Source organism: Schistocerca piceifrons, chromosome X (genome assembly GCF_021461385.2).
Source record: "Schistocerca piceifrons isolate TAMUIC-IGC-003096 chromosome X, iqSchPice1.1, whole genome shotgun sequence".
Lineage (NCBI taxonomy): Eukaryota > Metazoa > Arthropoda > Insecta > Orthoptera > Acrididae > Schistocerca > Schistocerca piceifrons.
The window spans coordinates 982,100,512-982,172,600 of record NC_060149.1 but is presented as its reverse complement, the minus strand read 5'-3'; positions in this window follow the sequence as shown (position 1 = coordinate 982,172,600).

Here is a 72,089-nt window from a genome sequence, read left to right as displayed (position 1 = left end):
GAAGACTGACTCTTCCTACTGTCAATGTTTTGAACCATTCCTGTGACACTAGTTATAGATTGCGATGTTTCACTTCAGGTTTACTGTACCCCTCTGATCTTCTTATTGACGATGAAAAACAGAAATTGCATCGGAATTAAATAGAAAAGGCACAATGCCGAGTTAAGTACAAGATGACTGACTCTTCTTACTGTCTATGTTTTGAACCATTCCTGTGACACTAGTTATAGATTCCAATGCTTCACTTCAGGTTTACTGTATCCCTTGGACCTTCTTATTGACGATGCAACACAGAAATTGCATCGGAATTAAACACAAAAGTCACAATGCTGACTTAAGTATAAAAAGACTGACTCTTCTTACTGACTATGTTTTGAATAATTCCTGTGAGACTAGTTATAGATTCCGATGCTCACTTCAGGTTTACAGTATCCCTCTGACCTTCTTATTGACGATGAAACACAGAAATTGCATCGGAATTAAATACAAAAGGCACAATGCCGACTTAAGTACAAGAAGACTGACTCTTCTTACTGACTATGTTTTGAACCAATCCTGTGACACTAGTTATAGATTCGGATGCTTCATTTTAGGTTTACTGTATCCCTCTGTCCATCTTATTGACGATGAAACACAGAAATTGCATGGGAATTAAATAGAAAATGCACAATGGGGACTTAAGTACAAGACGACTGACTTTTCTTACTGTCTATGTATTGAACCATTCCTGTGACACTAGTAATAGATTCCGATGCTTCACTTCAGGTTTACTGTATCCCTTGGACCTTCCTATTGAAGATGAAACACAGAAATTGCTTCGGAATTAAATACAAAAGGCACAATGCCGACTTAAGTACAAGAAGACTGACTCTTTTTACTGACTATGATTTGAACCATTCCTGTGACACTAGTTATAGATTCCGATGCTACACTCCAGGTTTACTGTATCCCTTGGACCTTGTTATTGACGATGAAACACAGAAATTGCATCGGAATTAAATACAAAAGGCACAATGCCGACATAAGGACAAGAAGACTGACTCTTCTGACTGACTTTGTTTTGAACCATTACTGTGACACTAGTAGTAGATTCCGATGCTTAACTTCAGGTTTACTGTATCCCTTGGACCTTCTTATTGACGATGAAACACAGAAATTGCATCGGAATTAAATACAAAAGGCACAATGCCGACTTAAGTACACGAAGACTGACTCTTCCTACTGTCTATGTTTTGAACCATTCCTGTGGCACTAGTTATAGATTCCGATGCTTCACTTCAGGTTTACTGTATCCCTTTGACCTTGTTATTGACGATGAATCACAGAAATTGCATCGGCATTAAATAGAAAAGGCACAATGCTGACATAAGTACAAGAAGACTGACTCTTCTTACTGACTATGTTCTGAACCATTCCTGTGACACTAGTTATAGATTCCGATGATTCACTTCAGGTTTACTGTATCTATTGGTCCTTCTTATTGACGATGAAACACAGAAATTGCATCGGAATTAAATACAAAAGGCACAATGCCGACTTAAGTACACGAAGACTGACTCTTCTTACTGTTTATGCTTTGAACCATTTCTGTGACACTAGTTATAGATTTCGATGGTACACTCCGGGTTTACTGTATACCTTGGACCTTCGTATTGACGATGAAACACAAAAATTGCATCGGAATTAAATACAAAGGGCACAATGCCGACATAAGGACAAGAAGACTGACTCTTCTTACTGACTTTGATTTGAAAAATTAGCGTGACCCTAGTTATAGATTCCGATGCTTCACTTCAGGTTTACTGTATCATTTGGACCTTCTTATTGACGATGAAACACAGAAATTGCATCGGAATTAAATACAAAAGGCACAATGCAGACTTAAGTACAAGAAGACTGACTCTTCTTACTGACTATGCTTTGAACCATTCCTGTGACACTAGTTATAGATTCCGATGCTTCACCGCAGGTTTACTGTATCCCTTGGACCTTCTTGTTGACGATGAAACACAGAAATTGGATCGGAGTTAAATACAAAAGGCAAAATGCCGACTTAAGTACACGAAGACTGACTCTTCTTCCTGTCTATGTTTTGAACCATTCCTGTGACACTAGTTATAGATTCCGATGCTTCACTTCAGGTTTACTGTATACCGTGGACTTTCTTATAGACGATGAAACACAGAAATTGCATCGGAATTAAATACAAAAGGCACAATGCCGACTTATGTACAAGTAGACTGATTCTTCCTACTGTCTATGTTTTGAATAATTCCTGTGACACTAGTTTAGGATTCCGATGCTTTACTTCAGGTTTACTGTATCCCTCTGACCATCTTATTGACGATGAAACACAGAAATTGCATCGGAATTAAATACAAAAGGCACAATGCCGACTTAAGTACAAGAAGACTGACTCTTCCTACTGTCTACGTTTTTGAACCATTCCTGTGACACTAGTTATAGATTACGATGCTTCATTTCAGGTTTACTGTATCCCTTGGACCTTCTTATTGACGATGAAACACAGAAATTGCTTCGGAATTAAATACAAAAGGCACAATGCTGACTGAAGTACAAGAAGACTGACTCTTTTTACTGACTATGTTTTGAACCATTCCTGTGACACTAGTTATAGATTCGGATGCTTCACTTCAGGTTTACTGTATCCCTTGGACCTTCTTATCGACGACGAAACACAGAAATTGCATCGGAATTAAACTCAAAGGGCACAATGCCGACTTAAGTACAAGAAGACTGACTCTTCTTACTGACTAAGTTTTGAACCATTCCTGTGACACTAGTTATAGCTTCCGATGCATAACTTCAGGTTTACTGTTAACCTTGGACCTTCTTATTGACGATGAAACACAGAAATTGCATCGAAAATAAATACAAAAGGGCACAATGCCGACTTAAGTACAAGAAGACTGACTCTTCCTACTGTCTACGTTTTGAACCATTCCTGTGACACTAGTTATAGATTCCGATGCTTCACTTCAGGTTTACTGTATCCCTCTGAACTTCTTATTGACGATGAAACACATAAATTGCATCGGAATGAAATAGAAAATGCACAATGCCGACTTAAGTACAAGGCGACTGACATATCTTACTGTCTATGCTTTGAACCAATCCTGTGACATTAGTTATAGAATCCGATGCTTCACTTCAGGTTTACTGTATCCCTTGGACCTTCTTATTGACGATGAAACACAGAAATTGCATCGGAATTAAATACAAAAGGCACAATGGCGACTTAAGTACAAGAAGACTGACTCTTCTTACTGTCTATCTTTTGAACCATTCCTGTGACACTAATTATAGATTCCGATGCTTCACTTCAGGTTTACTGTATCCCTTGGACCTTCTTATTGACGACGAAACACAGAAATTGAATCGGAATTTAACACAAAGGGCACAATGCCGACTTAAATACAAGAAGACTGACTCTTCTTACTGACTAAGTTTTGAACCATTCCTGTGACACTATTTACAGATTCCGATGCTCACATCAAGTTTACTGTATCCCTCTGACCTTCTTATTGACGATGAAACACAGAAATTGCATCGGAATTAAGTACAAAAGGCACAATGCTGACATAAGTACAAGAAGACTGACTCTTTTTACTGACTATGTTTTGAACCATTCCTGTGACACTAGTTATAGATTCGGATGCTTCACTTCAGGTTTACTGTATCCCTTGGACCTTCTTTTTGACGATGAAACACAGAAATTGCATCGGAATTAAATACAAAAAGCACAATGCCGACTTAAGTACAAGAAGACTGACTCTTCTTACTGTCTATGATATGAACCATTCCTGTGACATTAGTTATAGATTCCGATGCTTCACTTCAGGTTTACTGTATCCCTTGGACCTTCTTATTGACGATGAAACACAGAAATTGCATCGGAATTAAATACAAAAGGCACAATGCCGACTTAGGTACAAGAAGACTAACTATTCCTACTGTCTATGTTTGAACCATTCCTGTGACACTAGTTATAGATTCCGATGCTTCACTTGAGGTTTACTGTAACCCTTGGACCTTCTTATTGACGATGAAACACAGAAATTGCAACGGAATTAAATATAAAAGGCCGAATGCCGACTTAAGTGCATGTAGACCGTCTCTTCCTACTGACAATGTTTTGAACCATTCGTGTGACACTAGTTATAGATTATTGCGATGCTTCACTTCAGGTTTACTGTATCCCTTGGACCTTCTTATTGACGGAGAAATACAGAAATTGCATCGGAATTAAATACAAAAGGCACAATGCCGACTTCAGTACAAGATGACTAACTCTTCCTACTGTCTATGCTTTGAACCATTCCTGTGACACTAGTTATAGATTCCGATGCTTCACTTCAGGTTTACTGTGTCCCTTGCACCTTGTTATTGACGATGAAACATAGAAATTGCATCGGAATTAAATACAAAAGGCACAATGCCGACCTAAGTACAAGAAGATTGACTCTTCTTACTGTCTATGTTTTGAACCATTCCTGTGACCCTAGTTATAGCATCCGATGCTTCACTTCATGTTTACTGTATCCCTTGGACCTTCTTATTGACGATGAAACACAGAAATTGCATCGGAATTAAATACAAAAGGAACTCTGCCGACTTAAGTACAAGAAGACTGACTCTTCCTACTGTCAATGTTTTGAACCATTCCTGTGACACTAGTTATAGATTCCGATGCTTCACTTCAGGTTTACTGTACCCCTCTGATCTTCTTATTGACGATGAAACACAGAAATTGCATCGGAATTAAATAGAAAAGGCACAATGCCGAGTTAAGTACAAGATGACTGACTCTTCTTACTGTCTACGTTTTGAAAGATTCCTGTGACACTAGTTATAGATTCCAATGCTTCACTTCAGGTTTACTGTATCCCTTGGACCTTCTTATTGACGATGCAACACAGAAATTGCAACGGAATTAAACACAAAAGTCACAATGCTGACTTAAGTATAAAAAGACTGACTCTTCTTACTGACCATGTTTTGAATAATTCCTGTGAGACTAGTTATAGATTCCGATGCTCACTTCAGGTTTACAGTATCCCTCTGACCTTCTTATTGACGATGAAACACAGAAATTGCATCGGAATTAAATACAAAAGGCACAATGCCGACTTATGTACAAGAAGACTGACTCTTCTTACTGACTATGTTTTCAACCATTCCTGTGACACTAGTTATAGATTCGGATGCTTCACTTCAGGTTTACTGGATCCCTCTGGCCATCTTATTGACGATGAAACACAGAAATTGTATCGGAATTAAATAGAAAATGCACAATGGGGACTTAAGTACAACACGACTGACTTTTCTTACTGTCTATGTATTGAACCATTCCTGTGACACTAGTAATAGATTCCGATGCTTCACTTCAGGTATACTGTATCCCTTGGACCTTCTTATTGAAGATGAAACACAGAAATTGCTTCGGAATTAAATACAAAAGGCACAATGCCGACTTAAGTACAAGAAGACTGACTCTTTTTACTGACTACGCTTTGAACCATTCCTGTGACACTAGTTATAGATTCCAATGCTACACTCTAGGTTTACTGTATCCCTTGGACCTTGTTATTGACGATGAAACACAGAAATAGCATCGGAATTAAATACAAAAGGCACAATGCCGACTTAAGTACAAGAACACTGACTCTTCTTACTGTCTATGATTTGAACCATTCCATTGACTCTAGTTATTGATTCCGATGGTTCACTCCAGGTTTACGGTATCCCTTTGACCTTGTTATTGACGATGAATCACAGTAATTGCATCGGAATTAAATAGAAAAGGCACAATGCTGACATAAGTACAAGAAGACTGACTCTTCTTACTGACTATGTTCTGAACCATTCCTGTGACACTAGTTATAGATTCCGATGATTCACTTCAGGTTTACTGTATCCCTTGGTCCTTCTTATTGACGATGAAACACAGAAATTGCATCGGAATTAAATACAAAAGGCAAAATGCCGACTTAAGTACACGAAGACTGACTCTTCTTACTGTCTATGCTTTGAACCATTTCTGTGACACTAGTTATAGATTTTGATGGTACACTCCGGGTTTACTGTATACCTTGAACCTTCTTATTGACGATGAAACACAGCAATTGCATCGGAATTAAATACAAAGGGCACAATGCCGACATAAGGACAAGAAGACTGACTCTTCTTACTGACTTTGTTTTGAAAAATTTGCGTGACCCTCGTTATAGTTTCCGATGCTTCACTTCAGGTTTACTGTATCCCTTGGACCTTCTTATTGACGATGAAACACAGAAATTGCATCGGAATTAAATACAAAAGGCACAATGCCGACTTAAGTACAAGAAGACTGCCTCTTCCTACTGTCTATGTTTGAACCATTCCTGTGACACTAGTTATAGATTCCGATGCTTTACTTCATGTTTACTGTATCCCTTATACCTTCTTATTGACGATGAAACATAGAAATTGCATCGGAATTAAATACAAAAGGCACAATGCCGACTTAAGTACATGAAGACCGACTCTTCCTACTGACTATGATTTGAACCATTCCTGTGACACTAGTTATAGATTCCGATGCTTCACTTGAGGTTTACTGTATCCCTTGGACATTCGTATTGACGATGAAACACAGAAATTGCATCATAATTAAATACAAGAGGCACAATGCAGACTTAAGTACAAGAAGACTGACTCTTCTTACTGACTATGCTTTGAACCATTCCTGTGACGCTAGTTATAGATTCCGATGCTTCACCTCAGGTTTACTGCATCCCTTGGACCTTCTTATTGACGATGTAACACAGAAATTGCATCGGAATTAAATACAAAAGGCACAATGCCGACTTATGTACAAGTAGACTGATTCTTCCTACTGTCTATGTTTTGAACCATTCCTGTGACACTAGTTTAGGATTCCGATGCTTCACTTCAGGTTTAGTGTATCCCTCTGACCTTCTTATTGACGATGAAACACAGAAATTGCATCGGAATTAAATACAAAAGGCACAACGCCGACTTAAGTACAAAAAGACTGACTCTTCCTTCTGTCAATGTTTGAACCATTCCTGTGACACTAGTTATAGTTTCTGATGCTTCACTCCAGGTTTTCTGTATCCCTTTGTTCCTTCTTGTTGACGATGAAACACAGAAATTGCATCGGAATTAAATACAAAAGGCACAATGCCGACTTAGTACAAGAAAGCTGACTCTTCTTACTGACTATGTTTTGAACCATTCCTGTGACACTAGTTATAGATTCCGATGCTTCACTTCAGGTTTACTGTATCCCTTGGACCTTCTTATTGACGATGAAACACAGAAATTGCATCGGAATTAAATAGAAAAGGCACAATGCCGACTTAAGTACAAGAAGACTGACTCTTCTTACTGTCTATGTCTTGAACCATTCCTGTGACACTAGTTCTAGACTCCGATGCTTCACTTCAGTTTTACTGTCTCCCTTGGACCTTCTTATTGACGATGAAACACAGAAATTGCAACGGAATTAAATACAAAAGGCACAATGCCGACTTAGTACAAGAAAGCTGACTCTTCTTACTGACTATGTTTTGAACCATTCCTGTGACACTAGTTATAGATTCCGATGCTTCACTTCAGGTTTACTGTATCCCTTGGACCTTCTTATTGACGATGAAACACAGAAATTGCATCGGAATTAAATAGAAAAGGCACAATGCCGACTTAAGTACAAGTAGACTGACTCTTCTTACTGTCTATGTTTGAACCATTCCTGTGACACTAGTTATAGATTCCGATGCTTCACTTCAGGTTTACTGTATCCCTTGGACCTTCTTATTGACGATGAAACACAGAAAAGGCATCGGAATTAAATACAAAGCGCACAATACCGACTTAAGTACAAGAAGACTGACCCATCTTACTGTCTATGTTTTGAACCATTCCTATGACACTAGTTGTAGATTCCAATGCATCACTCCAGGTTTACTGTATCCCTTGGACCTTGTTATTGACGATGAAACACAGAAATTGCATCGGAACTAAATAGAAAAGGTACAATGCCGACTTAAGTACAAGAAGACTGACTCTTCCTACTGTCTATGTTTTGAACCATTCCTGTGACACTAGTTATAGATTCCGATGCTTCACTTGAGGTTTACTGTAACCCTTGGACCTTCTTATTGACGATGAAACACAGAAATTGCATCGGAATTAAATACATTAGGCACAATGCCGACTTAAGTACATGAAGACCGACTCTTCCTACTGACTATGTTTTGAACCATTCCTATGACACTAGTTATAGATTCCGATGCTTCACTTGAGGTTTACTGTATCCCTCTGACCTTCTTACTGACGAGAAACACAGATATTGAATCGGAATTAAATTGAAACGCCACAATGCCGACTTAGTACAAGAAGGCTGACTCTTCTTACTGTCTATGTTTGAACCATTCCTGTGACACTAGTTATAGATTCCGATGCTTCACTTCATGTTTACTGTATCCCTTGGACCTTCTTATTGACGATATAACACAGAAATTGCATCGGAATTAAATAGAAAAGGCACAATGCCGACTTAAGTACAAGAAGACTGACTCCTCTTACTGTCTATGTTTTGAACCATTCCTGTGACACTAGTTATAGATTCCGATGCTTGACTCCAGGTTTACTGTATTACTTAGACCTTCTTATTGACGATGAAACACAGAAATTGCATCGGAATTAAATAAAAAAGGCACAATGCCTACTTAAGGACAAGAAGATTGACTCTTCTTACTGACTATGTTTTGAACCATTCCTGTGACACTAGCTATAGATTCCGATGCTTCACTTCAGGTTTACTATATCCCTCTGACCTTCTTATTGACGATAAAACACAGAAAATGCATCGGAATTAAATACAAAAGGCACTATGCAGACTTAAGTACAAGAAGGCTGACTCTTCATACTGTCTATGTTTTGAACCATTCCATTGACACTAGTTATAGATTCCGATGCTTCACTCCAGGTTTACTGTATCCCTTGGACCTTTCTATTGACGATGAAACACAAAAATTGCATCGGAATTAAATAGAAAAGACACAATGCCGACTTAAGTACAAGAAGACTGACTCCTCTTATTGTCTATGTTTTGAACCATTCCTGTGACACTAGTTATAGATTCCGATGCTTCACTTCAGGTTTACTGTATCCCTTGGACCTTCTTATTGACGATCAAACACAGAAATTGCATCAGAATTAAATACATAAGCCACAATGCCGACTTAAGGACAAGAAGACTGATTCTTCTTACTGACTATGTTTTGAACCATTCCTGTTACACTAGCTATAGATTCCGATGCTTCACTTCTGGTTTACTGTATCCCTCTGACCTTCTTATTGACGATGATACACTGAAATTGCATCGGAATGAAATACAAGAGGCACAATGCCGTCTTTAGTACAAGAAGACTGACTCTTCATACTGTCTATGTTTTGAACCATTCCTGTGACACTAGTTATAGATTCCGATGCATCACTCCAGGTTTACTGTATCCCTTGGACCTTGTTATTGACGATGAAACACAGAAATTGCATCGGAACTAAATAGAAAAGGCACAATGCCGACTTAAGTACATGAAGACTGACTCTTCCTACTGTCTATGTTTTGAACCATTCCTGTGACACTAGTTATAGATTCCGGTGCTTCACTTCAGGTTTACTGTACCCTTTAGACCTTCTTATTGACGATGAAACACAGAAATTGCATCGAAATTAAATACATAAGGCACAATGCCGACTTAAGTACATGAAGACCGACTCTTCCTACTGACAATGTTTTGAACCATTCCTGTGACACTAGTTATAGATTCCGATGCTTCACTTCAGGTTTACTGTATCCCTTGGACCTTCTTATTGAGAATGAAACACAGAAACTGCATCAGAATTAAATACAAAAGTCAAAATGCCGACTTAAGTACACGAAGACTGACTCTTCTTACTGTCTATGATTTGAACCATTCCTGTGACACAAGTTATAGATTCCGATGCTACAGTCCAGGTTAACTGTATCCCTTGGACCTTCTTATTGGCGATGAAACACAGAAATTGCATCGGAATTAAATACAAAAGGCACAATGCCGACTTAAGTACAAGAAGACTAACTCTTCCTACTGTCTATGTTTCGAACCATTCCTTTGCCACTAGTTATAGATTCCGATGCTTCACTTCAGGTTTACTGTATCCCTTGGACCTTCTTTTTGACGATGAAACACAGAAATGGCATCGGAATTAAATACAAAAGGCACAATGCCGACTTAAGTACAAGGAGACTGACTCTTCTTACTGACTAAGTTTTGAACCATTCCTGTGACACTATTTATAGATTCCGATGCTCACATCAAGTTTACTGTATCCCTCTGACCTTCTTATTGACGATGAAACACAGAAATTGCATCGGAATTAAGTACAAAAGGCACAATGCTGACATAAGTACAAGAAGACTGACTCTTTTTACTGACTATGTTTTGAACCATTCCTGTGACACTAGTTATAGATTCGGATGCTTCACTTCAGGTTTACTGTATCCCTTGGACCTTCTTTTTGACGATGAAACACAGAAATTGCATCGGAATTAAATACAAAAGGCACAATGCCGACTTAAGTACAAGAAGACTGACTCTTCTTACTGTCTATGATTTGAACCATTCCTGTGACATTAGTTATAGATTCCGATGCTTCACTTCAGGTTTACTGTATCCCTTGGACCTTCTTATTGACGGAGAAATACAGAAATTGCATCGGAATTAAATACAAAAGGCACAATGCCGACTTAAGTACAAGATGACTAACTCTTCCTACTGTCTATGCTTTGAACCATTCCTGTGACACTAGTTATAGATTCCGATGCTTCACTTCAGGTTTGCTGTATCCCTTGCACCTTGTTATTGACGATGAAACACAGAAATTGCATCGGAATTAAATACAAAAGGCACAATGCCGACTTAAGTACAAGAAGATTGACTCTTCTTACTGTCTATGCTTTGAACCATTCCTTTGACCCTAGTTATAGCTTCCGATGCTTCACTTCATGTTTACTGTATCCCTTGAACCTTCTTATTGACGATGAAACACAGAAATTGCATCGGAATTAAATACAAAAGGCACTCTGCCGACTTAAGTACAAGAAGACTGACTCTTCCTACTGTCTATGTTTTGAACCATTCCTGTGGCACTAGTTATAGATTCCGATGCTTCACTTCAGGATTACTGTATCCCTTGGACCTTCGTTTTGACGATGAAACACAGAAATTGCGTCGAAATTAAATACAAAAGGCACAATGCCGTTTTAAGTACAAGAAGACTGACTCTTCTTACTGTCTATGATTTGAACCATTCCATTGACTCTAGTTATAGATTCCGATGGTTCACTCCAGGTTTACTGTATCCCTTTGACCTTGTTATTGACGATGAATCACAGAAATTGCATCGGAATTAAATAGAAAAGGCACAATGCTGACATAAGTACAAGAAGACTGACTCATCTTACTGACTATGTTTGAACCATTCCTGTGACACTAGTTATAGATTCCGATGATTCACTTCAGGTTTACTGTATCTATTGGTCCTTCTTATTGACGATGAAACACAGAAATTGCATCGGAATTAAATACAAAAGGCACAATGCCGAGTTAAGTACACGAAGACTGACTCTTCTTACTGTTTATGCTTTGAACCATTTCTGTGACACTAGTTATAGATTTCGATGGTACACTCCGGGTTTACTGTATACCTTGGACCTTCTTATTGACGATGAAACACAAAAATTGCATCGGAATTAAATACAAAGGGCACAATGCTGACATAAGGACAAGAAGACTGACTCTTCTTACTGACTTTGATTTGAAAAATTAGCGTGACCCTAGTTACAGATTCCGATGCTTCACTTCAGGTTTACTGTATCCCTTGGACCTTCTTATTGACGATGAAACACAGAAATTGCATCGGAATTAAATACAAAAGGCACAATGCAGACTTAAGTACAAGAAGACTGACTCTTCTTACTGACTATGCTTTGAACCATTCCTGTGACACTAGTTATAGATTCCGATGCTTCACCTCAGGTTTACTGTATCTCTTGGACCTTCTTATTGACGATGAAACACAGAAATTGCATCGGAAGTAAATACAAAAGGCACAATGCCGACTTAAGTACAAGAAGACTGACTCTTCCTACAGTCTATGGTTTGAACAATTCTTGTGACACTAGTTTTGGATTCCGATGCTTCACATCAGGTTTACTGTTTCCCTTGGACCTTTTTATTGACGATGAAACACAGAAATTGCATCGGAATTAATTACAAAAGGCACAGTGCCGACTTAAGTACAAGAAGACTGACTCTTCTTACTATGCTTTGAACCATTCCTGTGACACTAGTTATAGATTCCGATGCTTCACTTCCGGTTTACTGTATCCCTTGGACCTTCTTATTGACGATGAAACACAGAAATTGAATCGGAGTTAAATACAAAAGGCAAAATGCCGACTTAAGTACACGAAGACTGACTCTTCTTCCTGTCTATGTTTTGAACCATTCCTGTGACACTAGTTATAGATTCCGATGCTTCACTTCAGGTTTACTGTATACCGTGGACTTTCTTATTGACGATGAAACACAGAAATTGCATCGGAATTAAATACAAAAGGCACAATGCCGACTTATGTACAAGTAGACTGATTCTTCCTACTGTCTATGTTTTGAATAATTCCTGTGACACTAGTTTAGGATTCCGATGCTTTACTTCAGGTTTACTGTATCCCTCTGACCTTCTTATTGACGATGAAACACAGATATTGCATCGGAATTAAATACAAAAGGCACAATGCCGACTTAAGTACAAGAAGACTGACTCTTCCCACTGTCTACGTTTTTGAACCATTCCTGTGACACTAGTTATAGATTACGATGCTTCATTTCAGGTTTACTGTATCCCTTGGACCTTCTTATTGACGATGAAACACAGAAATTGCTTCGGAATTAAATACAAAAGGCACAATGCTGACTGAAGTACAAGAAGACTGACTCTTTTTACTGACTATGTTTTGAACCATTCCTGTGACACTAGTTATAGATTCGGATGCTTCATTTCAGGTTTACTGTATCCCTTGGACCTTCTTATTGACGACGAAACACAGAAATTGCATCGGAATTAAACTCAAAGGGCACAATGCCGACTTAAGTACAAGAAGACTGACTCTTCCTACTGTCTACGTTTTGAACCATTCCTGTGACACTAGTTATAGATTCCGATGCTTCACTTCAGGTTTACTGTATCCCTCTGAACGTCTTATTGACATGAAACACATAAATTGCATCGGAATGAAATAGAAAATGCACAATGCCGACTTAAGTACAAGGCGACTGACATATCTTACTGTCTATGCTTTGAACCATTCCTGTGACATTAGTTATAGATTCCGATGCTTCACTTCAGGTTTACGGTATCCCTTGGACCTTCTTATTGACGATGAAACACAGAAATTGCATCGGAATTAAATACAAAAGGCACAATGGCGACTTAAGTACAAGAAGACTGACTCTTCTTACTGTCTATCTTTTGAACCATTCCTCTGACACTAATTATAGATTCCGATGCTTCACTTCAGGTTTACTGTATCCCTTGGACCTTCTTATTGACGACGAAACACAGAAATTGAATCGGAATTTAACACAAAGGGCACAATGCCGACTTAAATACAAGAAGACTGACTCTTCTTACTGACTAAGTTTTGAACCATTCCTGTGACACTATTTACAGATTCCGATGCTCACATCAAGTTTACTGTATCCCTCTGACCTTCTTATTGACGATGAAACACAGAAATTGCATCGGAATTAAGTACAAAAGGCACAATGCTGACATAAGTACAAGAAGACTGACTCTTTTTACTGACTATGTTTTGAACCATTCCTGTGACACTAGTTATAGATTCGGATGCTTCACTTCAGGTTTACTGTATCCCTTGGACCTTCTTTTTGACGATGAAACACAGAAATTGCATCGGAATTAAATACAAAAGGCACAATGCCGACTTAAGTACAAGAAGACTGACTCTTCTTACTGTCTATGATTTGAACCATTCCTGTGACATTAGTTATAGATTCCGATGCTTCACTTCAGGTTTACTGTATCCCTTGGACCTTCTTATTGACGATGAAACACAGAAATTGCATCGGAATTAAATACAAAAGGCACAATGCCGACTTAAGTACAAGAAGACTAACTCTTCCTACTGTCTATGTTTTGAACCATTCCTGTGGCACTAGTTATAGATTCCGATGCTTCACTTCAGGTTTACTGTATCCCTTGGACCTTCGTTTTGACGATGAAACACAGAAATTGCGTCGAAATTAAATACAAAAGGCACAATGCCGTTTTAAGTACAAGAAGACTGACTCTTCTTACTGTCTATGATTTGAACCATTCCATTGACTCTAGATATAGATTCCGATGGTTCACTCCAGGTTTACTGTATCCCTTTGACCTTGTTATTGACGATGAATCACAGAAATTGCATCGGAATTAAATAGAAAAGGCACAATGCTGACATAAGTACAAGAAGACTGACTCTTCTTACTGACTATGTTCTGAACCATTCCTGTGACACTAGTTATAGATTCCGATGATTCACTTCAGGTTTACTGTATCTATTGGTCCTTCTTATTGACGATGAAACACAGATATTGCATCGGAATTAAATACAAAAGGCACAATGCCGACTTAAGTACACGAAGACTGACTCTTCTTACTGTTTATGCTTTGAACCATTTCTGTGACACTAGTTATAGATTTCGATGGTACACTCCGGGTTTACTGTATACCTTGGACCTTCTTATTGACGATGAAACACAAAAATTGCATCGGAATTAAATACAAAGGGCACAATGCTGACATAAGGACAAGAAGACTGACTCTTCTTACTGACTTTGATTTGAAAAATTAGCGTGACCCTAGTTACAGATTCCGATGCTTCACTTCAGGTTTACTGTATCCCTTGGACCTTCTTATTGACGATGAAACACAGAAATTGCATCGGAATTAAATACAAAAGGCACAATGCAGACTTAAGTACAAGAAGACTGACTCTTCTTACTGACTATGCTTTGAACCATTCCTGTGACACTAGTTATAGATTCCGATGCTTCACCTCAGGTTTACTGTATCTCTTGGACCTTCTTATTGACGATGAAACACAGAAATTGCATCGGAAGTAAATACAAAAGGCACGATGCCGACTTAAGTACAAGAAGACTGACTCTTCCTACAGTCTATGGTTTGAACAATTCTTGTGACACTAGTTTTGGATTCCGATGCTTCACATCAGGTTTACTGTTTCCCTTGGACCTTTTTATTGACGATGAAACACAGAAATTGCATCGGAATTAATTACAAAAGGCACAGTGCCGACTTAAGTACAAGAAGACTGACTCTTCTTACTATGCTTTGAACCATTCCTGTGACACTAGTTATAGATTCCGATGCTTCACTTCCGGTTTACTGTATCCCTTGGACCTTCTTATTGACGATGAAACACAGAAATTGAATCGGAGTTAAATACAAAAGGCAAAATGCCGACTTAAGTATACGAAGACTGACTCTTCTTCCTGTCTATGTTTTGAACCATTCCTGTGACACTAGTTATAGATTCCGATGCTTCACTTCAGGTTTACTGTATACCGTGGACTTTCTTATTGACGATGAAACACAGAAATTGCATCGGAATTAAATACAAAAGGCACAATGCCGACTTATGTACAAGTAGACTGATTCTTCCTACTGTCTATGTTTTGAATAATTCCTGTGACACTAGTTTAGGATTCCGATGCTTTACTTCAGGTTTACTGTATCCCTCTGACCTTCTTATTGACGATGAAACACAGATATTGCATCGGAATTAAATACAAAAGGCACAATGCCGACTTAAGTACAAGAAGACTGACTCTTCCCACTGTCTACGTTTTTGAACCATTCCTGTGACACTAGTTATAGATTACGATGCTTCATTTCAGGTTTACTGTATCCCTTGGACCTTCTTATTGACGATGAAACACAGAAATTGCTTCGGAATTAAATACAAAAGGCACAATGCTGACTGAAGTACAAGAAGACTGACTCTTTTTACTGACTATGTTTTGAACCATTCCTGTGACACTAGTTATAGATTCGGATGCTTCACTTCAGGTTTACTGTATCCCTTGGACCTTCTTATTGACGACGAAACACAGAAATTGCATCGGAATTAAACTCAAAGGGCACAATGCCGACTTAAGTACAAGAAGACTGACTCTTCCTACTGTCTACGTTTTGAACCATTCCTGTGACACTAGTTATAGATTCCGATGCTTCACTTCAGGTTTACTGTATCCCTCTGAACGTCTTATTGACATGAAACACATAAATTGCATCGGAATGAAATAGAAAATGCACAATGCCGACTTAAGTACAAGGCGACTGACATATCTTACTGTCTATGCTTTGAACCATTCCTGTGACATTAGTTATAGATTCCGATGCTTCACTTCAGGTTTACGGTATCCCTTGGACCTTCTTATTGACGATGAAACACAGAAATTGCATCGGAATTAAATACAAAAGGCACAATGGCGACTTAAGTACAAGAAGACTGACTCTTCTTACTGTCTATCTTTTGAACCATTCCTCTGACACTAATTATAGATTCCGATGCTTCACTTCAGGTTTACTGTATCCCTTGGACCTTCTTATTGACGACGAAACACAGAAATTGAATCGGAATTTAACACAAAGGGCACAATGCCGACTTAAATACAAGAAGACTGACTCTTCTTACTGACTAAGTTTTGAACCATTCCTGTGACACTATTTACAGATTCCGATGCTCACATCAAGTTTACTGTATCCCTCTGACCTTCTTATTGACGATGAAACACAGAAATTGCATCGGAATTAAGTACAAAAGGCACAATGCTGACATAAGTACAAGAAGACTGACTCTTTTTACTGACTATGTTTTGAACCATTCCTGTGACACTAGTTATAGATTCGGATGCTTCACTTCAGGTTTACTGTATCCCTTGGACCTTCTTTTTGACGATGAAACACAGAAATTGCATCGGAAGTAAATACAAAAGGCACGATGCCGACTTAAGTACAAGAAGACTGACTCTTCCTACAGTCTATGGTTTGAACAATTCTTGTGACACTAGTTTTGGATTCCGATGCTTCACATCAGGTTTACTGTTTCCCTTGGACCTTTTTATTGACGATGAAACACAGAAATTGCATCGGAATTAATTACAAAAGGCACAGTGCCGACTTAAGTACAAGAAGACTGACTCTTCTTACTATGCTTTGAACCATTCCTGTGACACTAGTTATAGATTCCGATGCTTCACTTCCGGTTTACTGTATCCCTTGGACCTTCTTATTGACGATGAAACACAGAAATTGAATCGGAGTTAAATACAAAAGGCAAAATGCCGACTTAAGTATACGAAGACTGACTCTTCTTCCTGTCTATGTTTTGAACCATTCCTGTGACACTAGTTATAGATTCCGATGCTTCACTTCAGGTTTACTGTATACCGTGGACTTTCTTATTGACGATGAAACACAGAAATTGCATCGGAATTAAATACAAAAGGCACAATGCCGACTTATGTACAAGTAGACTGATTCTTCCTACTGTCTATGTTTTGAATAATTCCTGTGACACTAGTTTAGGATTCCGATGCTTTACTTCAGGTTTACTGTATCCCTCTGACCTTCTTATTGACGATGAAACACAGATATTGCATCGGAATTAAATACAAAAGGCACAATGCCGACTTAAGTACAAGAAGACTGACTCTTCCCACTGTCTACGTTTTTGAACCATTCCTGTGACACTAGTTATAGATTACGATGCTTCATTTCAGGTTTACTGTATCCCTTGGACCTTCTTATTGACGATGAAACACAGAAATTGCTTCGGAATTAAATACAAAAGGCACAATGCTGACTGAAGTACAAGAAGACTGACTCTTTTTACTGACTATGTTTTGAACCATTCCTGTGACACTAGTTATAGATTCGGATGCTTCACTTCAGGTTTACTGTATCCCTTGGACCTTCTTATTGACGACGAAACACAGAAATTGCATCGGAATTAAACTCAAAGGGCACAATGCCGACTTAAGTACAAGAAGACTGACTCTTCCTACTGTCTACGTTTTGAACCATTCCTGTGACACTAGTTATAGATTCCGATGCTTCACTTCAGGTTTACTGTATCCCTCTGAACGTCTTATTGACATGAAACACATAAATTGCATCGGAATGAAATAGAAAATGCACAATGCCGACTTAAGTACAAGGCGACTGACATATCTTACTGTCTATGCTTTGAACCATTCCTGTGACATTAGTTATAGATTCCGATGCTTCACTTCAGGTTTACGGTATCCCTTGGACCTTCTTATTGACGATGAAACACAGAAATTGCATCGGAATTAAATACAAAAGGCACAATGGCGACTTAAGTACAAGAAGACTGACTCTTCTTACTGTCTATCTTTTGAACCATTCCTCTGACACTAATTATAGATTCCGATGCTTCACTTCAGGTTTACTGTATCCCTTGGACCTTCTTATTGACGACGAAACACAGAAATTGAATCGGAATTTAACACAAAGGGCACAATGCCGACTTAAATACAAGAAGACTGACTCTTCTTACTGACTAAGTTTTGAACCATTCCTGTGACACTATTTACAGATTCCGATGCTCACATCAAGTTTACTGTATCCCTCTGACCTTCTTATTGACGATGAAACACAGAAATTGCATCGGAATTAAGTACAAAAGGCACAATGCTGACATAAGTACAAGAAGACTGACTCTTTTTACTGACTATGTTTTGAACCATTCCTGTGACACTAGTTATAGATTCGGATGCTTCACTTCAGGTTTACTGTATCCCTTGGACCTTCTTTTTGACGATGAAACACAGAAATTGCATCGGAATTAAATACAAAAGGCACAATGCCGACTTAAGTACAAGAAGACTGACTCTTCTTACTGTCTATGATTTGAACCATTCCTGTGACATTAGTTATAGATTCCGATGCTTCACTTCAGGTTTACTGTATCCCTTGGACCTTCTTATTGACGATGAAACACAGAAATTGCATCGGAATTAAATACAAAAGGCACAATGCCGACTTAAGTACAAGAAGACTAACTCTTCCTACTGTCTATGTTTTGAACCATTCCTGTGGCACTAGTTATAGATTCCGATGCTTCACTTCAGGTTTACTGTATCCCTTGGACCTTCGTTTTGACGATGAAACACAGAAATTGCGTCGAAATTAAATACAAAAGGCACAATGCCGTTTTAAGTACAAGAAGACTGACTCTTCTTACTGTCTATGATTTGAACCATTCCATTGACTCTAGATATAGATTCCGATGGTTCACTCCAGGTTTACTGTATCCCTTTGACCTTGTTATTGACGATGAATCACAGAAATTGCATCGGAATTAAATAGAAAAGGCACAATGCTGACATAAGTACAAGAAGACTGACTCTTCTTACTGACTATGTTCTGAACCATTCCTGTGACACTAGTTATAGATTCCGATGATTCACTTCAGGTTTACTGTATCTATTGGTCCTTCTTATTGACGATGAAACACAGATATTGCATCGGAATTAAATACAAAAGGCACAATGCCGACTTAAGTACACGAAGACTGACTCTTCTTACTGTTTATGCTTTGAACCATTTCTGTGACACTAGTTATAGATTTCGATGGTACACTCCGGGTTTACTGTATACCTTGGACCTTCTTATTGACGATGAAACACAAAAATTGCATCGGAATTAAATACAAAGGGCACAATGCTGACATAAGGACAAGAAGACTGACTCTTCTTACTGACTTTGATTTGAAAAATTAGCGTGACCCTAGTTACAGATTCCGATGCTTCACTTCAGGTTTACTGTATCCCTTGGACCTTCTTATTGACGATGAAACACAGAAATTGCATCGGAATTAAATACAAAAGGCACAATGCAGACTTAAGTACAAGAAGACTGACTCTTCTTACTGACTATGCTTTGAACCATTCCTGTGACACTAGTTATAGATTCCGATGCTTCACCTCAGGTTTACTGTATCTCTTGGACCTTCTTATTGACGATGAAACACAGAAATTGCATCGGAAGTAAATACAAAAGGCACAATGCCGACTTAAGTACAAGAAGACTGACTCTTCCTACAGTCTATGGTTTGAACAATTCTTGTGACACTAGTTTTGGATTCCGATGCTTCACATCAGGTTTACTGTTTCCCTTGGACCTTTTTATTGACGATGAAACACAGAAATTGCATCGGAATTAAATACAAAAGGCACAGTGCCGACTTAAGTACAAGAAGACTGACTCTTCTTACTATGCTTTGAACCATTCCTGTGACACTAGTTATAGATTCCGATGCTTCACTTCCGGTTTACTGTATCCCTTGGACCTTCTTATTGACGATGAAACACAGAAATTGAATCGGAGTTAAATACAAAAGGCAAAATGCCGACTTAAGTACACGAAGACTGACTCTTCTTCCTGTCTATGTTTTGAACCATTCCTGTGACACTAGTTATAGATTCCGATGCTTCACTTCAGGTTTACTGTATGCCGTGGACTTTCTTATTGACGATGAAACACAGAAATTGCATCGGAATTAAATACAAAAGGCACAATGCCGACTTATGTACAAGTAGACTGATTCTTCCTACTGTCTATGTTTTGAATAATTCCTGTGACACTAGTTTAGGATTCCGATGCTTTCCTTCAGGTTTACTGTATCCCTCTGACGTTCTTATTGACGATGAAACACTGATATTGCATCGGAATTAAATACAAAAGGCACAATGCCGACTTAATGACAAGAAGACTGACTCTTCCTACTGTCTACGATTTTGAACCATTCCTGTGACACTAGTTATAGATTACGATGCTTCATTTCAGGTTTACTGTATCCCTTGGACCTTCTTATTGACGATGAAACACAGAAATTGCTTCGGAATTAAATACAAAAGGCACAATGCTGACTGAAGTACAAGAAGACTGACTCTTTTTACTGACTATGTTTTGAACCATTCCTGTGACACTAGTTATAGATTCGGATGCTTCACTTCAGGTTTACTGTATCCCTTGGACCTTCTTATTGACGACGAAACACAGAAATTGCATCGGAATTAAACTCAAAGGGCACAATGCCGACTTAAGTACAAGAAGACTGACTCTTCCTACTGTCTACGTTTTGAACCATTCCTGTGACACTAGTTATAGATTCCGATGCTTCACTTCAGGTTTACTGTATCCCTCTGAACGTCTTATTGACGATGAAACACATAAATTGCATCGGAATGAAATAGAAAATGCACAATGCCGACTTAAGTACAAGGCGACTGACATATCTTACTGTCTATGCTTTGAACCATTCCTGTGACATTAGTTATAGATTCCGATGCTTCACTTCAGGTTTACTGTATCCCTTGGACCTTCTTATTGACGACGAAACACAGAAATTGAATCGGAATTTAACACAAAGGGCACAATGCCGACTTAAATACAAGAAGACTGACTCTTCTTACTGACTAAGTTTTGAACCATTCCTGTGACACTATTTACAGATTCCGATGCTCACATCAAGTTTACTGTGTCCCTCTGACCTTCTTATTGACGATGAAACACAGAAATTGCAACGGAATTAAGTACAAAAGGCACAATGCTGACATAAGTACAAGAAGACTGACTCTTTTTACTGACTATGTTTTGAACCATTCCTGTGACACTAGTTATAGATTCGGATGCTTCACTTCAGGTTTACTGTATCCCTTGGACCTTCTTTTTGACGATGAAACACAGAAATTGCATCGGAATTAAATACAAAAGGCACAATGCCGACTTAAGTACAAGAAGACTGACTCTTCTTACTGTCTATGATTTGAACCATTCCTGTGACATTAGTTATAGATTCCGATGCTTCACTTCAGGTTTACTGTATCCCTTGGACCTTCTTATTGACGATGAAACACAGAAATTGCATCGGAATTAAATACAAAAGGCACAATGCCGACTTAAGTACATGAAGACCGACTCTTCCTACTGACTATGATTTGAACCATTCCTGTGACACTAGTTATAGATTCCGATGCTTCACTTGAGGTTTACTGTATCCCTTGGACTTTCTTATTGACGATGAAACACAGAAATTGCATCGGAATTAAATACAAGAGGCACAATGCAGACTTAAGTACAAGAAGACTGACTCTTCTTACTGACTATGCTTTGAACCATTCCTGTGACGCTAGTTATAGATTCCGATGCTTCACCTCAGGTTTACTGCATCCCTTAGACCTTCTTATTGACGATGAAACACAGAAATTGCATCGGAATTAAATGCAAAAGGCACAATGCCGACTTATGTACAAGTAGACTGATTCTTCCTACTGTCTATGTTTTGAACCATTCCTGTGACACTAGTTTAGGATTCCGATGCTTCACTTCAGGTTTAGTGTATCCCTCCGACCTTCTTATTGACGATGAAACACAGAAATTGCATCGGAATTAAATACAAAAGGCACAATGCCGACTTAGTACAAGAAAGCTGACTCTTCTTACTGACTATGTTTTGAACCATTCCTGTGACACTAGTTATAGATTCCGATGCTTCACTTCAGATTTACTGTATCCCTTGGACCTTCTTATTGACGATGAAACACAGAAAATGCATCGGAATTAAATTGAAAAGGCAGAATGCCGACTTAAGTACAAGAAGACTGACTCTTCTTACTGTCTATGTCTTGAACCATTCCTGTGACACTAGTTATAGATTCCGATGCTTCACTTCAGGTTTACTGTATCCCTTGGACCTTCTTATTGACGATGAAACACAGAAATTGCATCGGAATTCAATACAAAAGGCACAATGCTGACTCAAGTACAAGAAGACTGACTCTTCCTACTGTCTATGTTTTGAACCATTTCTGTGACACTAGTTATAGATTCCGAAGCTTCACTTGAGGTTTACTGTATCCCTTGGACCTTCTTACTGACGATGAAACACAGAATTTGCATCGGAATTAAATACAAAAGGCACAATGCCGACTTAGTACAAGAAGGCTGACTCTTCTTACTGTCTATGTTTTGAACCATTCCTGTGAGACTAGTTATAGATTCCGATGCTTCACTTCATGTTTACTGTATCCCTTGGACCTTCTTATTGACGATGAAACACAGAAATTGCATCGGAATTAAATACAAAGCGCACAATACCGACTTAAGTACAAGAAGGCTGACCCATCTTACTGTCTATGTTCTGAACCATTCCTGTGACACTAGTTATAGATTCAGATGATTCACTTCAGGTTTACTGTATCCCTTGGTCCTTCTTATTGACGATGAAACACAGAAATTGCATCGGAATTAAATACAAAAGGCAAAATGCCGACTTAAGTACACGAAGACTGACTCTTCTTACTGTCTATGCTTTGAACCATTTCTGTGACACTAGTTATAGATTTTGATGGTACACTCCGGGTTTACTGTATACCTTGGACCCTCTTATTGACGATGAAACACAGCAATTGCATCGGAATTAAATACAAAGGGCACAATGCCGACATAAGGACAAGAAGACTGACTCTTCTTACTGACTTTGTTTTGAAAAATTAGCGTGACCCTCGTTATAGTTTCCGATGGTTCACTTCAGGTTTACTGTATCCCTTGGACCTTCTTATTGACGATGAAACACAGAAATTGCATCGGAATTAAATACAAAAGGCACAATGCCGACTTAAGTACAAGAAGACTGCCTCTTCCTACTGTCTATGTTTGAACCATTCCTGTGACACTAGTTATAGATTCCGATGCTTTACTTCATGTTTACTGTATCCCTTGGACCTTCTTATTGACGATGAAACATAGAAATTGCATCGGAATTAAATACAAAAGGCACAATGCCGACTTAAGTACATGAAGACCGACTCTTCCTACTGACTATGATTTGAACCATTCCTGTGACACTAGTTATAGATTCCGATGCTTCACTTGAGGTTTACTGTATCCCTTGGACTTTCTTATTGACGATGAAACACAGAAATTGCATCGGAATTAAATACAAGAGGCACAATGCAGACTTAAGTACAAGAAGACTGACTCTTCTTACTGACTATGCTTTGAACCATTCCTGTGACGCTAGTTATAGATTCCGATGCTTCACCTCAGGTTTACTGCATCCCTTAGACCTTCTTATTGACGATGAAACACAGAAATTGCATCGGAATTAAATGCAAAAGGCACAATGCCGACTTATGTACAAGTAGACTGATTCTTCCTACTGTCTATGTTTTGAACCATTCCTGTGACACTAGTTTAGGATTCCGATGCTTCACTTCAGGTTTAGTGTATCCCTCTGACCTTCTTATTGACGATGAAACACAGAAATTGCATCGGAATTAAATACAAAAGGCACAATGCCGACTTAGTACAAGAAAGCTGACTCTTCTTACTGACTATGTTTTGAACCATTCCTGTGACACTAGTTATAGATTCCGATGCTTCACTTCAGATTTACTGTATCCCTTGGACCTTCTTATTGACGATGAAACACAGAAAATGCATCGGAATTAAATTGAAAAGGCAGAATGCCGACTTAAGTACAAGAAGACTGACTCTTCTTACTGTCTATGTCTTGAACCATTCCTGTGACACTAGTTATAGATTCCGATGCTTCAATTCAGGTTTACTGTATCCCTTGGACCTTCTTATTGACGATGAAACACAGAAATTGCATCGGAATTCAATACAAAAGGCACAATGCTGACTCAAGTACAAGAAGACTGACTCTTCCTACTGTCTATGTTTTGAACCATTTCTGTGACACTAGTTATAGATTCCGAAGCTTCACTTGAGGTTTACTGTACCCCTTGGACCTTCTTACTGACGATGAAACACAGAATTTGCATCGGAATTAAATACAAAAGGCACAATACCGACTTAGTACAAGAAGGCTGACTCTTCTTACTGTCTATGTTTTGAACCATTCCTGTGAGACTAGTTATAGATTCCGATGCTTCACTTCATGTTTACTGTATCCCTTGGACCTTCTTATTGACGATGAAACACAGAAATTGCATCGGAATTAAATACAAAGCGCACAATACCGACTTAAGTACAAGAAGGCTGACCCATCTTACTGTCTATGTTTTGAACCATTCCTATGACACTAGTTGTAGATTCCAATGCATCACTCCAGGTTTAATGTATCCCTTGGATCTTGTTATTGACGATGAAACACAGAAATTGCATCGGAACTAAATAGAAAAGGTACAATGCCGACTTAAGTACAAGAAGACTGACTCTTCCTACTGTCTATGTTTTGAACCATTCCTGTGACACTAGTTATAGATTCCGATGCTTCACTTCAGGTTTACTGTATCCCTTGGACCTTCTTATTGACGATGAAACACAGAAATTGCATCGGAATTAAATACATAAGGCACAATGCCGACTTAAGTACATGAAGACCGACTCTTCCTACTGACTATGTTTTGAACCATTCCTGTGACACTAGTTACAGATTCCGATGCTTCAATTGAGGTTTACTGTATCCCTCTGACCTTCTTATTGACGAGAAACACAGATATTGAATCGGAATTAAATTGAAACGCCACAATGCCTACTTAAGTACAAGAAGACTGACTCTTCTTACTGTCTATGTTTTGAACCATTCCTGTGGCACTAGTTATAGATTCCGATGCATGACTTCAGTTTTACTGTATCCCTTGGACCTTCTTATTGACGATGAAACACAGATATTGCATCGGAATTAAATACAAAAGGCACAATGCCGACTTAAGTACAAGAAGACTGACTCCTCCTACTGTCTATGTTTTGAACCATTCCTGTGACACTAGTTATAGATTCCGATGCTTGACTCCAGGTTTACTGTATTACTTAGACCTTCTTATTGACGATGAAACACAGAAATTGCATCGGAATTAAATAAAAAAGGCACAATGCCTACTTAAGGACAAGAAGATTGACTCTTCTTACTGACTATGTTTTGAACCATTCCTGTGACACTAGCTATAGATTCCGATGCTTCACTTCAGGTTTACTATATCCCTCTGACCTTATTATTGACGATAAAACACAGAAAATGCATCGGAATTAAATACAAAAGGCACTATGCCGACTTAAGTACAAGAAGGCTGACTCTTCATACTGTCTATGTTTTGAACCATTCCATTGACACTAGTTATGGATTCCGATGCTTCACTCCAGGTTTACTGTATCCCTTGGACCTTTCTATTGACGATGAAACACAAAAATTGCATCGGAATTAAATAGAAAAGGCACAATGCCGACTTAAGTACAAGAAGACTGACTCCTCTTACTGTCTATGTTTTGAACCATTCCTGTGACACTAGTTATAGATTCCGATGCTTCACTTCAGGTTTACTGTATCCCTTGGACCTTCTTATTGACGATCAAACACAGAAATTGCATCAGAATTAAATACAATAGCCACAATGCCGACTTAAGGACAAGAAGACTGATTCTTCTTACTGACTATGTTTTGAACCATTCCTGTTACACTAGCTATAGATTCCGATGCTTCACTGCTGGTTTACTGTATCCCTCTGACCTTCTTATTGACGATGATACACTGAAATTGCATCGGAATGAAATACAAGAGGCACAATGCCGTCTTTAGTACAAGAAGACTGACTCTTCATACTGTCTATGTTTTGAACAATTCCTGTGACACTAGTTATAGATTCCGATGGATCACTCCAGGTTTACTGTATCCCTTGGACCTTGTTATTGACGATGAAACACAGAGATTGCATCGGAACTAAATAGAAAAGGCACAATGCCGACATAAGTACATGAAGACTGACTCTTCCTACTGTCTATGTTTTGAACCATTCCTGTGACACTAGTTATAGATTCCGATTCTTCACTTCAGGTTTACTGTACCCTTTAGACCTTCTTATTGACGATGAAACACAGAAATTGCATCGAAATTAAATACATAAGGCACAATGCCGACTTAAGTACATGAAGACCGACTCTTCCTACTGACAATGTTTTGAAACATTCCTGTGACACTAGTTATAGATTCCGATGCTTCACTTCAGGTTTACTGTATCCCTTGGACCTTCTTATTGAGAATGAAACACAGAAATTGCATCAGAATTAAATACAAAAGTCAAAATGCCGACTTAAGTACACGAAGACTGACTCTTCTTACTGTCTATGTTTTGAACCATTCCTGTGACACAAGCTATAGATTCCGATGCTACAGTCCAGGTTAACTGTATCCCTTGGACCTTATTATTGGCGATGAAACACAGAAATTGCATCGGAATTAAATACAAAAGGCACAATGCCGACTTAAGTACAAGAAGACTAACTCTTCCTACTGTCTATGTTTTGAACCATTCCTTTGACACTAGTTATAGATTCCGATGCTTCACTTCAGGTTTACTGTATCCCTTGGACCTTCTTATTGACGACGAAACACAGTAATTGAATCGGAATTTAACACAAAGGGCACAATGCCGACTTAAATACAAGAAGACTGACTCTTCTTACTGACTAAGTTTTGAACCATTCCTGTGACACTATTTATAGATTCCGATGCTCACATCAAGTTTACTGTATCCCTCTGACCTTCTTATTGACGATGAAACACAGAAATTGCATCGGAATTAAGTACAAAAGGCACAATGCTGACATAAGTACAAGAAGACAGACTCTTTTTACTGACTATGTTTTGAACCATTCCTGTGACACTAGTTATAGATTCGGATGCTTCACTTCAGGTTTACTGTATCCCTTGGACCTTCTTTTTGACGATGAAACACAGAAATTGCATCGGAATTAAATACAAAAGGCACAATGCCGACTTAAGTACAAGAAGACTGACTCTTCTTACAGTCTATGATTTGAACCATTCCTGTGACATTAGTTATAGATTTCGATGCTTCACTTCAGGTTTACTGTATCCCTTGGACCTTCTTATTGACGATGAAACACAGAAATTGCATCGGAATTAAATACAAAAGGCACAATGCCGACTTAAGTACAAGAAGACTAACTCTTCCTACTGTCTATGTTTTGAACCATTCCTGTGACACTAGTTATAGATTCCGATGCTTCACTTGAGGTTTACTGTAACACTTGGACCTTCTTATTGACGATGAAACACAGAAATTGCAACGGAATTAAATATAAAAGGCCGAATGCCGACTTAAGTGCATGTAGACCGTCTCTTCCTACTGACAATGTTTTGAACCATTTCTGTGACACTAGTTATAGATTCCGAAGCTTCACTTGAGGTTTACTGTATCCCTTGGACCTTCTTACTGACGATGAAACACAGAATTTGCATCGGAATTAAATACAAAAGGCACAATGCCGACTTAGTACAAGAAGGCTGACTCTTCTTACTGTCTATGTTTTGAACCATTCCTGTGACACTAGTTATAGATTCCGATGCTTCACTTCATGTTTACTGTATCCCTTGGACCTTCTTATTGACGATGAAACACAGAAATTGCATCGGAATTAAATACAAAGCGCACAATACCGACTTAAGTACAAGAAGACTGACCCATCTTACTGTCTATGTTTTGAACCATTCCTATGACACTAGTTGTAGATTCCAATGCATCACTCCAGGTTTAATGTATCCCTTGGACCTTGTTATTGACGATGAAACACAGAAATTGCATCGGAACTAAATAGAAAAGGTACAATGCCGACTTAAGTAGAAGAAGACTGACTCTTCCTACTGCCTATGTTTTGAACCATTCCTGTGGCACTAGTTATAGATTCCGATGCTTCACTTCAGGTTTACTGTATCCCTTGGACCTTCTTATTGACGATGAAACACAGAAATTGCATCGGAATTAAATACATAAGGCACAATGCCGACTTAAGTACATGAAGACCGACTCTTCCTACTGACTATGTTTTGAACCATTCCTGTGACACTAGTTACAGATTCCGATGCTTCACATGAGGTTTACTGTATCCCTCTGACCTTCTTATTGACGAGAAACACAGATTTTGAATCGGAATTAAATTGAAACGCCACAATGCCTACTTAAGTACAAGGAGACTGACTCTTCTTACTGTCTATGTTGTGAACCATTCCTGTGGCACTAGTTATAGATTCCGATGCATGACTTCAGTTTTACTGTATCCCTTGGACCTTCTTATTGACGATGAAACACAGATATTGCATCGGAATTAAATACAAAAGGCACAATGCCGACTTAAGTACAAGAAGACTGACTCCTCTTACTGTCTATGTTTTGAACCATTCCTGTGACACTAGTTATAGATTCCGATGCTTGACTCCAGGTTTACTGTATTACTTACACCTTCTTATTGACGATGAAACACAGAAATTGCATCGGAATTAAATACAAAAGGCACAATGCCTACTTAAGGACAAGAAGATTGACTCTTCTTACTGACTATGTTTTGAACCGTTCCTGTGACACTAGCTATAGATTCCGATGCTTCACTTCAGGTTTACTATATCCCTCTGACCTTCTTATTGACGATAAAACACAGAAAATGCATCGGAATTAAATACAAAAGGCACTATGCCGACTTAAGTACAAGAAGGCTGACTCTTCATACTGTCTATGTTTTGAACCATTCCATTGACACTAGTTATAGATTCCGATGCTTCACTCCAGGTTTACTGTATCCCTTGGACCTTTCTATTGACGATGAAACACAAAAATTGCATCGGAATTAAATAGAAAAGGCACAATGCCGACTTAAGTACAAGAAGACTGACTCCTCTTACTGTCTATGTTTTGAACCATTCCTGTGACACTAGTTATAGATTCCGATGCTTCACTTCAGGTTTACTGTATCCCTTGGACCTTCTTATTGACGATCAAACACAGAAATTGCATCAGAATTAAATACAATAGTTACAATGCCGACTTAAGGACAAGAAGACTGATTCTTCTTACTGACTCTGTTTTGAACCATTCCTGTTACACTAGCTATAGATTCCGATGCTTCACTGCTGGTTTACTGTATCCCTCTGACCTTCTTATTGACGATGATACACTAAAATTGCATCGGAATGAAATACAGGAGGCACAATGCCGTCTTTAGTACAAGAAGACTGACTCTTCATACTGTCTATGTTTAGAACCATTCCTGTGACACTAGTTATAGATTCCGATGCATCACTCCAGGTTTACTGTATCCCTTGGACCTTGTTATTGACGATGAAACACAGAAATTGCATCGGAACTAAATAGAAAAGGCACAATGCCGACTTAAGTACATGAAGACTGACTCTTCCTACTGTCTATGTTTTGAACCATTCCTGTGACACTAATTATAGATTCCGATGCTTCACTTCAGGTTTACTGTATCCCTTGGACCTTCTTATTGAGAATGAAACACAGAAATTGCATCAGAATTAAATACAAAAGTCAAAATGCCGACTTAAGTACACGAAGACTGACTCTTCTTACTGTCTATGTTTTGAACCATTCCTGTGACGCAAGTTATAGATTCCGATGCTACAGTCCAGGTTAACTGTATCCCTTGGACCTTCTTATTGGCGATGAAACACAGAAATTGCATCGGAATTAAATACAAAAGGCACAATGCCGACTTAAGTACAAGAAGACTAACTCTTCCTACTGTCTATGTTTTGAACCATTCCTTTGACACTAGTTATAGATTCTGATGCTTCACTTCAGGTTTACTGTATCCCTTGGACCTTCTTATTGACGACGAAACACAGAAATTGAATCGGAATTTAACACAAAGGGCACAATGCCGACTTAAATACAAGAAGACTGACTCTTCTTACTGACTAAGTTTTGAACCATTCCTGTGACACTATTTATAGATTCCGATGCTCACATCAAGTTTACTGTATCCCTCTGACCTTCTTATTGACGATGAAACACAGAAATTGCATCGGAATTAAGTACAAAAGGCACAATGCTGACATAAGTACAAGAAGACAGACTCTTTTTACTGACTATGTTTTGAACCATTCCTGTGACACTAGTTATAGATTCGGATGCTTCACTTCAGGTTTACTGTATCCCTTGGACCTTCTTATTGACGATGAAACACAGAAATTGCATCGGAATTAAATACAAAAGGCACAATGCCGACTTAAGTACAAGAAGACTGCCTCTTCCTACTGTCTATGTTTGAACCATTCCTGTGACACTAGTTATAGATTCCAATGCTTTACTTCATGTTTACTGTATCCCTTGGACCTTCTTATTGACGATGAAACATAGAAATTGCATCGGAATTAAATACAAAAGGCACAATGCCGACTTAAGTACATGAAGACCGACTCTTCCTACTGACTATGATTTGAACCATTCCTGTGACACTAGTTATTGATTCCGATGCTTCACTTGAGGTTTACTGTATCCCTTGGACATTCTTATTGACGATGAAACACAGAAATTGCATCGGAATTAAATACAAGAGGCACAATGCAGACTTAAGTACAAGAAGACTGACTCTTCTTACTGACTATGCTTTGAACCATTCCTGTGACGCTAGTTATAGATTCCGATGCTTCACTTGAGGTTTACTGTATCCCTTGGACCTTCTTATTGACGATGAAACACAGAAATTGCATCGGAATTAAATACAAAAGGCACAATGCCGACTTAAGTACAAGAAGACTAACTCTTCCTACTGTCTATGTTTTGAACCATTCCTTTGACACTAGTTATAGATTCCGATGCTTCACTTCAGGTTTACTGTATCCCTCGGACCTTCTTATTGACGACGAAACACAGAAATTGAATCGGAATTTAACACAAAGGGCACAATGCCGACTTAAATACAAGAAGACTGACTCTTCTTACTGACTAAGTTTTGAACCATTCCTGTGACACTATTTATAGATTCCGATGCTCACATCAAGTTTACTGTATCCCTCTGACCTTCTTATTGACGATGAAACACAGAAATTGCATCGGAATTAAGTACAAAAGGCCCAATGCTGACATAAGTACAAGAAGACTGACTCTTTTTACTGACTATGTTTTGAACCATTCCTGTGACACTAGTTATAGATTCGGATGCTTCACTTCAGGTTTACTGTATCCCTTGGTCCTTCTTTTTGACGATGAAACACAGAAATTGCATCGGAATTAAATACAAATCGCACAATGCCGACTTAAGTACAAGAAGACTGACTCTTCTTACTGTCTATGATTTGAACCATTCCTGTGACATTAGTTATAGATTCCGATGCTTCACTTCAGGTTTACTGTATCCCTTGGACCTTCTTATTGACGATGAAACACAGAAATTGCATCGGAAGTAAATACAAAAGGCACAATGCCGACTTATGTACAAGAAGACTAACTCTTCCTACTGTCTATGTTTTGAACCATTCCTGTGACACTAGTTATAGATTCCGATGCTTCACTTGAGGTTTACTGTAACCCTTGGACCTTCTTATTGACGATGAAACACAGAAATTGCAACGGAATTAAATATAAAAGGCCGAATGCCGACTTAAGTGCATGTAGACCGTCTCTTCCTACTGACAATGTTTTGAACCATTATTGTGACACTAGTTATAGATTAATGCGATGCTTCACTTCAGGTTTACTGTATCCCTTGTACCTTTTTATTGACGGAGAAATACAGAAATTGCATCGGAATTAAATACAAAAGGCACAATGCCGACTTAAGTACAAGATGACTAACTCTTCCTACAGTCTATGCTTTGAACCATTCCTGTGACACTAGTTATAGATTCCGATGCTTCACTTCAGGTTTACTGTATCCCTTGCACCTTGTTATTGACGATGAAACACAGAAATTGCATCGGAATTAAATACAAAAGGCACAATGCCGACTTAAGTAAAAGAAGATTGGCTCTAATTACTGTCTATGTTTTGAACCATTCCTGTGACCCTAGTTATAGCTTCCGATGCTTCACTTCATGTTTACTGTATCCCTTGGACCTTCTTATTGACGATGAAACACAGAAATTGCATCGGAATTAAATACAAAAGGCACTCTGCCGACTTAAGTACAAGAAGACTGACTCTTCCTACTGTCAATGCTTTGAACCATTCCTGTGACGCTAGTTATAGATTCCGATGCTTCACTTCAGGTTTCCTGTACCCCTCTGATCTTCTTATTGACGATGAAACACAGATATTGGATCGGAATTAAATAGAAAAGGCACAATGCCGAGTTAAGTACAAGATGACTGACTCTTCTTACTGTCTACGTTTTGAAAGCTTCCTGTGACACTAGTTATAGATTCCAATGCTACACTTCAGGTTTACTGTATCCCTTGGACCTTCTTATTGACGAGGCAACACAGAAATTGCAACGCAATTAAACACAAAAGTCACAATGCTGACTTAAGTATAAAAAGACTGACTCTTCTTACTGACTATGTTTTGAATAATTCCTGTGAGACTAGTTACAGATTCCGATGCTCACTTCAGGTTTACAGTATCCCTTGGACCTTCTTTTTGACGATGAAACACAGAAATTGCATCGGAATTAAATACAAAAGGCACAATGCCGACTTAAGTACAAGAAGACTGACCCTTCTTACTGTCTATGATTTGAACCATTCCATTGACTCTAGTTATAGATTCCGATGGTTCACTCCAGGTTTACTGTATCCCTTTGACCTTGTTATTGACGATGAATGACAGTAATTGCATCGGAATTAAATAGAAAAGGCACAATGCTGACATAAGTACAAGAAGACTGACTCTTCTTACTGACTATGTTCTGAACCATTCCTGTGACACTAGTTATAGATTCCGATGATTCACTTGAAGTTTACTGTATCCCTTGGTCCTTCTTATTGACGATGAAACACAGAAATAGCATCGGAATTAAATACAAAAGGCAAAATGCCGACTTAAGTACACGAAGACTGACTCTTCTTACTGTCAATGCTTTGAACCATTTCTGTGACACTAGTTATAGATTTTGATGGTACACTCCGGGTTTACTGTATACCTTGGACCTTCTTATTGACGATGAAACACAGCAATTGCATCGGAATTAAATACAAAGGGCACAATACCGACATAAGGACAAGAAGACTGACTCTTCTTACTGACTTTGTTTTGAAAAATTAGCGTGACCCTCGTTATAGTTTCCGATGCTTCACTTCAGGTTTACTGTATCCCTTGGACCTTCTTATTGACGATGAAACACAGAAATTGCATCGGAATTAAATACAAAAGGCACAATGCCGACTTAAGTACAAGAAGACTGCCTCTTCCTACTGTCTATGTTTGAACCATTCCTGTGACACTAGTTATAGATTCCGATGCTTTACTTCATGTTTACTGTATCCCTTGGACCTTCTTATTGACGATGAAACATAGAAATTGCATCGGAAATAAATACAAAAGGCACAATGCCGACTTAAGTACATGAAGAGCGACTCTTCCTACTGACTATGATTTGAACCATTCCTGTGACACTAGTTATAGATTCCGATGCTTCACTTGAGGTTTACTGTATCCCTTGGACATTCTTATTGACGATGAGACACAGAAATTGCATCGGAATTAAATACAAGAGGCACAATGCAGACTTAAGTACAAGAAGACTGACTCTTCTTACTGACTATGCTTTGAACCATTCCTGTGACGCTAGTTATAGATTCCGATGCTTCACCTCAGGTTTACTGTATCCCTTGGACCTTCTTATTGACGATGAAACACAGAAATTGCATCGGAATTAAATACAAAAGGCACAATGCCGACTTAAGTACAAGAAGACTAACTCTTCCTACTGTCTATGTTTTGAACCATTCCTTTGACACTAGTTATAGATTCCGATGCTTCACTTCAGGTTTACTGTACCCCTCTGATCTTCTTATTGACGATGAAACACAGAAATTGCATCGGAATTAAATAGAAAAGGCACAATGCCGAGTTAAGTACAAGATGACTGACTCTTCTTACTGTCTACGTTTTGAAAGATTCCTGTGACACTAGTTATAGATTCCAATGCTTCACTTCAGGTTTACTGTATCCCTTGGACCTTCTTATTGACGATGCAACACAGAAATTGCAACGGAATTAAACACAAAAGTCACAATGCTGACTTAAGTATAAAAAGACTGACTCTTCTTACTGACTATGTTTTGAATAATTCCTGTGAGACTAGTTATAGATTCCGATGCTCACTTCAGGTTTACAGTATCCCTCTGACCTTCTTATTGACGATGAAACACAGAAATTGCATCGGAATTAAATACAAAAGGCACAATGCCGACTTAAGTACAAGAAGACTGACTCTTCTTACTGACTATGTTTTGAACCATTCCTGTGACACTAGTTATAGATTCGGATGCTTCACTTCAGGTTTACTGGATCCCACTGACCATCTTATTGACGATGAAACACAGAAATTGCATCGGAATTAAATAGAAAATGCACAATTGGGACTTAAGTACAACACGACTGACTTTTCTTACTGTCTATGTATTGAACCATTCCTGTGACACTAGTAATAGATTCCCATGCTTCACTTCAGGTTTACTGTATCCCTTGGACCTTGTTATTGCAGATGAAACACAGAAATTGCTTCGGAATTAAATACAAAAGACACAATGCCGACTTAAGTACAAGAAGACTGACTCTTTTTACTGACTACGATTTGAACCATTCCTGTGACACTAGTTATAGATTCCAATGCTACACTCCAGGTTTACTGTATACCTTGGACCTTCTTATTGACGATGAAACTCAGAAATTGCATTGGAATTAAATACAAAAGGCACAATGTCGACTTAAGTACAAGAAGACTGACTCTTCTTACTGTCTATGTTTTGAACCATTCCAGTGACACTAGTTATAGATTCCGATGCTTCACTTCAGGTTCACTGCATCCCTTGGACCTTCTTATTGACGATGAAACACAGAAATTGCATCGGAATTAAATACAAAAGGCACAATGCCGGCTTCAGTACAAGACGTCTGACTCATCTTACTGTCTATGTTTTGAACCATTACTGTGACACTAGTTGTGGATTCCGATGCTTCACTCCTGGTTTACAGTATCCCTTGGACCTTCTTATTGCCGGTGAAACACAGAAACTGCAACGGAATTAAATAAAAAAGGCACAATTCCGACTTAAGTACAAGAAGGCTGACCCTTCTTACTGTCTATGTTTTGAACCATTCCTATGACACTAGTTGTACATTCTGATGCTTCACTTCAGGTTCACTGTATTCCTTGGACCTTCTTATTGACGATGAAACACAGAAATTGCATCAGAATTAAATACAAAAGGCACAATGCCGACTTAAGGACAAGAAGATTGACTCTTCTTACTGACTATGTTTTGAACCATACCTGTGACACTAGTTATAGATTCAGATACTTCACTCCAGGTTTACTGTTTCCCTCTCACCTTCCTATTGACGATGAAAAACCGAAATTGCATCGGAATTAAATACAAAAGGCACAATGACGACTTAAGTACAAGAAGACTGACTCTTCTTACTGTCTATGTTTGAACCATTAATGTGACACTAGTTATAGATTCCGATGCTTCGCTTCAGGTTTCCTGCATCCCTCTGAACTTCTTATTGCCGGTGAAACACAAAAATTGCATCGGAATGAAATACGAAATGCACAATGCCAACTTAAGTACAAGAAGACTGACTCTTCTTACTGTCTACGTTTTGAACCATTCCTGTGACACTAGTTATAGATTCCTATGCTTCACTTCAGGTATATTGTATCCCTCTGACCTTCTTATTGACGATGAAACACAGAGATTGCGTCGGAATTAAATACAAAAGGCTAATGCCGACTAAAGTACACGAAGACTGACTGTTCTTACTGTCTATGTTTTGAACCAATCCTGTGACACAAGTTCTAGATTCCGATGCTACACTCCACGTTTACTGTATCCCTTGGACCTTCTCATTGACGATGAAACACAGAAATTGTATCGGAATTAAATACAAAAGCACAATGCCGACTTAAGGACAAGAAGACTAACTATTCTTACTGACTATGTTTTGAACCATTCCTGTGACACTAGTTATAGATTCCGATGCTTCACTTCAGGTTTATTGTATCCCTCTGACCTTCCTATTGACGACGAAACACAGAAATTGCATCGGAATTAAATACAAAAGGCACAATGCCGACTTAAGTACAAGAAGACTGATTCCTCTTACTGTCTATGATTTGAACCATTCCTGTGACACTAGTTTTAGATTCCGATGCTTCACTCCAGGTTTATTGTATCCCTTGGAGCTTCGTATTGACGATGAATCACAGAAATTGCATCGTAATTAAATAGAAAAGTCACATTGCCGTCTTAAGTACAAGAAGACGGACTCTTCTTACTGACTATGCTTTGAACCATTCCTGTGACACTAGTTATAGATTCCGATGCTTCACTTCAGGTTTACTGTATACCTTGGACCATCTTATTGACGATGAAACACAGAAATTGCATCGGATTTAAATACAGAAGGCACAATGCCGACTTAAGTACAAGAAGACTGACTCTTCCTACTGTCTATGTTTTGAATCATTCCTGTGACACTTGTTTTGGATTCCGATGCTTCACTTCAGGTTAACTGTATCCCACTGACCTTCTTATTGACGATCAAACACAGAAATTGCATCTGAATTAAGTACAAAAGGCACATTGCCGACTTAAGGACAAGAAGACTGACTCTTCATACTGACTATGTGTTGAACCATTCCTGTGACACTAGTTATAGATTCCGATGCTTCACTTCAGGTTTACTGTTTCCCTCTGACCTTCCTATTGACGATGAAACACAGAAATTGCATCGGAATTAAATACAAAAGGCACAATGCCGACTTAAGTACAAGACGTCTGACTCTTCTTACTGTCTATGTTTTGAACCATTACTGTGGCACTAATTATAGATTCCGATGCTTCACTCCAGGCTTACAGTATCCCTTGGACCCTCTTATTGACGATGAAGTACAGAAATAGCATCGGAATTAAATACAGGAGGCACAATGCCGACTTAAGGACAAGAAGACTGACTCTTCTTACTGTCTATGTTTGAACCATTTCTGTGACACTAGTTATAGATTCCGATGCTTCACTTCAGGTTTCCTGTATCCCTTTGACCTTCTTATTGCCGGTGAAACACAGAAATTGTATCGGAATTAAATACGAAAGGCACAATGCCAACTTATGTACAAGAAGACTGACTCTTCTTACTGACTATGTTTTGAACGATTCCTGTGACACTAGTTATAGATTCCGATGCTTCACTTCAGGTTTACTGTTTCCCTCTGACCTTCCTATTGACGATGAAACACAGAAATTGCATCGGAATTAAATACAAAGGGCACAATGCCGACTTAAGTACAAGACGTCTGACTCTTCTTACTGTCTATGTTTTGAACCATTACTGTGACACTAGTTATAGATTCCGATGCTTCACTCCAGGCTTACAGTATCCCTTGGACCCTCTTATTGACGATGAAGTACAGAAATTGCATCGGAATTAAATACAGGAGGCACAATGCCGACTTAAGGACAAGAAGACTGACTCTTCTTACTGTCTATGTTTGAACCATTTCTGTGACACTAGTTATAGATTCCGATGCTTCACTTCAGGTTTCCTGTATCCCTTTGACCTTCTTGTTGCCGGTGAAACACAGAAATTGTATGGGAATTAAATACGAAAGGCACAATGCCAACTTATGTACAAGAAGACTGACTCTTCTTACTGTCTATGTATTGAACCATTCCTATGACATTAGATGTATATTCCGATGCTTCACTTCAGGTTCACTGTATCCCTTGGACCTTCTTATTGACGATGAAACACAGAAATTGCATCAGAATTAAGTACAAAAGGCACAATGCCGACTTAAGGACAAGAAGACTGACTCTTCTTACTGGCTATGATTTGAACCATCCCTGTGACACTAGCTATAGATTCCGATGCTTCAGATCTGGTATACTGTAACCCTCAGACCTTCTTATTGACGATGAAACACAGAAATTGCATCGGACTTAAATAGATAAGGCACAATGCCGACTTAAGTGCAAGAAGGCAGACCCTTCTTACTGTCTATGTATTGAACCATTCCTATGACATTAGATGTATATTCCGATGCTTCACTTCAGGTTCACTGTATCCCTTGGACCTTCTTATTGACGATGAAACACAGAAATTGCATCAGAATTAAGTACAAAAGGCACAATGCCGACTTAAGGACAAGAAGACTGACTCTTCTTACTGGCTATGATTTGAACCATCCCTGTGACACTAGCTATAGATTCCGATGCTTCAGATCTGGTATACTGTAACCCTCAGACCTTCTTATTGACGATGAAACACAGAAATTGCATCGGAATTAAATACAAAAGGCACAATGCCGGCTTCAGTACAAGACGTCTGAGCCTTTTTACTGTCTATGTTTTGAACCATTACTGTGACACTAGTTATAGATTCCGATGCTTCACTCCAGGTTTACAGTATCCCTTGGACATTCTTATTGACGATGAAACACAGAAATTGCATCGGAATTAAATACAAGTAGCACAATGCCGTCTTAAGGACAAGAAGATTGACTCTTCTTACTGACTATGTTTTGAACCATTCCTGTGACACTAGTTATAGATTCCGATGCTTCACTTCAGGTTTACTGTTTCCCTCTGACCTTCCTATTGACGATGAAAAACAGAAATTGCATCGGAATTAAATACAAAAGGCACAATGCCGACTGAAGTACAAGAAGACTGACTCTTCTTACTGTCTATGTTTGAACCATTCCTGTGACACTAGTTATAGATTCCGATCCTTCACTTCAGGTTTCCTGCATCCCTCTGACCTTCTTATTGCCGGTGAAACACAGAAATTGCATCGGAATTAAATACGAAATGCACAATGCCAACTTAAGTACAAGAAAATTGACTCTTCTTACTGACTATGTTTTGAACCATTCCTGTGACACTAGTTATAGATTCCGATGCTTCACTTCAGGATTACTGTATCCCTCTGACCTTCTTAGTGATGATGAAACATAGAAATTGCATCGGAATAAGATACAAAAGGCACAATGTTTACTTAAGTACAGGAAGACTGACTCTTCTCACTGTCTATGTTTTGAATCATTCCTGTGACACTAGTTATAGATTCCGATGCTTCACTTCAGGTTTACTGTATCCCTTAGACCTTCTTATTGACGATGAAACACAGAAATTGCGTCGGAATTAAATATAAAAGACAAATGCCGACTAAAGTACACGAAGACTGACACTTCTTACTGTCTATGGTTTGAACCATTCCTGTGACACATGTTACAGATTCCGATGCTACACTCCAGGTTTACTGTATCCCTCGGACCTTCTCATTGACGATGAAACACAGAAATTGCATCGGAATTAAATACAAAAGGCACAATGCCGACTTAAGGACAAGAAGACTAACTGTTCTTACTGACTATGTTTTGAACCATTCCTGTGACACTAGTAATAGATTCCGATGCTTCACTTCAGGTTTCCTGTATCCCTTTGACCTTCTTATTGCCGGTGAAACACAGAAATTGTATCGGAATTAAATACGAAAGGCACAATGCCAACTTATGTACAAGAAGACTGACTCTTCTTACTGACTATGTTTTGAACGATTCCTGTGACACTAGTTATAGATTCCGATGCTTCACTTCAGGTTTACTGTTTCCCTCTGACCTTCCTATTGACGATGAAACACAGAAATTGCATCGGAATTAAATACAAAGGGCACAATGCCGACTTAAGTACAAGACGTCTGACTCTTCTTACTGTCTACGTTTTGAACCATTACTGTGACACTAGTTATAGATTCCGATGCTTCACTCCAGGCTTACAGTATCCCCTGGACCCTCTTATTGACGATGAAGTACAGAAATTGCATCGGAATTAAATACAGGAGGCACAATGCCGACTTAAGGACAAGAAGACTGACTCTTCTTACTGTCTATGTTTGAACCATTTCTGTGACACTAGTTATAGATTCTGATGCTTCACTTCAGGTTTCCTGTATCCCTTTGACCTTCTTATTGCCGGTGAAACACAGAAATTGTATCGGAATTAAATACGAAAGGCACAATGCCAACTTATGTACAAGAAGACTGACTCTTCTTACTGACTATGTTTTGAACGATTCCTGTGACACTAGTTATAGATTCCGATGCTTCACTTCAGGTTTACTGTATCCCTCTGACCTTCTTAGTGATGATGAAACATAGAAATTGCATCGGAATAAGATACAAAAGGCACAATGTTTACTTAAGTACAGGAAGACTGACTCTTCTCACTGTCTATGTTTTGAATCATTCCTGTGACACTAGTTATAGATTCCGATGCTTCACTTCAGGTTTACTGTATCCCTTAGACCTTCTTATTGATGATGAAACACAGAAATTGCGTCGGAATTAAATACAAAAGACAAATGCCGACTAAAGTACACGAAGACTGACACTTCTTACTGTCTATGGTTTGAACCATTCCTGTGACACATGTTACAGATTCCGATGCTACACTCCAGGTTTACTGTATCCCTTGGACCTTCTCATTGACGATGAAACACAGAAATTGCATCGGAATTAAATACAAAAGGCACAATGCCGACTTAAGGACAAGAAGACTAACTGTTCTTACTGACTATGTTTTGAACCATTCCTGTGACACCAGTTATAGATTCCGATGCTTCACTTCAGGTTTCCTGTATCCCTTTGACCTTCTTATTGCCGGTGAAACACAGAAATTGTATCGGAATTAAATACGAAAGGCACAATGCCAACTTATGTACAAGAAGACTGACTCTTCTTACTGACTATGTTTTGAACGATTCCTGTGACACTAGTTATAGATTCCGATGCTTCACTTCAGGTTTACTGTTTCCCTCTGACCTTCCTATTGACGATGAAACACAGAAATTGCATCGGAATTAAATACAAAGGGCACAATGCCGACTTAAGTACAAGACGTCTGACTCTTCTTACTGTCTATGTTTTGAACCATTACTGTGACACTAGTTATAGATTCCGATGCTTCACACCAGGCTTACAGTATCCCTTGGACCTTCTTATTGACGATGAAGTACAGAAATTGCATCGGAATTAAATACAGGAGGCACAATGCCGACTTAAGGACAAGAAGACTGACTCTTCTTACTGTCTATGTTTGAACCATTTCTGTGACACTAGTTATAGATTCCGATGCTTCACTTCAGGTTTCCTGTATCCCTTTGACCTTCTTATTGCCGGTGAAACACAGAAATTGTATCGGAATTAAATACGAAAGGCACAATGCCAACTTATGTACAAGAAGACTGACTCTTCTTACTGACTATGTTTTGAACGATTCCTGTGACACTAGTTATAGATTCCGATGCTTCACTTCAGGTTTACTGTATCCCTCTGACCTTCTTATTGACGATGAAATACAGAAATTGCATCGGAATTAAATAGATGAGGCACAATGCCGACTTAAGTACAAGAAGGCTGACCCTTCTTACTGTCTATGTATTGAACCATTCCTATGACATTAGATGTATATTCCGATGCTTCACTTCAGGTTCACTGTATCCCTTGGACATTCTTATTGACGATGAAACACAGAAATTGCATCAGAATTAAGTACAAAAGGCACAATGCCGACTCAAGGACAAGAAGACTGACTCGTCTTACTGGCTATGATTTGAACCATCCCTGTGACACTAGCTATAGATTCCGATGCTTCAGATCTGGTATACTGTAACCCTCAGACCTTCTTATTGACGATGAAACACAGAAATTGCATCGGAATTAAATACAAAAGGCACAATGCCGGCTTCAGTACAAGACGTCTGACCCTTTTTACTGTCTATGTTTTGAACCATTACTGTGACACTAGTTATAGATTCCGATGCTTCACTCCAGGTTTACAGTATCCCTTGGACCTTCTTATTGACGATGAAACACAGAAATTGCATCGGAATTAAATACAAGAGGCACAATGCCGACTTAAGGACAAGAAGATTGACTCTTCTTACTGACTATGTTTTGAAACATTCCTGTGACACTAGTTATAGATTCCGATGCTTCACTTCAGGCTTACTGTTTCCCTCTGACCTTCCTATTGACGATGAAAAACAGAAATTGCATCGGAATTAAATACAAAAGGCACAATGCCGACTTAAGGACAAGAAGACTGACTCTTCTTACTGTCTATGTTTGAACCATTCCTGTGACACTAGTTATAGATTCCGATGCTTCACTTCAGGTTTCCTGCATCCCTCTGACCTTCTTATTGCCGGTGAAACACAGAAATTGCATCGGAATTGAATACGAAATGCACAATGCCAACTTAAGTACAAGAACATTGACTCTTCTTACTGACTATGTTTTGAACCATTCCTGTGACACTAGTTATAGATTCCGATGCTTCACTTCAGGATTACTGTATCCCTCTGGCCTTCTTAGTGATGATGAAACATAGAAATTGCATCGGAATAAGATACAGAAGGCAGAATGCCGACTTAGGAACAGGAAGACTGACTCTTCTCACTGTCTATGTTTTGAACCATTCCTGTGACACTAGTTATAGATTCCGATGCTTCACTTCAGGTTTACTGTATCCCTTAGACCTTCTTATTGACGATGAAACACAGAAATTGCGTCGGAATTAAATACAAAAGGCAAATGCCGACTAAAGTACACGAAGACTGACACTTCTTACTGTCTATGGTTTGAACCATTCCTGAGACACAAGTTATAGATTCCGATGCTTCACTTCAGGTTTATTGTATCCCTCTGACCTTCCTATTGACGACGAAACACAGAAATTGCATCGGAATTAAATACAAAAGGCACAATGCCGACTTAAGTACAAGAAAACTGACTCCTCTTACTGTCTATGATTTGAACCATTCCTGTGACACTAGTTTTAGATTCCGATGCTTCACTTCAGGTTTACTGTATACCTTGGACCTTCTTATTGACGATGAAACACAGAAATTGCATCGGATTTAAATACGAATGGGACAATGCCGACTTAAGTACAAGAAGACTGACTCTTCCTACTGTCTATGTTTTGAATCATTCCTGTGACACTAGTTATAGATTCCGATGCTTCACTTCAGGTTTACTGTTTCCCTCTGACCTTCCTATTGACGATGAAACACAGAAATTGCATCGGAATTAAATAAAAAAGGCACAATGCCGACTTAAGTACAAGAAGACTGACTCTTCTTACTGTCTATATTTTGAACCATTCCAGTGACACTAGTTATAGATTCTGATGATTCACTTCAGGTTTAATGTATGCCTTGGACCTTCTTATTGACGATGAAACACAGAAATTGCATCGGAAATAAATCCAAAAGGCACAATGCCGACTTAAGTACAAGACGTCCGACTCTTCTTACTGTCTACGTTTTGAACCATTACTGTGACACTAGTTATAGATTCCGATGCTTCAATATAGGTTTACAGTATCCCTTGGACCCTCTTATTGACGATGAAACACAGAAATTGCATCGGAATTAAATACAAGAGGCACAATGCCGACTTAAGGACAAGAAGATTGACTCTTCTTACTGACTATGTTTGAACCATTCCTGTGACACTAGTTATAGATTCCGATGCTTCACTTCAGGTTTACTGTTTCCCCCTGACCTTCCTATTGACGATGAAGAACAGAAATTGCATCGGAATTAAATACAAAAGGCCTAATATCGACTGAAGTACAAGAAGACTGACTCTTCTTAATGTCTATGTTTGAACCTTCCTGTGACACTAGTTATAGATTCCGATGCTTCACCTCAGGTTTCCTGCATCCCTCTGACCTTCTTATTGCCGGTGAAACACAGAAATTGCATCGGAATTAAATACGAAATGCACAATGCCAACTTAAGTACAAGAAGATTGACTCTCCTTACTGACTATGCTTTGAACCATTCCTGTGACACTAGTTATAGATTCCGATGCATCACTTCAGGATTACTGTATCCCTCTGACCTTCTTAGTGATGATGAAACATAGAAATTGCATCGGAATAAGATACAAAAGCACAATGCCGACTTAAGTACAGGAGGACTGACTCTTCTCACTGTCTATGTTTTGAACCATTCCTGTGACACTAGTTATAGATTCCGATGCTTCACTTCAGGTTTACTGTACCCCTTAGACCTTCTTATTGACGATGAAACACAGAAATTGCGTCGGAATTAAATACAAAAGGCAAATGCCGACTAAAGTACACGAAGACTGACACTTCTTACTGTCTATGTTTTGAACCATTCCTGTGACACAAGTTATAGATTCCGATGCTACACTCCAGGTTTACTGTATCCCTTGGACCTTCTCATTGACGATGAAACACAGAAATTGCATCGGATGTAAATACAAAAGGCACAATGCCGACTTAAGGACAAGAAGACTAACTGTTCTTACTGACTATGTTTTGAACCATTCCTGTGACACTAGTTATAGATTCCGATGCTTCACTTCAGGTTTATTGTATCCCTCTGACCTTCCTATTGACGTCGAAACACAGAAATTGCATCGGAATTAAATACAAAAGGCACAATGCTGACTTAATACATGAAAACTGACTCCTCTTACTATCTATGATTTGAATAATTCCTGTGACACTAGTTTTAGATTCCGATGCTTCACTCCAGGTTTACTGTATCCCTTGGACCTTCTATTGACGATGAAACACAGAAATTGAATAGGAATTAAATAGAAAAGTCACAATGCCGTCTTAAGTACAAGTAGACTGACTCTTCTTACTGACTATGTTTTGAACCATTACTGTGACACTAGTTATAGATTCCGATGCTTCACTATAGGTTTACAGAATCCCTTGGACCCTCTTATTGATGATGAAACACAGAAATTGCATCGGAATTAAATACAAGATTCTCAATGTCGACTTAAGGACAAGAAGATTGACTCTTCTTACTGACTATGTTTTGAACCATTCCTGTGACACTAGATATAGATTCCAATGCTTCACCTCAGGTTTACTGTTTCCTTTTGACCTTCCTATTGACGATGAAAAACAGAAATTGCATCGGAATTAAATACGAAATGCACAAGGCCAACTTAAGTACAAGAAGATTGACTCTTCTTACTGACTATGTTTTGAACCATTCCTGTGACACTAGTTATAGATTCCGATGCTTCACTTCAGGATTACTGTATCACTCTGACCTTCTTAGTGATGATGAAACATAGAAATTGCATCGGAATAAGGTACAAAAGGCACAATGCCGACTTAAGTACAGGAAGACTGACTCTTCTCACTGTCTATGTTTTGAACCATTTCTGTGACACTAGTTATAGATTCCGATGCTTCACTTCAGGTTTACTGTATCCCTTAGACCTTCTTATTGACGATGAAACACAGAAATTGCGTCGGAATTAAATACAAAAGGCAAATGCCGACTAAAGTACACGATGACTGACACTTGTTACTGTCTATGTTTTGAACCATTCCTGTGACACAAGTTATAGATTCCGATGCTACACTCCAGGTTTACTGTATCCCTTGGACCTTCTCATTGACGATGAAACATAGAAATTGCATCGGAATTTAATACAAAAGGCACAATGCCTTCTTAAGGACAAGAAGACTAACTGTTCTTACTGACTATGTTTGAACCATTCCTGTGACACTAGTTATAGTTTAAGATGCTTCACTTCAGGTTTATTGTATCCCTCTGACCTTCCTATTGACGACGAAACACAGAAATTGCATCGGAATTAAATACAAAAGGCACAATGCCGACTTAAGTACAAGAAAACTGACTCCTCTTACTGTCTATGATTTGAACCATTCCTGTGACACTAGTTTTAGATTCCGATGCTTCACTCCAGGTTTACTGTATCCCTTGGACCTTCTTATTGACGATGAAACACAGAAATTGAATCGGAATTAAATAGAAAAGTCACAAAGCCGTCTTAAGTACAAGAAGACTGACTCTCCTTACTGACTATGTTTTGAACCATTCCTGTGACACTAGTTATAGATTCCGATGCTTCACTTCAGGTTTACTGTATACCTTGGACCTCCTTATTGACGATGAAACACAGAAATTGCATCGGATTTAAATACAAAAGGGACAATGCCGACATAAGTACAAGAAGACTGACTCTTCCTACTGTCTATGATTTGAATCATTCCTGTGACACTAGTTTTCGATTCCGATGCTTCACTTCATGTTTACTGTATCCCACTGACCTTCATATTGACGATGAAACACAGAAATTGCATCGGAATTAAATACAAAAGGCACAATGCGGACTTAAGGACAAGACGATTGACTCTTCATACTGACTATGTTTTGAACCATTCCTGTGACCCTAGTTATAGATTCCGATGCTTCACTTCAGGTTTACTGTTTCCCTCTGACCTTCCTATTGACGATGAAACACAGAAATTGCATCGGAATTAAATACAAAAGGCACAATGCCGACTTAAGTACAAGAAGACTGACTCTTCTTACTGTCTATATTTTGAACCATTCCAGTGACACTAGTTATAGATTCCGATGCTTCACTTCAGGTTTACTGTATGCCTTGGACCTTCTTATTGACGATGAAACACAGATATTGCATCGGAAATAAATCCAAAAGGCACAATGCCGACTTAAGAACAAGACGTCTGACTCTTCTTACTGTCTATGTTTTGAACCATTACTGTGACACTAGTTATAGATTCCGATGCTTCACTATAGGTTTACAGTATCCCTTGGACCCTCTTATTGACGATGAAACACAGAAATTGCATCGGAATTAAATACAAGAGGCACAATGCCGACTTAAGGACAAGAAGACTGACTCTTCTTACTGTCTATGTTTGAACCAGTCCTGTGACACTAGTTATAGATTCCGATGCTTCACTTCAGGTTTCCTGTATCCCTTTGACCTTCTTATTGCCGGTGAAACACAGAAATTGTATCGGAATTAAATACAAAAGGCACAATGCCGACTTAAGGACAAGACGATTGACTCTTCATACTGACTATGCTTTGAACCATTCCTGTGACACTAGTTATAGATTCCGATGCTTCACTTCAGGTTTCCTGTATCCCTTTGACCTTCTTATTGCCGGTGAAATACAGAAATTGTATCGGAATTAAATACGAAAGGCACAATGCCAACTTATGAGCAAGAAGACTGACTCTTCTTACTGACTATGTTTTGAACGATTCCTGTGACACTAGTTATAGATTCCGATGCTTCACTTCAGGTTTACTGTATCCCTCTGACCTTCTTATTGACGATAAAACACAGAAACTGCATCGAAATGAAGTAGAAAAGCACAATTCCGACTTAAGTACAAGAAGGCTGACTCTTCTTACTGTCTATGATTTAAACCATTCCTATGACACTAGTTGTACATTCCGATGCTTCACTTCAGGTTCACTGTAACTCTTGGACCTTCTTATTGACGATGAAACACAGAAATTGCATCAGCATTAAATACAAAAGGCACAATGCCGACTTAAGTGCAAGAAGCTTGACTCTTCCTACTGTCTATGCTGTGAACCATTCCATTGACACTATTTATAGATGCCGATGCTTAACGCCAGGTTTACTGTATCCCTTGGACCTTCTTATTAACGATGAAACACAGAAATTGCATCGGAATTAAATAGAAAAGGCACAATGAAGACTTAAGTACAAGAAGACTGACTCTTCTTACTGACTATGTTTTGAACCATTCCTGTGACACTAGTTATAGATTATAATGCTTCACTTAAGTTTTACTGTATCCCTTGGACCTTCTTATTGACGATGAAACACAGAAATTGCATCGGAATTAAATAGAAAAGGCACAATGCCGACTTAAGTACAAGAAGACTGACTCTTCTTACTAACTATGTTTTGTACCATTCCTGTGACACTAGTTATAGATTCCGATGCTTCACTTCAGGTTTACTGTATACCTTGGACTTTCTTATTGACGATGAAACACAGAAATTGCATCGGAAATAAATCCAAAAGCACAATGCCGACTTAAGTACAAGACGTCTGACTCTTCTTACTGTCTATGTTTTGAACCATTCCTGTGACACAAGTTATAGATTCCGATGCTACAGGCCAGGTTTACTGTATCCCTTGGACCTTCATATTGACGATGAAACACAGAAATTGCATCGGAATTAAGTACAAAAAGCACAATGTCGACTTAAGTACAAGAAGACTGACACTTCTTACTGACTATATTTTGAACCTTTCCAGTGACACTAGTTATAGATTCCGATGCTTCACTTAAGGTTTACTGCATGCCTTGGACCTTCTTATTGACGATGAAACACAGAAATTGCATCGGAATTAAATACAAAAGGCACAATGCCGGCTTCAGTACAAGACGTCTGACCCTTCTTACTGTCTATGTTTTGAACCATTACTGTGACACTAGTTATAGATTCCGATGCTTCACTCCAGGTTTACAGTATCCCTTGGACACTCTTATGAGAATGAAACACAGAAATTGCATCGGAATTAAATACAAGAGTCACAATGCCGACTTAAGGACAAGAAGACTGACTCTTCTTACTGACTATGTTTTGAACCATTCCTGTGACACTAGTTATAGATTCCGATGCTTCACTTCATGTTTACTGTATACCTTGGACCTTCTTATTGACGATGAAACACAGAAATTGCATCGGATTTAAATCCAAAAGGGACAATGCCGACTTAAGTACAAGAAAACTGACTCTTCCTACTGTCTATGTTTTGAATCATTCCTGTGACACTAGTTTTGGATTCCGATGCTTCACTTCAGGTTTACTGTATACCACTGACCTTCATTTTGACGATGAAACACAGAAATTGCATCGGAATTAAATACAAAAGGCACAATGCCGACTTAAGGACAAGAAGACTGACTCTTCATACTGACTATGTTTTGAACCATTCCTGTGACACTAGTTATAGATTCCGATGCTTCACTTCAGGTTTACTGTTTCCCTCTGACCTTCCTATTGACGTTGAAACACAGAAATTGCATCGGAATTAAAAACAAAAGGCACAATGCCGACTTAAGTACAAGAAGACTGACTCTTCATACTGTCTATATTTTGAACCACTCCAGTGACACTAGTTATAGATTCCGATGCTTCACTTCAGGTTTACTGCATCCCTTGGACCTTCTTATTGACGATGAAACACAGAAATAGCATCGGAATTAAATACAAAAGGCACAATGCCGGCTTCAGTACAAGACGTCTGACCCTTCTTACTATGTTTTGAACCATTACTGTGACACTAGTTATAGATTCCGATGCTTCACTTCAGGATTACTGTTCACTCTGACCTTCTTAGTGATGATGAAACATAGAAATTGCATCGGAATAAGATACAAAATTCACAATGCCGACTTAAGTACAGGAAGACTGACTCTTCTCACTGTCTATGTTTTGAACCATTCCTGTGACACTAGTTATAGATTCCGATGCTTCACTTCAGGTTTACTGTATCCCTTAGACCTTCTTATTGACGATGAAACACAGAAATTGCGTCGGAATTAAATACAAAAGGCAAATGCCGACTAAAGTACACGAAGACTGACACTTCTTACTGTCTATGTTTTGAACCATTCCTGTGACAGAAGTTATAGATTCCGATGCAACACTCCAGGTTTACTGTATCCCTTGGACCTTCTCATTGACGATGAAACACAGAAATTGCATCGGAATTTCATACAAAAGGCACAATGCCATCTTAAGAACAAGAAGACTAACTGTTCTTACTGACTATGTTTTGAACCATTCCTGTGACACTAGTTATAGATTCCGATGCTTCACTTCAGGTTTATTGTATCCCTCTGACCTTCCTATTGACGACGAAACACAGAAATTGCATCGGAATTAAATACAAAAGGCACAATGCCGACTTAAGTACAAGAAAACTGACTCCTCTTACTGTCTATGATTTGAACCATTCCTGTGACACTAGTTTTAGATTCCGATGCTTCACTCCAGGTTTACTGTATCCCTTGGACCTTCTTATTGACGATGAAACACAGAAATTGAATCGGAATTAAATAGAAAAGTCACAATGCCGTCAAAGTACATTAAGACTGACTCTTCTTACTGACTATGTTTTGAACCATTCCTGTGACACTAGTTATAGTTTCCGATGCTTCACTTCAGGTTTACTGTATAACTTGGACCTTCTTATTGACGATGAAACACAGAAATTGCATCGGATTTAAATACAAAAGGGACAATGCCGACTTAAGTACAAGAAGACTGACTCTTCCTACTGTCTATGATTTGAATCATTCCTGTGACACTAGTTTTCGATTCCGATGCTTCACTTCATGTTTACTGTATCCCACTGACCTTCATATTGACGATGAAACACAGAAATTGCATCGGAATTAAATACAAAAGGCACAATGCGGACTTAAGGACAAGACGATTGACTCTTCATACTGACTATGTTTTGAACCATTCCTGTGACCCTAGTTATAGATTCCGATGCTTCACTTCAGGTTTACTGTTTCCCTCTGACCTTCCTATTGACGATGAAACACAGAAATTGCATCGGAATTAAATACAAAAGGCACAATGCCGACTTAAGTACAAGAAGACTGACTCTTCTTACTGTCTATATTTTGAACCATTCCAGTGACACTAGTTATAGATTCCGATGCTTCACTTCAGGTTTACTGTATGCCTTGGACCTTCTTATTGACGATGAAACACAGAAATTGCATCGGAAATATATCCAAAAGGCACAATGTCGACTTAAGTACAAGACGTCTGACTCTTCTTACTGTCTATGTTTTGAACCATTACTGTGACACTAGTTATAGATTCCGATGCTTCACTATAGGTTTACAGCATCCCTTGGACCCTATTATTGACGATGAAACACAGAAATTGCATCGGAATTAAATACAAGAGGCACAATGCCGACTTAAGGACAAGTAGACTGACTCTTCTTACTGTCTATGTTTGAACCAGTCCTGTGACACTAGTTATAGATTCCGATGCTTCATTTCAGGTTTCCTGTATCCCTTTGACGTTCTTATTGCCGGTGAAACACAGAAATTGTATCGGAATTAAATACAAAAGGCACAATGCCGACTTAAGGACAAGACGATTGACTCTTCATACTGACTATGTTTTGAACCATTCCTGTGACACTAGTTATAGATTCCGATGCTTCACTTCAGGTTTCCTGTATCCCTTTGACCTTCTTATTGCCGGTGAAACACAGAAATTGTATCGGAATTAAATACGAAAGGCACAATGCCAACTTATGAACAAGAAGACTGACTCTTCCTACTGACTATGTTTTGAACGACTCCTGTGACACTAGTTATAGATTCCGATGCTTCACTTCAGGTTTACTGTATCCCTCTGACCTTCTTATTGACGATGAAACACAGAAACTGCATCGAAATGAAGTAGAAAGGGCACAATTGCGACTTAAGTACAAGAAGGCTGACTCTTCTTACTGTCTATGATTTGAACCATTCCTATGACACTAGTTGTACATTCCGATGCTTCACTTCAGGTTCACTGTAACTCTTGGACCTTCTTATTGACGATGAAACACAGAAATTGCATCAGCATTAAATACAAAAGGCACAATGCCGACTTAAGGACAAGAAGACTGACTCTTCTTACTGACTATGTTTTGAACCATTCCTGTGACACTAGCTATAGATTCCGATGCTTCACATCTGGTATACTGTATCCCTCAGACCTTCTTATTGACGATGAAACACAGAAATTGCATCGGAATTAAATACAAAAGGCACAATGCCGACTTAAGTGCAAGAAGCTTGACTCTTCCTACTGTCTATGTTGTGAACCATTCCATTGACACTATTTATAGATTCCGATGCTTCACGCCAGGTTTACTGTATCCCTTGGACCTTCTTATTAACGATGAAACACAGAAATTGCATCGGAATTAAATAGAAAAGGCACAATGAAGACTTAAGTACAAGAAGACTGACTCTCCTTACTGACTATGTTTTGAACCATTCCTGTGACACTAGTTATAGATTATAATGCTTCACTTAAGTTTTACTGTATCCCTTGGACCTTCTTATTGACGATGAAACACAGAAATTGCATCGGAATTAAATAGAAAAGGCACAATGCCGACTTAAGTACAAGAAGACTGACTCTTCTTACTAACTATGTTTTGTACCATTCCTGTGACACTAGTTATAGATTCCGATGCTTCACTTCAGGTTTACTGTATACCTTGGACTTTCTTATTGACGATGAAACACAGAAATTGCATCGGAAATAAATCCAAAAGCACAATGCCGACTTAAGTACAAGACGTCTGACTCTTCTTACTGTCTATGTTTTGAACCATTACTGTTACACTAGTTATAGATTCCGATGCTTCACTCCAGGTTTACAGTATCCCTTGGACCCTCTTATTGACGATGAAACACAGAAATTGCGTCGGAATTAAATACAAAAGGCACAATGCCGACTTAAGGACAAGAAGAATGACTGTCGTTACTGACTATGTTTCAACCATTCCTGTGACACTAGTTATAGATTCCGATGCTTCACTTCAGGTTTATTGTATCCCTCTGACCTTCTTATTGACGATGAAACACAGAAATTGCATCGGAAGTAAATAGAAAAGGCACAATGTCGACTTAAGTACAAGAAGGCTGACTCTTCTTACTGTCTATGTTTTGAACCATTTCTGTGACACAAGTTATAGATTCCGATGCAATATCCAGGTTTACTGTATCCCTTGGACCTTCTTATTGACGATGAAACACAGAAATTGCATCGGAATTAAGTACAAAAAGCACAATGTCGACTTAAGTACAAGAAGACTGACACTTCTTACTGTCTATATATTGAACCATTCCAGTGACACTAGTTATAGATTCCGATTCTTCACTTAAGGTTTACTGCATGCCTTGGACCTTCTTATTGACGATGAAACACAGAAATTGCATCGGAATTAAATACAAAAGGCACAATGCCGGCTTCAGTACAAGACGTCTGACCCTTCCTACTGTCTATGTTTTGAACCATTACTGTGACACTAGTTATAGATTCCGATGCTTCACTCCAGGTTTACAGTATCCCTTGGACCCTCTTATGAGAATGAAACACAGAAATTGCATCGGAATTAAATACAAGAGTCACAATGCCGACTTAAGGACAAGAAGACTGACTCTTCTTACTGACTATGTTTTGAACCATTCCTGTGACACTAGTTATAGATTCCGATGCTTCACTTCATGTTTACTGTATACCTTGGACCTTCTTATTGACGATGAAACACAGAAATTGCATCGGATTTAAATCCAAAAGGGACAATGCCGACTTAAGTACAAGAAGACTGACTCTTCCTACTGTCTATGTTTTGAATCATTCCTGTGACACTAGTTTTGGATTCCGATGCTTCATTTCAGGTTTACTGTATCCCACTGACCTTCATATTGACGATGAAACACAGAAATTGCATCGGAATTAAATACAAAAGGCACAATGCCGACTTCAGGACAAGAAGACTGACTCTTCATACTGACTATGTTTTGAACCATTCCTGTGACACTAGTTATAGATTCCGATGCTTCACTTCAGGTTTACTGTTTCCCTCTGACCTTCCTATTGACGATGAAACACAGAAATTGCATCGGAATTAAAATCAAAAGGCACAATGCCGACTTAAGTACAAGAAGACTGACTCTTCTTACTGTCTATATTTTGAACCATTCCAGTGACACTAGTTATAGATTCCGATGCTTCACTTCAGGTTTACTGCATCCCTTGGACCTTCTTTTTGACGATGAAACACAGAAATAGCATCGGAATTAAATACAAAAGGCACAATGCCGGCTTCAGTACAAGACGTCTGACCCTTCTTACTATGTTTTGAACCATTACTGTGACACTAGTTATAGATTCCGATGCTTCACTTCAGGTTTACTGTATCCCTTAGACCTTCTTATTGACGATGAAACACAGAAATTGCGTCGGAATTAAATACAAAAGGCAAATGCCGACTAAAGTACACGAAGACTGACACTTCTTACTGTCTATGCTTTGAACCATTCCTGTGACACAAGTCATAGATTCCGATGCTACACTCCAGGTTTACTGTATCCCCTGGACCTTCTCATTGACGATGAAACACAGAAATTGCATCGGAATTAAATACAAAAGGCACAATGCCGACTTAAGGACAAGAAGACTAACTGTTCTTACTGTCTATGTTTTGAACCATTCCTGTGACACCAGTTATGGTTTCCGATGCTTCACTTCAGGTTTATTGTATCTCTCTGACCTTCCTATTGACGACGAAACACAGAAATTGCATCGGAATTAAATACAAAAGGCACAATGCCGACTTAAGTACAAGAAGACTGACTCTTCTTACTGACTATGTTTTGAACCATTCTGTGGCACTAGTTATAGATTCCGATGCTTCACTTCAGGTTTACTGTATACCTTGGACCTTCTTATTGACGATGAAACACAGAAATTGCATCGGATTTAAATACAAAAGCGACAATGCCGACTTAAGTACAAGAAGACTGACTCTTCCTACTGTCTATGTTTTGAATCATTCCTGTGACACTAGTTTTGGATTCCGATGCCTCACTTCAGGTTTACTGTATCACACTGACCTTCATATTGACGATGAAACACAGAAATTGCATCGGAAATAAATACAAAAGGCACAATGCCGACTTAAGGACAAGAAGACTGACTCTTCATACTGACTATGTTTTGAACCATTCCTGTGACACTAGTTATAGATTCCGATGCTTCACTTCAGGTTTACTGTTTCCCTCTGACCTTCCAATTGACGATGAAACACAGAAATTGCATCGGAATTAAATATAAAAGGCACAATGCCGACTTAAGTACAAGAAGACTGACTCTTCTTACTGTCTATATTTTGAACCATTCCAGTGACACTAGTAATAGATTCCGATGCTTCACTTCAGGTTTACTGTATGCCTTGGACCTTCTTATTGACGATGAAACACAGAAATTGCATCGGAATTAAATACAAAAGGCACAATGCCGACTTAAGGACAAGAAGACTGACTCTTCATACTGACTATGTTTTGAACCATTCCTGTGACACTAGTTATAGATTCCGATGCTTCACTTCAGGTTTACTGTTTCCCTCTGACCTTCCTATTGACGATGAAACACAGATATAACGTCGGAATTAAATACAAAAGGCACAATGCCGACTTAAGTACAAGAAGACTGACTCTTCTTACTGTCTATATTTTGAACCATTCCCGTGACACTAGTTATAGATTCCGATGCCTCACTTCAGGTTTACTGTATGCCTTGGACCTTCTGATTGACGATGAAACACTGAAATTGCATCGGAAATAAATCCAAAAGGCACAATGCGGACTTAAGTACAAGACGTCTGACTCTTCTTACTGTCTATGTTTTGAACCATTACTGTGACACTAGTTATAGATTCCGATGCTTCACTATAGGTTTACAGTATCCCTTGTACTTTCTTATTGACGATGAAACACAGATATTGCATCGGAATTAAATACAAGAGGCACAATACCGACTTAAGGACAAGAAGATTGACTCTTCTTACTGACTATGTTTTGAACCATTCCTGTGACACTAGTTATAGATTCCGATGCTTCACTTCAGGTTTACTGTTTCCCTCTGACCTTCCTATTGACGATGAAAAACAGAAATTGCATCGGAATTAAATACAAAAGGCACAATGCCGACTTAAGTACAAGAAGACTGACTCTGCTTACTGTCTATGTTTGAACCATTCCTGTGACACTAGTTATAGATTCCGATGCTTCACTTCTGGATTACTGTATCCCTCTGACCCTCTTAGTGATGATGAAACGTAGAAATCGCATCGGAATAACATACAAAAGGCAAATGCCGACTAAAGTACACGAAGACTGACACTTCTTACTGTCTATGTTTTGAACCATTCCTGTGACACAAGTTATAGATTCCGATGCTACACTCCAGGTTTACTGTATCCCTTGGACCTACTCATTGACGATGAAACACAGAAATTGCATCGGAATTAAATACAAAAGGCACAATGCCGACTTAAGGACAAGAAGACTAACTGTTCTAACTGACTATGTTTGGAACCATTCCTGTGACACTAGTTATAGATTCCGATGCTTCACTTCAGGTTTATTGTATCCCTCTGACCTTCTTATTGACGATGAAACACAGAAATTGAATCGGAATTAAATAGAAAAGTCACAATGCCGTCTTAAGTACAAGAAGACTGACTCTTCTTACTGACTATGTTTTGAACCATTCCTGTGACACAAGTTATAGATTCCGATGCTTCACTTCAGGTTTACTGTATACCTTGGACCTTCTTATTGACGATGTCCGCCCCAGTAGCTGAGTGGCCAGCGTGACGGATTGCCATCCTCTGGGCCCGGGTTCGATTCCCGGCTGGGTCGGAGATTTTCTCCGCTCAGGGACTGGGTGTTGTGTTGTGTTCATCATCATTTCATCCCCATCCGGCGTGCAGGTCGCCCAATGTGGCGCCGAATGTAATAAGACCTGCGATATGGCGGCCGGACCTGCCCCGCGAGGGGCCTCCCGGCCAATGACGCCAAACGCTCATTTCCATTTCCATTGACGATGAAACACAGAAATTGCATCGGATTTAAATACAAAAGGGAGAATGCCGACTTAAGTACAAGAAGACTGACTCTTCCTACTGTCTATGTTTTGAATCATTCCTGTGACACTAGTTTTGGATTCCGATGCTTCACTTCAGGTTTACTGTATCCCACTGACCTTCATATTGACGATGAAACACAGAAATTGCTTCGGAATTAAATACAAATAGCACAATGCCGACTTAAGGACAAGAAGACTGACTCTTCATACTGACTATGTTTTGAACCATTCCTGTGACACTAGTTATAGATTCCGATGCTTCACTTCAGGTTTACTGTTTCCCTGTGACCTTCCTATTGACGATGAAACACAGAAATTGCATCGGAATTAGATACAAAAATGCACAATGCCGACTTAAGTACAAGAAGACTGACTCTTCTTATTGTCTATATTTTGAACCATTCCAGTGAAACCAATTATAGATTCCGATGCTTCACTTCAGGATTACTGTATGCCTTCGACCTTCTTATTGACGATGAAACACAGAAATTGCATCGGAAATAAATCCAAAAGGCACAATGCCGACTTAAGTACAAGACGTCTGACTCTTCTTACTGTCTATGTTTTGAACCATTACTGTGACACTAGTTATGGATTCGGATGCTTCACTATAGGTTTACAGTATCCCTTGGACCCTCTTATTGACGATGAAACACAGAAATTGCATCGGAATTAAATACAAGAGGCACACTGCAGACTTAAGGACAAGAAGATTGACTCTTCTTACTGACTATGTTTTGAACCATTCCTGTGACACTAGTTATAGATTCCGATGCTTCACTTCAGGATTACTGTTTCCCTCTGACCTTCCTATTGACGATGAAAAACAGAAATTGCATCAGAATTAAATACAAAAAGCACAATGCCGACTTAAGTACAAGAAGACTCACTCTTCTTACTGTCTATGTTTGAACCATTCCTGTGACACTAGTTGTAGATTCCGATGCTTCACTTCAGGTTTCCTGCATCCCTCTGACCTTCTTATTGCCGGTTAAACTCTGAAATTGCATCGGAATTAAATAAGAAATGCACAATGCCAACTTAAGTACAAGAAGATTGACTCTTCTTACTGACTATGTTTTGAACCATTCCTGTGACACTAGTTATAGATTCCGATGCTTCACTTCAGGATTACTGTATCCCTCTGACCTTCTTAGTGATGATGAAACGTAGAAATTGCATCGGAATAAGATACAAAAGGCACAATGCCGACTTAAGTACAGGAAGACTGACTCTTCTCACTGTCTATGCTTTGAACCATTCCTGTGACACTAGTTATAGATTCCGATGCTTCACTTCAGGTTTCCTGTATCCCTTTGACCTTCTTATTGCCGGTGAAACACAGAAATTGTATCGGAATTAAATACAAAAGGCACAATGCCGACTTAAGGACAAGACGATTGACTCTTCATACTGACTATGTTTTGAACCATTCCTGTGACACTAGTTATAGTTTCCGATGCTTCACTTCAGGTTTCCTGTATCCCTTTGACCTTCTTATTGCCGGTGAAACACAGAAATTGTATCGGAATTAACTACGAAAGGCACAATGCCAACTTATGAACAAGAAGACTGACTCTTCTTACTGACTATGTTTTGAACGATTCCTGTGACACTAGTTATAGATTCCGATGCTTCACTTCAGGTTTACTGTATCCCTCTGACCTTCTTATTGACGATGAAACACAGAAACTGCATCGAAATGAAGTAGAAAGGGCACAATTCCGACTTAAGTACAAGAAGGCTGACTCTTCTTACTGTCTATGATTTGAACCATTCCTATGACACTAGTTGTACATTCCGATGCTTCACTTCAGGTTCACTGTAACTCTTGGACCCTCTTATTGACGATGAAACACAGAAAGTGCATCAGCATTAATTACAAAAGGCACAATTCCGACTTAAGGACAAGAAGACTGACTCTTCTTACTGACTATGTTTTGAACCATTCCTGTGACACTAGCTATAGATTCCGATGCTTCACATCTGGTATACTGTATCCCTCAGAACTTCTTATTGACGATGAAACACAGAAATTGCATCGGAATTAAATACAAAAGGCACAATGCCGACTTAAGTGCAAGAAGCTTGACTCTTCCTACTGTCTATGTTGTGAACCATTCCATTGACACTATTTATAGATTCCGATGCTTCACGCCAGGTTTACTGTATCCCTTGGACCTTCTTATTAACGATGAAACACAGAAATTGCATCGGAATTAAATAGAAAAGGCACAATGAAGACTTAAGTACAAGAAGACTGACTCTTCTTACTGACTATGTTTTGAACCATTCCTGTGACACTAGTTATAGATTATAATGCTTCACTTAAGTTTTACTGTATCCCTTGGACCTTCTTATTGACGATGAAACACAGAAATTGCATCGGAATTAAATAGAAAAGGCACAATGCCGACTTAAGTACAAGAAGACTGACTCTTCTTACTAACTAAGTTTTGTACCATTCCTGTGACACTAGTTATAGATTCCGATGCTTCACTTCAGGTTTACTGTATACCTTGGACTTTCTTATTGACAATGAAACACAGAAATTGCATCGGAAATAAATCCAAAAGCACAATGCCGACTTAAGTACAAGACGTCTGACTCTTCTTACTGTCTATGTTTTGAACCATTACTGTTACACTAGTTATAGATTCCGATGCTTCACTCCAGGTTTACAGTATCCCTTGGACCCTCTTATTGACGATGAAACACAGAAATTGCGTCGGAATTAAATACAAAAAGCACAATGCCGACTTAAGGACAAGAAGAATGACTGTCGTTACTGACTATGTTTCAACCATTCCTGTGACACTAGTTATAGATTCCGATGCTTCACTTCAGGTTTATTGTATCCCTCTGACCTTCTTATTGACGATGAAACACAGAAATTGCATCGGAAGTAAATAGAAAAGGCACAATGTCGACTTAAGTACAAGAAGGCTGACTCTTCTTACTGTCTATGTTTTGAACCATTTCTGTGACACAAGTTATAGATTCCGATGCTACAGTCCAGGTTTACTGTATCCCTTGGACCTTCTTATTGACGATGAAACACAGACATTGCATCGGAATTAAGTACAAAAAGCACAATGTCGACTTAAGTACAAGAAGACTGACACTTCTTACTGTCTATATATTGAACCATTCCAGTGACACTAGTTATAGATTCCGATTCTTCACTTAAGGTTTACTGCATGCCTTGGACCTTCTTATTGACGATGAAACACAGAAATTGCATCGGAATTAAATACAAAAGGCACAATGCCGGCTTCAGTACAAGACGTCTGACCCTTCTTACTGTCTATGTTTTGAACCATTACTGTGACACTAGTTATAGATTCCGATGCTTCACTCCAGGTTTACAGTATCCCTTGGACCCTCTTATGAGAATGAAACACAGAAATTGCATCGGAATTAAATACAAGAGTCACAATGCCGACATAAGGACAAGAAGACTGACTCTTCTTACTGACTATGTTTTGAACCATTCCTGTGACACTAGTTATAGATTCCGATGCTTCACTTCATGTTTACTGTATACCTTGGACCTTCTTATTGACGATGAAACACAGAAATTGCATCGGATTTAAATCCAAAAGGGACAATGCCGACTTAAGTACAAGAAGACTGACTCTTCCTACTGTCTATGTTTTGAATCATTCCTGTGACACTAGTTTTGGATTCCGATGCTTCATTTCAGGTTTACTGTATCCCACTGACCTTCATATTGACGATGAAACACAGAAATTGCATCGGAATTAAATACAAAAGGCACAATGCCGACTTCAGGACAAGAAGACTGACTCTTCATACTGACTATGTTTTGAACCATTCCTGTGACACTAGTTATAGATTCCGATGCTTCACTTCAGGTTTACTGTTTCCCTCTGACCTTCCTATTTACGATGAAACACAGAAATTGCATCGGAATTAAAAACAAAAGGCACAATGCCGACTTAAGTACAAGAAGACTGACTCTTCTTACTGTCTATATTTTGAACCATTCCAGTGACACTAGTTATAGATTCCGATGCTTCACTTCAGGTTTACTGCATCCCTTGGACCTTCTTTTTGACGATGAAACACAGAAATAGCATCGGAATTAAATACAAAAGGCACAATGCCGGCTTCAGTACAAGACGTCTGACCCTTCTTACTATGTTTTGAACCATTACTGTGACACTAGTTATAGATTCCGATGCTTCACTTCAGGTTTACTGTATCCCTTAGACCTTCTTATTGACGATGAAACACAGAAATTGCGTCGGAATTAAATACAAAAGGCAAATGCCGACTAAAGTACACGAAGACTGACACTTCTTACTGTCTATGCTTTGAACCATTCCTGTGACACAAGTCATAGATTTCGATGCTACACTCCAGGTTTACTGTATCCCCTGGACCTTCTCATTGACGATGAAACACAGAAATTGCATCGGAATTAAATACAAAAGGCACAATGCCGACTTAAGGACAAGAAGACTAACTGTTCTTACTGACTATGTTTCGAACCATTCCTGTGACACCAGTTATGGTTTCCGATGCTTCACTTCAGGTTTATTGTATCTCTCTGACATTCCTATTGACGACGAAACACAGAAATTGCATCGGAATTAAATACAAAAGGCACAATGCCGACTTAAGTACAAGAAGACTGACTCTTCTTACTGACTATGTTTTGAACCATTCTGTGGCACTAGTTATAGATTCCGATGCTTCACTTCAGGTTTACTGTATACCTTGGACCTTCTTATTGACGATGAAACACAGAAATTGCATCGGATTTAAATACAAAAGGGACAATGCCGACTTAAGTACAAGAAGACTGACTCTTCCTACTGTCTATGTTTTGAATCATTCCTGTGACACTAGTTTTGGATTCCGATGCCTCACTTCAGGTTTACTGTATCACACTGACCTTCATATTGACGATGAAACACAGAAATTGCATCGGAAATAAATACAAAAGGCACAATGCCGACTTAAGGACAAGAAGACTGACTCTTCATACTGACTATGTTTTGAACCATTCCTGTGACACTAGTTATAGATTCCGATGCTTCACTTCAGGTTCACTGTTTCCCTCTGACCTTCCAATTGACGATGAAACACAGAAATTGCATCGGAATTAAATATAAAAGGCACAATGCCGACTTAAGTACAAGAAGACTGACTCTTCTTACTGTCTGTATTTTGAACCATTCCAGTGACACTAGTAATAGATTCCGATGCTTCACTGCAGGTTTACTGTATGCCTTGGACCTTCTTATTGACGATGAAACACAGAAATTGCATCGGAAATAAATCCAAAAGGCACAATGCCGACTTAAGTTCAAGTCGTCTGACTCTTCTTACTGTCTATGTTTTGAACCATTACTGTGACACTAGTTATAGATTCCGATGCTTCACTATAGGTTTACAGTATCCCTTGGACGCTCTTATTGACGATGAAACACAGAAATTGCATCGGAATTAAATACAAGAGGCACAATGCCGACTTAAGTAAAAGAAGATTGCCTCTTCTTACTGACTATGTTTTGAACCATTCCTGTGACACTAGTTATAGATTCCGATGCTTCACTTCAGGATTACTGTATCCCTCTAACCTTCTTAGTGATGATGAAACATAGAAATTGCATCGGAATAAGATACAAAAGGCACAATGCCGACTTAAGTACAGGAAGACTGACTCTTCTCACTGTCTATGTTTTGAACCATTCCTGTGACACTAGTTATAGATTCCGATGCTCACTTCAGGTTTACTGTATCCCTTATACCTTCTTATTGACGGTGAAACACAGATATTGCATAGGTATTAAATACAAAAGTCACAATGCCGACTTATGGACAAGAAGACTAATAGTTCTTACTATGTTTTGAACCATTCCTGTGACACTAGTTATAGATTCCGATGCTTCACTTCAGGTTTATTGTATCCCTCTGACCTTCCTATTGACGACGAAACACAGAAATTGCATCGGAATTAAATACAAAAGGCACAATGCCGACTTAAGTACAAGTAGACTGACTCCTCTTACTGTCTATGATATGAACCATTCCTGTGACACTAGTTTTAGATTCCGATGCTTCACTCCAGGTTTACTGTATCCCTTGGACCTACTTATTGACGATGAAAAACAGAAATTGCATCGGAATTAAATACAAAAGGCACAATGCCGACTTAAGTACAAGAAGACTGACTCTGCTTACTGTCTATGTTTGAACCATTCCTGTGACACTAGTTATAGATTCCGATGCTTCACTTCTGGATTACTGTATCCCTCTGACCCTCTTAGTGATGATGAAACGTAGAAATCGCATCGAAATAACATACAAAAGGCAAATGCCGACCAAAGTACACGAAGACTGACACTTCTTACTGTCTATGTTTTGAACCATTCCTGTGACACAAGTTATAGATTCCGATGCTACACTCCAGGTTTACTGTATCCCTTGGACCTACTCATTGACGATGAAACACAGAAATTGCATCGGAATTAAATACAAAAGGCACAATGCCGACTTAAGGACAAGAAGACTAACTGTTCTAACTGACTATGTTTGGAACCATTCCTGTGACACTAGTTATAGATTCCGATGCTTCACTTCAGGTTTATTGTATCCCTCTGACCTTCTTATTGACGATGAAACACGAAATTGAATCGGAATTAAATAGAAAAGTCACAATGCCGTCTTAAGTACAAGAAGACTGACTCTTCTTACTGACTATGTTTTGAACCATTCCTGTGACACAAGTTATAGATTCCGATGCTTCACTTCAGGTTTACTGTATACCTTGGACCTTCTTATTGACGATGTCCGCCCCAGTAGCTGAGTGGCCAGCGTGACGGATTGCCATCCTCTGGGCCCGGGTTCGATTCCCGGCTGGGTCGGAGATTTTCTCCGCTCAGGGACTGGGTGTTGTGTTGTGTTCATCATCATTTCATCCCCATCCGGCGTGCAGGTCGCCCAATGTGGCGCCGAATGTAATAAGACCTGCGATATGGCGGCCGGACCTGCCCCGCGAGGGGCCTCCCGGCCAATGACGCCAAACGCTCATTTCCATTTCCATTGACGATGAAACACAGAAATTGCATCGGATTTAAATACAAAAGGGAGAATGCCGACTTAAGTACAAGAAGACTGACTCTTCCTACTGTCTATGTTTTGAATCATTCCTGTGACACTAGTTTTGGATTCCGATGCTTCACTTCAGGTTTACTGTATCCCACTGACCTTCATATTGACGATGAAACACAGAAATTGCTTCGGAATTAAATACAAATAGCACAATGCCGACTTAAGGACAAGAAGACTGACTCTTCATACTGACTATGTTTTGAACCATTCCTGTGACACTAGTTATAGATTCCGATGCTTCACTTCAGGTTTACTGTTTCCCTGTGACCTTCCTATTGACGATGAAACACAGAAATTGCATCGGAATTAGATACAAAAATGCACAATGCCGACTTAAGTACAAGAAGACTGACTCTTCTTATTGTCTATATTTTGAACCATTCCAGTGAAACCAATTATAGATTCCGATGCTTCACTTCAGGATTACTGTATGCCTTCGACCTTCTTATTGACGATGAAACACAGAAATTGCATCGGAAATAAATCCAAAAGGCACAATGCCGACTTAAGTACAAGACGTCTGACTCTTCTTACTGTCTATGTTTTGAACCATTACTGTGACACTAGTTATGGATTCGGATGCTTCACTATAGGTTTACAGTATCCCTTGGACCCTCTTATTGACGATGAAACACAGAAATTGCATCGGAATTAAATACAAGAGGCACACTGCAGACTTAAGGACAAGAAGATTGACTCTTCTTACTGACTATGTTTTGAACCATTCCTGTGACACTAGTTATAGATTCCGATGCTTCACTTCAGGATTACTGTTTCCCTCTGACCTTCCTATTGACGATGAAAAACAGAAATTGCATCAGAATTAAATACAAAAAGCACAATGCCGACTTAAGTACAAGAAGACTCACTCTTCTTACTGTCTATGTTTGAACCATTCCTGTGACACTAGTTGTAGATTCCGATGCTTCACTTCAGGTTTCCTGCATCCCTCTGACCTTCTTATTGCCGGTTAAACTCTGAAATTGCATCGGAATTAAATAAGAAATGCACAATGCCAACTTAAGTACAAGAAGATTGACTCTTCTTACTGACTATGTTTTGAACCATTCCTGTGACACTAGTTATAGATTCCGATGCTTCACTTCAGGATTACTGTATCCCTCTGACCTTCTTAGTGATGATGAAACGTAGAAATTGCATCGGAATAAGATACAAAAGGCACAATGCCGACTTAAGTACAGGAAGACTGACTCTTCTCACTGTCTATGCTTTGAACCATTCCTGTGACACTAGTTATAGATTCCGATGCTTCACTTCAGGTTTCCTGTATCCCTTTGACCTTCTTATTGCCGGTGAAACACAGAAATTGTATCGGAATTAAATACAAAAGGCACAATGCCGACTTAAGGACAAGACGATTGACTCTTCATACTGACTATGTTTTGAACCATTCCTGTGACACTAGTTATAGTTTCCGATGCTTCACTTCAGGTTTCCTGTATCCCTTTGACCTTCTTATTGCCGGTGAAACACAGAAATTGTATCGGAATTAACTACGACAGGCACAATGCCAACTTATGAACAAGAAGACTGACTCTTCTTACTGACTATGTTTTGAACGATTCCTGTGACACTAGTTATAGATTCCGATGCTTCACTTCAGGTTTACTGTATCCCTCTGACCTTCTTATTGACGATGAAACACAGAAACTGCATCGAAATGAAGTAGAAAGGGCACAATTCCGACTTAAGTACAAGAAGGCTGACTCTTCTTACTGTCTATGATTTGAACCATTCCTATGACACTAGTTGTACATTCCGATGCTTCACTTCAGGTTCACTGTAACTCTTGGACCCTCTTATTGACGATGAAACACAGAAAGTGCATCAGCATTAATTACAAAAGGCACAATTCCGACTTAAGGACAAGAAGACTGACTCTTCTTACTGACTATGTTTTGAACCATTCCTGTGACACTAGCTATAGATTCCGATGCTTCACATCTGGTATACTGTATCCCTCAGAACTTCTTATTGACGATGAAACACAGAAATTGCATCGGAATTAAATACAAAAGGCACAATGCCGACTTAAGTGCAAGAAGCTTGACTCTTCCTACTGTCTATGTTGTGAACCATTCCATTGACACTATTTATAGATTCCGATGCTTCACGCCAGGTTTACTGTATCCCTTGGACCTTCTTATTAACGATGAAACACAGAAATTGCATCGGAATTAAATAGAAAAGGCACAATGAAGACTTAAGTACAAGAAGACTGACTCTTCTTACTGACTATGTTTTGAACCATTCCTGTGACACTAGTTATAGATTATAATGCTTCACTTAAGTTTTACTGTATCCCTTGGACCTTCTTATTGACGATGAAACACAGAAATTGCATCGGAATTAAATAGAAAAGGCACAATGCCGACTTAAGTACAAGAAGACTGACTCTTCTTACTAACTAAGTTTTGTACCATTCCTGTGACACTAGTTATAGATTCCGATGCTTCACTTCAGGTTTACTGTATACCTTGGACTTTCTTATTGACAATGAAACACAGAAATTGCATCGGAAATAAATCCAAAAGCACAATGCCGACTTAAGTACAAGACGTCTGACTCTTCTTACTGTCTATGTTTTGAACCATTACTGTTACACTAGTTATAGATTCCGATGCTTCACTCCAGGTTTACAGTATCCCTTGGACCCTCTTATTGACGATGAAACACAGAAATTGCGTCGGAATTAAATACAAAAGGCACAATGCCGACTTAAGGACAAGAAGAATGACTGTCGTTACTGACTATGTTTCAACCATTCCTGTGACACTAGTTATAGATTCCGATGCTTCACTTCAGGTTTATTGTATCCCTCTGACCTTCTTATTGACGATGAAACACAGAAATTGCATCGGAAGTAAATAGAAAAGGCACAATGTCGACTTAAGTACAAGAAGGCTGACTCTTCTTACTGTCTATGTTTTGAACCATTTCTGTGACACAAGTTATAGATTCCGATGCTACAGTCCAGGTTTACTGTATCCCTTGGACCTTCTTATTGACGATGAAACACAGAAATTCCATCGGAATTAAGTACAAAAAGCACAATGTCGACTTAAGTACAAGAAGACTGACACTTCTTACTGTCTATATATTGAACCATTCCAGTGACACTAGTTATAGATTCCGATTCTTCACTTAAGGTTTACTGCATGCCTTGGACCTTCTTATTGACGATGAAACACAGAAATTGCATCGGAATTAAATACAAAAGGCACAATGCCGGCTTCAGTACAAGACGTCTGACCCTTCTTACTGTCTATGTTTTGAACCATTACTGTGACACTAGTTATAGATTCCGATGCTTCACTCCAGGTTTACAGTATCCCTTGGACCCTCTTATGAGAATGAAACACAGAAATTGCATCGGAATTAAATACAAGAGTCACAATGCCGACATAAGGACAAGAAGACTGACTCTTCTTACTGACTATGTTTTGAACCATTCCTGTGACACTAGTTATAGATTCCGATGCTTCACTTCATGTTTACTGTATACCTTGGACCTTCTTATTGACGATGAAACACAGAAATTGCATCGGATTTAAATCCAAAAGGGACAATGCCGACTTAAGTACAAGAAGACTGACTCTTCCTACTGTCTATGTTTTGAATCATTCCTGTGACACTAGTTTTGGATTCCGATGCTTCATTTCAGGTTTACTGTATCCCACTGACCTTCATATTGACGATGAAACACAGAAATTGCATCGGAATTAAATACAAAAGGCACAATGCCGACTTCAGGACAAGAAGACTGACTCTTCATACTGACTATGTTTTGAACCATTCCTGTGACACTAGTTATAGATTCCGATGCTTCACTTCAGGTTTACTGTTTCCCTCTGACCTTCCTATTTACGATGAAACACAGAAATTGCATCGGAATTAAAAACAAAAGGCACAATGCCGACTTAAGTACAAGAAGACTGACTCTTCTTACTGTCTATATTTTGAACCATTCCAGTGACACTAGTTATAGATTCCGATGCTTCACTTCAGGTTTACTGCATCCCTTGGACCTTCTTTTTGACGATGAAACACAGAAATAGCATCGGAATTAAATACAAAAGGCACAATGCCGGCTTCAGTACAAGACGTCTGACCCTTCTTACTATGTTTTGAACCATTACTGTGACACTAGTTATAGATTCCGATGCTTCACTTCAGGTTTACTGTATCCCTTAGACCTTCTTATTGACGATGAAACACAGAAATTGCGTCGGAATTAAATACAAAAGGCAAATGCCGACTAAAGTACACGAAGACTGACACTTCTTACTGTCTATGCTTTGAACCATTCCTGTGACACAAGTCATAGATTTCGATGCTACACTCCAGGTTTACTGTATCCCCTGGACCTTCTCATTGACGATGAAACACAGAAATTGCATCGGAATTAAATACAAAAGGCACAATGCCGACTTAAGGACAAGAAGACTAACTGTTCTTACTGACTATGTTTCGAACCATTCCTGTGACACCAGTTATGGTTTCCGATGCTTCACTTCAGGTTTATTGTATCTCTCTGACATTCCTATTGACGACGAAACACAGAAATTGCATCGGAATTAAATACAAAAGGCACAATGCCGACTTAAGTACAAGAAGACTGACTCTTCTTACTGACTATGTTTTGAACCATTCTGTGGCACTAGTTATAGATTCCGATGCTTCACTTCAGGTTTACTGTATACCTTGGACCTTCTTATTGACGATGAAACACAGAAATTGCATCGGATTTAAATACAAAAGGGACAATGCCGACTTAAGTACAAGAAGACTGACTCTTCCTACTGTCTATGTTTTGAATCATTCCTGTGACACTAGTTTTGGATTCCGATGCCTCACTTCAGGTTTACTGTATCACACTGACCTTCATATTGACGATGAAACACAGAAATTGCATCGGAAATAAATACAAAAGGCACAATGCCGACTTAAGGACAAGAAGACTGACTCTTCATACTGACTATGTTTTGAACCATTCCTGTGACACTAGTTATAGATTCCGATGCTTCACTTCAGGTTCACTGTTTCCCTCTGACCTTCCAATTGACGATGAAACACAGAAATTGCATCGGAATTAAATATAAAAGGCACAATGCCGACTTAAGTACAAGAAGACTGACTCTTCTTACTGTCTGTATTTTGAACCATTCCAGTGACACTAGTAATAGATTCCGATGCTTCACTTCAGGTTTACTGTATGCCTTGGACCTTCTTATTGACGATGAAACACAGAAATTGCATCGGAAATAAATCCAAAAGGCACAATGCCGACTTAAGTTCAAGTCGTCTGACTCTTCTTACTGTCTATGTTTTGAACCATTACTGTGACACTAGTTATAGATTCCGATGCTTCACTATAGGTTTACAGTATCCCTTGGACGCTCTTATTGACGATGAAACACAGAAATTGCATCGGAATTAAATACAAGAGTCACAATGCCGACTTAAGTAAAAGAAGATTGCCTCTTCTTACTGACTATGTTTTGAACCATTCCTGTGACACTAGTTATAGATTCCGATGCTTCACTTCAGGATTACTGTATCCCTCTAACCTTCTTAGTGATGATGAAACATAGAAATTGCATCGGAATAAGATACAAAAGGCACAATGCCGACTTAAGTACAGGAAGACTGACTCTTCTCACTGTCTATGTTTTGAACCATTCCTGTGACACTAGTTATAGATTCCGATGCTCACTTCAGGTTTACTGTATCCCTTATACCTTCTTATTGACGGTGAAACACAGATATTGCATAGGTATTAAATACAAAAGTCACAATGCCGACTTATGGACAAGAAGACTAATAGTTCTTACTATGTTTTGAACCATTCCTGTGACACTAGTTATAGATTCCGATGCTTCACTTCAGGTTTATTGTATCCCTCTGACCTTCCTATTGACGACGAAACACAGAAATTGCATCGGAATTAAATACAAAAGGCACAATGCCGACTTAAGTACAAGTAGACTGACTCCTCTTACTGTCTATGATATGAACCATTCCTGTGACACTAGTTTTAGATTCCGATGCTTCACTCCAGGTTTACTGTATCCCTTGGACCTACTTATTGACGATGAAAAACAGAAATTGCATCGGAATTAAATACAAAAGGCACAATGCCGACTTAAGTACAAGAAGACTGACTCTGCTTACTGTCTATGTTTGAACCATTCCTGTGACACTAGTTATAGATTCCGATGCTTCACTTCTGGATTACTGTATCCCTCTGACCCTCTTAGTGATGATGAAACGTAGAAATCGCATCGGAATAACATACAAAAGGCAAATGCCGACCAAAGTACACGAAGACTGACACTTCTTACTGTCTATGTTTTGAACCATTCCTGTGACACAAGTTATAGATTCCGATGCTACACTCCAGGTTTACTGTATCCCTTGGACCTACTCATTGACGATGAAACACAGAAATTGCATCGGAATTAAATACAAAAGGCACAATGCCGACTTAAGGACAAGAAGACTAACTGTTCTAACTGACTATGTTTGGAACCATTCCTGTGACACTAGTTATAGATTCCGATGCTTCACTTCAGGTTTATTGTATCCCTCTGACCTTCTTATTGACGATGAAACACAGAAATTGAATCGGAATTAAATAGAAAAGTCACAATGCCGTCTTAAGTACAAGAAGACTGACTCTTCTTACTGACTATGTTTTGAACCATTCCTGTGACACAAGTTATAGATTCCGATGCTTCACTTCAGGTTTACTGTATACCTTGGACCTTCTTATTGACGATGTCCGCCCCAGTAGCTGAGTGGCCAGCGTGACGGATTGCCATCCTCTGGGCCCGGGTTCGATTCCCGGCTGGGTCGGAGATTTTCTCCGCTCAGGGACTGGGTGTTGTGTTGTGTTCATCATCATTTCATCCCCATCCGGCGTGCAGGTCGCCCAATGTGGCGCCGAATGTAATAAGACCTGCGATATGGCGGCCGGACCTGCCCCGCGAGGGGCCTCCCGGCCAATGACGCCAAACGCTCATTTCCATTTCCATTGACGATGAAACACAGAAATTGCATCGGATTTAAATACAAAAGGGAGAATGCCGACTTAAGTACAAGAAGACTGACTCTTCCTACTGTCTATGTTTTGAATCATTC